The sequence below is a fragment of the Etheostoma spectabile genome, chromosome 5 (assembly GCF_008692095.1).
Source record: "Etheostoma spectabile isolate EspeVRDwgs_2016 chromosome 5, UIUC_Espe_1.0, whole genome shotgun sequence".
In the NCBI taxonomy this organism is placed as follows: Eukaryota; Metazoa; Chordata; class Actinopteri; order Perciformes; family Percidae; genus Etheostoma; species Etheostoma spectabile.
Genome location: NC_045737.1, coordinates 4,120,867 through 4,182,117, shown reverse-complemented (window position 1 = coordinate 4,182,117; position 61,251 = coordinate 4,120,867). Strand labels below are relative to the sequence as shown.

General features: G+C 40.1%; 1 protein-coding gene across 1 annotated transcript; it reads right to left on the bottom strand.

Moving 5' to 3' along the window:
• Window positions 1–9,400: 9,400 nt before the first annotated feature.
• LOC116689757 (olfactomedin-like protein 2A) lies at window positions 9,401–46,128 on the bottom strand. The gene is made up of 8 exons (XM_032516374.1): window positions 45,834–46,128; window positions 30,956–31,219; window positions 30,232–30,339; window positions 29,205–29,381; window positions 27,104–27,350; window positions 15,713–16,018; window positions 14,355–14,540; window positions 9,401–10,787 (listed from the first exon to the last, which is right to left on the bottom strand). The coding sequence occupies exons 1-8, from the start codon at window positions 45,963–45,965 to the stop codon at window positions 10,183–10,185; spliced, it is 2,025 nt and encodes a 674-aa protein (XP_032372265.1). The 5' UTR covers window positions 45,966–46,128; the 3' UTR covers window positions 9,401–10,182.
• Window positions 46,129–61,251: the final 15,123 nt, after the last annotated feature.

The following is a 61,251-nucleotide window of genomic DNA, read 5'->3' as shown; positions in this document are numbered from 1 at the left end:
TTTATTTATTTATTTGTCTTTAAGGCCCCACAACCATTTTTTACATGCAATTGACCTCACTGCAACCCAAATATTCTAATAACCCACTTTGTCCTAAAAAAAATGATGTTCATATCTTGACTGTAGACAACAGGGTTGATGTTTTACAAGCTTTTTTACAAAATAAATCCAGACGGACAATAAACTGTAAAAATTGCCTTAGGTCTCAGAAGGTTAAACCTCCTCTGTGAGTTAATGTGATTAGGTTGGTAGTTTAAGTCTTGATTCATAAAAAAACGGCCTGCATTAGAAGGATCGTATTACTGTAGGACTGAGTTGTTTTTGTGGAAAGGTTTGTTTCTGGGATACCCCATGTTTACCAGAGTTAGTTCTTTGACAGCTGTAAAGAATTTTCTGACAATTACAACAAATCAATCCTGTTTCCGATGAGGCGACACCTCAACACTCCTTCACCCCCCATAACAGCTGCAAAGTGGTGTTCCCATTTGGCCTCATTGGAGCTGGCGTCTGGTGTTGGGTGGGGCAGTGTGATGGATAGCAGGGTTGACTGACGCTGAAGTCACTTTGGTGCTGTAGTTCCAGCAAAGGGCAGCTTTTGGGATGGTCTGTGTGGCTATGTGGATTGCATTAGGTCTCCCGGTGGGTGGTGTCTCAGAACCCAGCAGTACATTGTTGATGGCTTAAAAAGATTATTATTGGCCTAAAAGCAAGACCAGGACACCCCTGCCCCCTCCATCCTGGCATATTCCAGTTCTCTCTCCCCTCTCATGCTGATACAGGAGAAATACATAAAGATAGATTTCTATATATTTGTGCTTTTGTCAAAAATTAGGATATAAGGTGTTTCCAGTGTGAATGTGGTCTGGAAGTAATTTGTATATTTTTTTTCAAGGGTATTTCCTCTCTGATGAACGTCATGTTTCTTTCTTGGGCTGAGCCTGGCTTGTGTTGTTTCAGTTCATTTGGAGGGAGAAGTCCTGGAGGAGTCAAATGATGTGGTATTATATACTAGTAGAAACCAATATATTCATATATATTGTATCATATATGTATGTACTGTATCATATATGCATATATATATATATATATATATATATATATACATTGTGTGGGTCTGAAGTATTGTAGTGACCTGGAATTAAAAAAAAACATAAAATAAAATAAAAATAGTGGAAGTAATAAAAATGTTTGATACGTGTTTAAAAATGTTTGGTATGTGTAAAATGATATATATTTGCTGTGCATATTTGTTATCTTGCTATACAAAATATATAATATGTACAGGAAGTCTTAACAGGTGAATGAGGGGTGGGAAAAATAACAAGCTTCGGCTTTGTCACGCTCCTTTTGGGACAGAATGAACATATTATTCGTAACACTTTATGGATATTATTTTTTTTTATTTTTTTATTTTTTTTTAAATGATTTTTTATAATGTAATGGATGTTTGTACAGTATATGAAAAACATTGTGAGGAAAATAAATATTCATAATGAAGTGCAACTTACTAGCTTTTTCTTTCAACCACATCTCATGATCTTCATCAGTGGATGGCAACTAAGCAAACTGCTTTTGTTAATGAACACTGTGAAATGTGGTTGAATGTTCCAGAACAAGCCTATGACTGGACAGAAAAACTAATATTTCCAAGACCAGGAAAGTGCGTGCTCAGCTGACTCCCTTTTTCCGGCATGAAATACATAACTAATGGCTTTTGCAATCCAGAAACATGTGACTTTTACGTTATACTGTACATTGTTTTTTTACAGATGTATTCAGACATGACAGCATGTTAGCAGTAAGAGCAGCATGCTAGTATGATATTTGGAACTCCGTGCAGGAGACTGATGGGGTATCACTATTTACTTACTGTGGCAGCTGAAGAAGTTCAAACTGCCATCATTGAGTCTATCTTCTCCCACTGCCACCGCCAAGGACAAGCGTATTATTCGCTCTGCTGAGAAGGAAAGACTGTAGTCAATCCCTCTCACCCTAGACACAAACTCCCCCAAACTTCCCCTTTGCAGTCAGCCTTATTAACAAGGCCCCGGACCCCCAGTGACAGACTCGTAATCCTTCATCCTGGACTGTATCCCTGCCCTCTGCACATTCTATATATCCTGAACTTTTGCACATCCTGCAGTAATCCATACAGCCTAGTTTTTCCTTAATGTTAAATAATTATATATATATGTTAATGTTTTATTCAGTTATTGTTTGTTTGTTTCATGTGTATGCACCAACAACCAAGACCAATTATTTGTAAGTGCTACTTACTTCCTTTTGTGATTCTGATTCTGAGAGAATCAGAGAACTTTTTTTGGCATTGAAGACTGTTATGATCAATAATTGGTGGACCCAGACACAGACACAGAGTGTATGCAGACCTAAATGAAAGATTTATTGTAGTGACAAAGGTTGATGAAGATGGTGAAAGGCTGTGGAGGAGAAGAAGAGCAGGGCAGGCTGATGACCGGTGTGAGCGGAGCTGGTGAGAGAGCTCCGGGTATGGTCATGGGAGGGGCTAGAAGGGGGGCACGGGGTAACACAGGGCCCCCCCTGAAACACGATTGCCCCCCCGTGCTAATTCCCAATCCACCGGGCTAGAGTTCAGTCAATCTGACAATTGTGATTTCCATTGGATTAGGCAGGCAGGCAGGCAGGGGAGCTGGAGGTACTGATCCTGAAGACTAAAGAAAAAACAGCGTGTCCAGGTAAAGCCAACAGCATGAAAAAATAACTCTGATTACACAAACGAAAGCGGCCAAGAATGCAAAACTACCACTGTAGTTACAGTAATGATCTGGCAACGAGTGGATGGAGAACCGGAGTAGATATACTGTGGAGCTGATGAGTTGATGGAAGGCAGCTGTGCAGACAGGACAGGTGAGGAAAATGAGCCGCAATCAGGAGCCGGGGGAGTGCAAGGAAGGGAGCCACGACCACGCCACATACAGCAGAGACAGACAGGGGGGGGGGGTAGGAGACACAGAAGAAGATGGAAACACAAGGGAAACAGCTAAAGGCCCAGCCAGCTCATGACTGAAGACTTCATTAATGACCATTGTTAGAATTAAGAATGCACTTAGGCCTACAAACATTACAAAGCATACATTTTCTCAACAATCTCATAATTGATGGAGAATGCTGCCTACTTTTTGAAGTCAGACAGTTCACAAGCAGAGAATAAAAACACATTGATGTGGGACTTAATAAGTCCCATGGGACAGTGGTAATATATTTGTGGTCATAAGCTGTATCTCAAGCATCTTGCTTAAAATTGGGACAAGGGTAAAATGTTAAAGGTTAATTTTAAACTCTTTCGCACTGCATCGGGCGAAAATATATGTTTACTGAAATGATAAGAAATAGATATAAAATAGTCTCATTCAGTGTTTAGCCATTATGTTTTCTTGGAGCATAGAACATGATAGGGCTACTTATGTAATAAACGTATTGCTGTGATCTTAATCCGGCAAACAGGACATGGATTTCTCTCCATCTGATGGCATAATTCACACTTGTGCTGTGTTGAAAGTGTTGTTAAACTTGGTCCAAAATTAAAACACTAAAGACACTAAAGTGTATTTGTCCAGCTGCAGCAGCTCTATTGTTCCTGTTGGTTGACAGATTTGTTTTCCTGTCACCTAGTGAACAGATGGAGCTTCTTTTCCTTGCCAAGACGTTAAAACTGATTTTGGAAAGACGTAGATTCCATTTGGTGTTTTATTTTAAGCTCCATTTAAGGCTACAGTATGACTTTCCTACACTAAAACCATGCATGGATGAACTGGCCTCTCCATTCTGCACTCCTTTCTACATACACGAGTTAAATACACACAAAGACACAAACAACTCACAGATTAAAATCAACATTCAAATTAGACTGCTTCTTCTGATTTCCAACCGGTTATCTCGTCGTCTCATCTGAATGACTAATATATTAAAATCAAAGTGAAGCAGGGGCAAGAGATCAACACTTCATCAAGGTGACTTATACTGTAGATGCATTTAGAAGAATAATTCCCCTTTATAAATAATCTTTGTTGAGATTTATGTATGCCTTTCAGTGTTTTTGCCAAAAAAATCTATCTGTGGGTGTTTTGGGGCATCTTTGTCGGCGCCTCTGCTACAAAATGTTGTTGTGAGGTCCTTACACACACCACTCCTCCCTGATTTCCAAAGGCCTCCATTGTATCTCGTACAATGGCCTTTGGTCTGCTGCTTGGTCGCGAGCCTAAACCGCAGGAAAGCCCCCTCTGCAAAGAGCATGAGACATTATTGAGTGTGCGTCAGCTACAATAGATGAGAAAAGCACTACATTATTAGATTGTTATTGAGTATTAGGGTTTTATTTTACATATGAGATTCCATAAAGCTTAGGGGATTGACAGAAGGTTGACCAAGCAGACATTTTCATGCAGCTTTGAAAAGGATGGTGCTGCATGTTCGCTGCCTTTGCTCTGTTCTCACATCCTATTCAGCCAACTCTTTCTCTTAACTGACAGGAAATAGCCCAACGGGTCTTAATTAAAGTGACTTTGAAGTTCTTTCTACATTCTGTTGAGCACAACACTTGAGCTGCCAGAAGCCCCATTTCCGTTTAGACATACTTTAATGCATGCACTAATGTGCTTGCAATATGTTATTAAGGAGAGCTCAAAATTTAAACCTTATGGGATTCTGCAAATTTATATTCAATCCATGTGAAAAATGTATCACACTGCTGTGCTTTACATTTTTTTGAAAGCTTGTGATTGATGTCAATCCTCAAATCAGAACGTCTGGTGTTTCAATCCCCTGACATCCCTTGATTGAATGATTCTGGCAGAGGTGGGACAAAGCCAATGTTTGTTGAGTAACAAAGTCTCAATTCTGAACTATGTCCCGAGTCAGCACCAACATGCACCAATTCCGGTCCCAAGTCCCAGAGGTGGAAAGTTACGAAATACATTTACTCATGTTATTGAGTAGTTTTGTTGTGTAGTTTTTATTTTTCAAGTAGTTTTTTTAAATTGATAATTTAAAATGTACTTGATTATGTTTTGAGGGAATTTTTGTATTTTTGCTACATTACAAATCCCATCTATAAAAAAATTAAAAAAAACCTTTGACTAACGAAAACTGGAAGGAAGAAAAAAAAAAAAAACGTGCTCGGAACCACTACAGCAGCCATTGTCAAATGCATTCTGGTATTTAGCATTTTATACATTTAGAGCATGGATGTATTAAGATAAGTGGACAGTGTTCGGCAGGAATCCCAGTACATTGTAACAAGAAGGTCCATTAGGTATACATTTATTTTTATTTTATTTATTTGAAACTCCAAGTGTCTGCTTGAAAAAATTCTGGCCCTTGGAAAAATGTAGTTGCAGTCACTGCACTACAGTGATGAATGATCCGCATCTAGGCTGCCTACCAGATGCAAAACAACATGTTTTTTTGGCATTGCTAGTTTTTGTCTAGCATTAGCAGCCTGTAGGACAACATATGTAGGACACTGGCTAAATGAATACATCTAATTTGCTAATAAGGGATACTTAGGTGTGTAGAAGCTAGCTGCTAGTCTGAGCCGTGCGCATTAGTCAAACCTATCAACAGTGTAAATGGTAAGGGAGAACTCAGTTTCTTTGGAGAGGATTGTAGCATGAAATGTCTTCTGTGACATGTGTTATGTTATTACATGTTTATACATTTTTAAAGGTGTTGATACATTTGTATAGATTTTCCTTTAATTAAAAACAAAATAGTTTTGGATTTATGACCCCTTGATCTATTTTTATTACATGAGAGAGATCCCCCACGCCCTGTTTTTTTTAAATGTAACAAAGTAACTTTTATTTAAAGTCCATTTTAAATGAACTACATATTAGTTTTACTTGAGTAATATTTCATCAAAGTATTGGTACTAAGTCCCTATGCCCCCCTCACCAGATGCAATGTTACAGAAAATACAAAAATTAGAATAAAGAGTGTTCAAATGAGTACATTTACAGAAATTATTGCTTTTTTGAATTTGCATTTATTACTTTCATGTACATTTAAAGATAATTAAATGCAAAATTATCAGGTGTGTTTTGGTGTGTCATACCTTGGACTAAGGGTGGGTGGGACTCCACAACTCAAGACTTGCGTGTAATCTGTAGGCTTTTCTTTATGAGACTAATACGCAAAGGTCCTAATGAATTGTTGCAGTGCTGGGTGTGTCAATTCCAGCACTTCAAAGTGATCCCATGCTTGGTCAGGTGCCTTTGGCGTTTGTCACAAACGTACTGTACATTACAACTGACGTGGCACAAGATGGTTGGGTTGAGGAAAATATTGTGGATGGGGGTATGAAATGTACTGTACGTTTCAGTGACATGTGAGACAAGAGCAGGACACAAACCTCGGTCACCTGGGTAAAAGTCCTGTGTTGTTTGACCAATCCACCACCCCAACCTAACTCTTTACATGGATTTTCGGTCTTTCATACTACTGTCTACCTTTGTCTCTTTTAATACTAAGCCATCTTACATCACCGCAGTTGAGCTGCTGCTCTGCCTGGTGTGTTCCATACAGACGCTAAAGGGTGATTTTTGCGTCGGTATCTGACGTTTAGACCCACTAACCAAGCGTCAGTGGGAATGAGAACGGGTTGATCTGTAAATGTGGGTCGATCATGCAACAGAAGGTCTAGCAGAGGCCTGTGAGCGAGTCAAGGAGAGCCTCTTTCACCCAATTACTTCTTAAACATGAATTATGTGGCTCAATAGTGGAGTTTCTGGCTTCACAGTGGCATGTAACATGGGAACAAAGGCTTTACATCCGGCCACTATGAGCACATGACGGTACATGATGAGTATGTGATGGTGAAGAACAAGAGGCCCTACTGATCGAGAGGAGTCCTGATTTTGCAACAGGATAGCCTTTGTGTTTGCCATGAGGCACAGGGACTGAAGGAGCATAGGTCATGTGAGTTGTCAGTGTTCATCACCACGACTGTGGTGGACATCATTGTTCCATTACAACAAAATGTCAACATTTCGTGACAGAGTTCATGATTGGACACACCATTAGTGCTGCACTTATCAAACCTACAGCCTTGCCTTGCACTCATTAATAAACCTCATTATGTGTGTGCAAAAAAGAACAGTGCAATAAGAACTTCTAAAATGAGGACCACATGCAAGGACCTACCCCACCCACTAGTTATATAGCTCTTGGTCTATTTCAATGTCTCCCTCCAGAATATCATGACTTGCAGCTAAAGTTCAAGATTTTAAAATTTCCAGCCAAGAAATGAGGTGGCCACATCCAAATGCAGCTCCTTTGAGTGTATTTTGGGATTGAGATGAAGCAGAGCATAGTGACCTTTGACCCAGATCTAAACCCAACTCATAAGAGCTTTGTACTCCAGAAATCAGAAGATCTGAGTCATCATCCCTTCAACACGAGCTGGGCAAGGCCAGTCCTGCTATCCCATGGCATTTACAGGATAACTGTGGATTGACTTATACTGTAAGATTTGCAAGAGACTTTTATGGAATTTTCTTCTCATAGCCCAGACACACACACAGCTGGTTTCAAGTGTTGCATTTCATAACATTATTATTTATGTACTGTATAAAGACCTTGCAATTGAACAAATTACTTTATTGCAATCAGCATGCCTTTTCATGAATAAACTTAACAAAACACTCCGGATAATTAAAGAACAAGCTAAGTGTTAATAGTGTACAAGACCAAAACAACAATTTGGTAAGAGTTACCTCATGGGTTTTAAAGCCCCTTCACCTCTTCATTATGTGGTCACATAGAACTGTCTGCTATATCACAAATAAAAAACATTCATGGTTTATGGTGTTCATTATTGAAGATGGCACAGGTAATGGTACAGTACACCTTTTGTAAAAACATGACTGATCACGGGTGTTATTGTCCATTCAGGTGATAATGTTCAAATACTCCCTAACGACAAATGTACAACAAAAGTAGTGGTTAGGCAACTGCTATTAATGGTGAAAGCTGCATATTTGAATACAACAAATTAGAAATTCAACAAGATGCATGGAAATTCGAAAAAACGTGGTATTATATTGTCAAATGAATTCATGTAAATACTTTTCTAAATCTTAAGCTTTTTGTAAATTGTGTACCTTGTTTTGTTTTGTTTTTGGGGTTCATAATATATTCAACACATCCCTCAAAACAACATCAATGGTAAAAAGACAGGAAGCATCATGAGGCCGGAATAATAATCAATGATCAAAGTGCTTGGTGAAAGGATGGAGTAGATAGGCAAATTGATTGACAGTTGATAGTATAGTTATACAAACATTCCCAGAAGGAGAAAGACTCTGGAGGCAGAAATAATCTCATTTATTGTGTTAAATGATGGGGGTTGGAGCCAAGTAACACTTGCTGTTAAGAAATATTTGAAGCCATAAAACACGGGGTATCTAAAATTAGGAAGTATGATCATGGTTGCTAAATCTAGCCATGCTAAGTTAGGTACAAGGTTAGCTACTTATAGCTAGTTAGGTTATACTATCTTAAAACTGAAGAGATCAAACTTAGTGACAGCAAACATGGCTGAATACTGAAGGTAAATGCAAATGGCTTACACTGCTTTTCCTTCAATACCTGGGAAGGGAAGTTCCTCATTAAATTGTCAGAGCTAGAGGCTTGCTGAAATAGTGACTTTTCACAGGACTGTGTCTGCCTATTTGCTGTTTAACTTGTTTATATTATGGTCATAAAAGCACATTCTCACAGTTTATTCAAGAGATGTACTTATACTCTTGTCTCATAACTGTCTGTTTCAGGGAGCAGTTTATACTCCGGCACAGGAGGGAAATAAAAAGTTGATAATACGTTAGATACCTACATTTTGGACTTTCCTTTCCTCAACAGTCAGCACTGTCAAGGCGGTTTGCTACTGGTTAGTTTGGTTTATGAAAGTACTTCTCCAGAATAACTGCCTGACATCATGGCTCCTGCGCCGGATGTCAATCCCCCTCCACTCTCTGTGTGTGCTGCAGTTCTCAAACTCAGTTTGTTTCGGGAAACAACAACAAACAAGCTAGTATGGATAGTGCAATAAGGTATGCATGCTTGGTTCTTTCAGGGAATGATTGTAAAGATTTACAAAGAAAATGTTTACAGCATTTACTCTCTGTCTGGGATGCTTAAAGACCAATCGGTGGGATTGCTATGGACGAAGCACACACGGCGATCCACTGGTAAGAGCTTATGTTTAACCATGTATCCAGCTTGTTTAAATAGCTCACAACAGTTAACTTCATTTAATATGTTATGTGGCGTTTCAATGACTTCACTGAGAATTAAAATCATGTATGTACGGGTATGTCAGGGGAGATTAGTTATCCCAGTATTGTCCTAATTGCTGCTTTGATGCTTTAAGAGTTCCTTCAAAGAGCAGAGCCTTTTCTGTCATAACCAGCCCAATGGCACATACTGTATGGTCAATTTCTCGACATTCTTAAGTGTCTCTGACTGAAATCTCTTCTTTTCTCTTTCCACAGGACGATAGTCTCAATGACTCTTGACTATTTTACTTCTTCAATTTGCGTCTTGGTAACAATCCAAAAAAAGAAATATTGTCTCATTAGCAGTTTTAGAAATGTCACTGTCTCTTTTAATACAACACATGTAGAAGTTCAAATTTTAAAGAGTTGTTTGACACTGTTATCATGTCTTCTGTGTATATTGGTCGTTAAGTGATTCCACTGTAAAGCAAATTGGACACAAAATCTACCGTAACACATGGTGTAACACATGCTATGTCAACTTAAAACTAACCATTTATAGCGATATCTGTCCTGCTAGTTAGCCAGCCTGCTGACATTTCATCAATGAACATATAAAGAAATCTCTTTGTTTTTCTAAAATCTGCCCGACGAGTCTTCAACTCCCTGTGAGATTATTTTCACTGTTCGTTTTCCATTCTATTAACATATTGTACAGTCACATCCCAGTACACATTTGAGACATGTATTTTTGGTACACTTTGAGGTCAGGTGAATAGTGTGCATTAGTTCTGGAAGGCTGGTGTAGGTTTACCTGTCATCCTGAGTCCAATATGGCTGCTTCTACACTGTCAAATACTGAGCATCTTGTTATTTAGGTGCCATACTGGCAGGCTTCAATGAGCTGATCTGTAGCACAAACTGGCTGTGCTCACTGGTCAACAAAGTTTACCCGATATGTGAGCTGATGTCCATTGTCCCAGGCATACAAAACCTTCTCTTTGGGGTTGTAGTCAATCTGGGTGGTGAAGGAGTACTCATTGGTGAATGGCAGGCGTGGGATGGCTTCAGTGTTGGTGTGGGTGTCATAAGCATAGTTCACCTCACCTTCCTTTTGGTTGTACACATTGACGGCATACAAGACACCACAGATGATGAAGCAGTTTCCGTAGGAGTTTCGCTTGAGGCCTGTCCTCCAGGTTGTTTCCTTTTTCAACGACAGGTCCCCAGGATCCAGTTTACTGATGATGATCATCTCTTGCTGATTGTAGTCATAGTCAATGGAAGGGTAGATCACCCACAGGCCGCTTTCGTCCACTGCAAAGTCAATGTCCGAATGGCCCCTCCATTTCCAGGGGGTGGTGTCTTCGTAAACCACGTCATGCAGCAGTGTCCAGGCCGCCACATATCGCATCCTCAGATCATACTTGATGATGTTCTTGGTGAAGGCTCTGTTGTAGTAGAAGGCTCCATTATAAACCACATGGCCTGTGCCTATCCAGTTGTAAGGCAATTTAAAGAGGTTGCTCCATCGGCCTACAATAAACAAGAATGTTAAATTAGCTTTATTATTTATTTATTTATTTATTATAAAGCATGGGTGAATACACTGTTCTTATTCACTTATGAACACATTATCTTGCACAAAACGGACCACTGTTTCTCCTCAGATGCATCTGCCTACATTAAGGACAATAACTGCCCATGTGGAAGTGTCTGTGATCATCAGCGGCTGCTCCATTGTGGCTCCAAAAAAATGAGACTGTTTTTGTTTTATTCTGCCCTACCTCCTTTTAATACTTTCCATCTTGTCACGTCAACTTCTGATACCTAGCTAATTAGCTAGTCAGTGTTGTGGAAAAATCAGCAGCAGCTTGACTCTGGATAAGTGAAGGTTTAAGCAGTACAGTTCAACCACAGTGTCTGTGTCTTTCAGAGGCATATACTGTACTATGTGTTCCACTGCTTCTTAGTTAATGGTAGTTAAATCCATGCTCTGAAAGCATTTAACAATTGCTAAAGGCTTTTATGCTTGTGATGACCCTCCCATTTTGAGTGTGGCTCTTTGGTATTTTTCCCTGCAGCTGGAGAATCGGCCACACCTGAATCCAGTCTGCATGATTGCCTTGTGATACCTAGACCATGTTTACGTGGTGGTTTTGACAAACAGGGACATTTTGCTGCGTTTGTACGCTTCGTTTCCAGGCATTTGGAGAATCTGCCTCTGAAAACGAGTCTTTCTAAAACCTCCGGCCAGAGTGGAGATTTTGGAAATCTTCGTTTGCATGTTTGCATGTAAATTGAGACAAACAGAGGTTTAAGTGGCTGAGTAAGTGAGGAAGACAAGAGAGAGGAAGTAATTCATTTCTGTTGCTATTTTTGAGATTCTGATTGGCTAACATGGGCTTGAGCTTCTTGTTACACTGCCACCTACAGGTTTGGCATGCTCTTCATGGCATTGAAGGCATATACAGTATACATGGGATAAATGAGATACATGATACATGGGAAAAGTGTGCACAATGTTATTTTTGAAACCAGAGAGGTTGAAATGTCCGTTTATGAAAATAACCGCCCACGTGTAAACGTACTCCAATTTAAGATGGCTGGAGTTGCAGTGCTGGCTCTTGGTCCTCACAGCCAAAAAGCCTCACGGTTTGTTCTTGGTTTGGGTTGGTTTGAATAATTTTTAGTTTGGATTAAATACATTGGTTTTAATTGAATCCTTAACTATGTGTGGTCTCCCTTATTTTATTGAACTATAAGCTGATTCATGTCAATGTTGCCCTTGTTGATCAGTAGCGATCAACGTGATTCATCCTACCAATGCCATTTTCAGGCATCATCATTTGTAGTTGCTCGGAGTTAACTAAATGCTTTCTAAGAACATACAAACCTTTACTGATTCAAGATTGTTATTTCTGTAAGTTAACAACCTGTACAGCTGTGTCAAGCTCATCCACACTTTTTTCCATGTAGCTTGGTAGCTAGCTATTTGTGTAGAAATGACAATGTTTTGACAATGCCAGACTGTGCACACACACGCTTCATGTGACAGTGACAGAGTGTGTTTAGTAGTTCACTCCTGAACAAACACTCTGTGTACTGTAGGTGTAATTTTCTAATCACATCCTATCTGCTATCCTAACCTTCCAACCTCAGGAAGTGCGATTTAGATAATGATAATAAATGGAAAGCCCAGTGAAGGACAAAAACAACGTGAAATAGTACACCCCCACCCCACCGCCACTATCCCCGTCTGTAAGGCCAACCCACACTCTTAATCCCTCTCCGCTGTGCCCAGTTCAAAGGAAAGGCCAGAGCACAGAGAACAGCAGGCATCACCGCCACTCCAAAAATCTAGTCATCCGCACACAGCTGTAAGCTCACCACACCGCAGGACTCTTCGCATGTAAGTGCATTTAGAAAGCCCATTGTCCAAACACATCTAGATCAACAAGCCAAGTCCTACGAGGGGAGATCATCTTGACTCTCTTAGAGAGTGTAATCTAATTCCTCAGTGGATTTGGATGTGAAAGAAGTTGATTTTCTCACCCACTGGAGCCATGATACAACTAAGACCTGCATTCCACAGATCTCATCAATCTCACAGAGCTTATTGGATCATCAACACAAATCAATGTCATCAATGGTATTAGTGAAAACACAGCTATGCATTAAAACGGGGTGAAACTAGAGTTAGACCAGTTTGTTGCAGATGTAGACAGCGCATCCACACATCCAACCCAGATCCCAGTAGCTATTCAAACAAGGAATGGGTAATGTGCACTTCAGACTGAGAAGGTTTGGTCGTGGGATGAGGGGTTAAATCACATACTGTATAGTCCCAATTGACAACGTTCCACTTTTGGGATTGTTCAGGTGCTGGATGTCCCACCCCTGTTTCTTTGTGTTGCCGTTCTAAACTCCGGTGGACTTCTGAGGACAATGGTTAACTGCTCCTCAGACCTCTGCAGGGTAAACCCAGACAGCTAGCAAGACTATCTGCCCAATCTGCGTTTTCTGTTGACAATTAAAACAACTTTTGAACGTACACATATTCCACCAAAACAAGTTCCTTCCTGAGGCTGTTAAGAGGCACCGTCATTGTGTCAGGGGCTTAGTGTTGCCCACAACGGTTGTGATTGTTTTAAAGAAATGTCAATAAACAAGAGCACGTGTTTCCCCCATCCCAGAATGCTGTGTGGTCTAGCCAGACAAGTCTGATACTGTAAAAGCCCTCAAACATAATCAAGAAAGCCTCCTCCCTGACTCATTTCATTTAATAGCTTAAAAATTTCATTTTGCTACTCAACCCTTGTGTTATCTTCCCGTCAAAATTGAAAATCAACACTTTTGTTGATGCTTTTTAATCGATGTGTTTAACTTTTCTTACGTTTTTATACCTTGTTTCAACACTTTTGACGCTTTTTTCAACGTTTGTCACTTTTCTTTTGAAGTTTTCAACATTACGTAACCCTAGCTTATTAACTTTAGTTTGGCAGTTATTTTTGGAATTCATGGTCTATAAACATCATTCATAGGAAATTATACCTAATGTTTGAGTTAGAAAAACAGAAATTAGGAATTATTTAGTCTAATATGAGGGTTAAAATACTGTACTTGCCTCCATGAGTTGTGTTTCACTGCCACTGCTGATCTCATGCAGTTTCTTTGCCTTTCGATTCTCCCTCTGGGCTTCCCCTCCCTTCAACTTTACTGCACCGCCCTTAGGGAGCCTTACCTCACAGTTAAAAAAACATCTGCCATAGGCCATTTCATAGCTATCGTTCGCCTCCTCAAAAATGTAACACATCAGGACTACAATTGTCCAAGAAAAGATTGGTCAAAGTGTATAAGGGTGTTTGCGGGTTTTTTTGCCCCCAACGTCTCCTTCCAGGCAACGCGGCAATGGGTGTGTTTAGGGTTAGCTGCCTGGAAGGCGACGTTGAAGGCAAAAAACACCATTGAGCGTGTACAATGAGCATTGTACTGGAGTGGTTTGTTCAGTAATGGGACACTTGCTGTGTTAAAATAAAGCAGGACATTGTTGGATCACGTAAAATACATTTGTCTAGCATTTTCTTGGTACAATAAGCACACCTTGCTTGAAGTTTTCCAGGTTGCGGAACTCCACCAAGTTGTTGCCATAGTAATAGTTAGTGACGTAGATCTTGGAGTCTTTAGCCAGGGGATCCTTCATCCAGGCTCCCTCGTTGCGCCCATAACTGTGCTGCTTCTCTGGCTGGTCAATGGACGCTAGAGTCCCTTCACAGTTTAGGATCTTCCCTGAAAGAAACAAGCAGCACATTCAACGTGTACGCATGGGAGAGAATTAACATGGGCATAAATCGATTTCACGCAGATACATTTCTTGGCAGAGTGAACCTATGTGCTTCTGGCCTCTGTCACTGCAGTGAGAACACAGTACTGAGCTTAATCACAGAGGGGTATTTAGTAGTGTTGTAGTACTTGAGATCAGTTTGAAGGTCTCCGTCTCGTAACGACCGCATTTTAACACTGTAATGTCCCATTTTTAGGATCAATAAATATCTATCTATCTATATGTTTAAATAATACTCAGGACTGTAATATGTGTGAGTGTGTGTATGTGTGTGTGTGTGTGTGTGTGTGTGTGTGTGTGTGTGTGTGTGTTTGTGTGAAGACCGGTCTAGCCCAAACTGCGGGGACATTGCCTGTGCTTGTTTTTCTGATTTATTGTTAACATCATTATTGTGACTTAATGGAAAATTTCCTGCGACAAATGCAACAAATAACTTAACCCATTTCTAGTTAGAAATAATTGGAATGTAATTTAAAATAATGGGAGACAGGAGAAGAAGCTCTGGCTTTCTGAGAGGAGATGTCAGTCAAATCTATGGTTAAAAAAAATTGGATACCTAAAGTAAGGTGGATGGTAAAACAAATTAAAGGTGTGTTGCGTAAAACAAAAGACACACACACACACACACACACACAAACACAGGAGAAATCGTCTGTCATCATATGTTTCTGTGGTTGTTTTTATGGGAATGTGGATCTTTCAGATCAATTTGAGGAATGCCTTTGATTTGAAGTGTGTCATGCAGTGTGGGACTTGCAATGTCTCGACTTGGCTACGCCTTGCATTGGCCTTGGTCTTGACTTGATCTCTACCCCAAAAATGTCTCTAAAGTGTCTCCATACACTCTCAATTCAGGTGGTTAAGACTGTAATAGTATTTAGCGCTGTGGCTCAGAGGTAGAGCGGCCTGCCAATCGGAAGGTTGGTGGTTTTGATCCCTGGCCCTGCAGTCCCATGTCAAAGTGTCCTTGGGCAAGACACTGAACCCCAAGTTGCTCCAAGTTGTAAATATGTGTGTGTTTATCTAATGAGCAGGTGGCACCTTCTTTTTACTATGTAAAAGCGCTTTGAGTAGTCGTTGAGACTAGAAAAGTGCTATATAAGAAGAGTCCATTTACCTGCTCTGTGAAGGGTGGGCCGACTGTTGTTGTTGGAGTTGTCCAGCACCAGCACAATGGTTGGAGCAGGTCTTTCCGATGCTGGTGTACTTGGTGTAGTGAGGGTAGTGGGTGTAGTAGTGGTGGGAGTTGTGGTGCCAGTGGTTGTGGTGGTGGTAGTAGTAGTAGTTGTAGTGGTGGGAACAGTAGTGGTGGCAATGGGTTTGGCCACAGTGGCCTCTATGGTTTCCAGGACCATTTCAGCTCCTCCATCCTCTGACTGGTTTTCCGTGATGTGATGGACTGTGTACGTTTTGGCAGAATGGTCTGTAGAAGGGCAGGGAGAGAGACATACAGAGTTAGTTCAGACTAAAGAGAAGGATAAGCAGTGATGGAAGACGTATTCAGATCCTTAACTTGAAATAAAATTACTAATAAAAGCCGTAATCCTGGATGCACTGTGCATACATTTACGTGTATACATTTAATTCAATTCAATTTTATTTATAGTATCAATTCATAACAAGAGTTATCTCAAGACACTTTACAGATAGAGTAGGTCTAGACCACACTCCAAAATTTACAAGGACCCAGTAGTTCTAGTAGTTTCCTCCAGAGCAAGCAACAGTGCAACAGTGGCGAGGAAAAACTTCCTTTTAGGCAGAAACCTCGGACAGACCCAGGCTCTTGGTAGGCGGCGTCTGACGGGCCGGTTGGGGTTAGTGGAAATAACAAAAATAATAATATAGTATAGTAGTATAGAAAATATAGTAGTTTGTAGCAGTTCTTTGTAGTAGTTCATGGCATAGCAGGGCACTGTGCGGCATACAAGGCACAGCAGGATGTAGCTGGGCACCGCAGAGTGTGGCAGATGAACATGGCACCGCAGAACGTGTAGCGGGACCATGGCACAGCTGCTACCATGATTTTGGAGTATCCCTGATCCGAGGGATTTACATACCAGCCACAAATTATCACAATGTTTTATGACTCGACCCGTGGATAAACTGGTTGCTGGATGCTAAGTATTGCCGTTTGAATCATGTGTGTTAACATGGATATCAATATTGCGTTCAAGAGGCTTATCCAGTTTTTTGAACATTTTCAGGATATTTTTACATGGCACACAGAGAAATCATGTTATTCATATCTTCTTACAGGTTCGCCAACAGCTGTCTGCTGTGAGCATGCTGGGAGCACACTGTCATACACATTAAATATTATAAGAACAGCTATTAAGAACAGCTGATTTCTGGCGCAGTTAACTGCTTCCGCCGGCGGGTTGCTTTGGTATACTAGGAAATTTAATCCTGTCAGCGCCACTGCCATTATATATTTTTTTACATTCTGCACTCAACCTATTTGGCCTCCTTTTTCTATGCTAAACAGCTATTTGTTTCTGTTTCTGTATTTATTGTTTATTATTGTTAATGTTCAATATGTTTGTTTATGTATGCACCAAATATCAAGGCAATTCCACTTACGTGTAACTTACTGTGGCAATCTGCTTTTCTGTATCTAATTCTGATATTGTAAAAAAATACTCTGTTACAAGTGAAAGTCCTGCATTGAAATTGTAAAAGTATAAGTAAAGTAAAAGTATGAAAGTATCATCAGGAAAATGTACTAAAACTATTTAACTTAAATGTATTCAGTGCAGGACTTCCGGGTTGCTGAGCATGGAGTAGGTGCGATCGTCTTCTAGCTCCCACTAACTATTTCTGAATTCCTAGTTTAAACCCTACTTTCATCGATTACCTGTGCATATATTGCCAATAATACCAACACTGTGTTCAAAATAATGCCCAGATCAATGAAAAATGCAAAAAGTGACTTGGCAGAGTCAGAGACATCCTCGGATGTCTCTGATAATGTTATCTTATCGGCGACATCAATTTCGGTCTCGGTCGAGCAGCCCAGAGCAGCCATAGCCGTCGAGTTCAAGTCATCCTCCGCCAGCATGGACACTAAGCTAGACAAGATCCAGGCCGTGGTCTCAGGACAGGGGCAACGTGTAACTGATCTCGTGGCAAAAGCGGAAGCTGTCTGTGGTCGAGCAACTTGAGGCTACGTCCTCCTTACTGCAGGAAGGTAACAAGTCGCTAAAGTCTAAACTATCGGATTTGGAAAGGAGAAGTCGGAGACAGAACGTTCGTATTGACAGTTGAGGGCGCACTCCCTAACCTTTTTCTCCCAGCTTCTCGTCAAGGTTTTTGGTGATCAAGTTATCCTCTCTCACCCGGAGCTGGACAGAGCTCACCGCACTTTGGCACCCAAACCTGACCAGCGCAAGAGACCACGTCCCATTATCATCCGCTTTCACCATTACCAGATTAATGACTTGATCATGAGAAAGGCACGTAAACAAGGTGAACTGAAATACCATGGCCGCAAGCTCCGATTCCATTAGGATTACAGCGCGGATGTTTTTATGCAGCAGGCTCAATACAAGGGTCGTGGCCGAACTCAGGATCTCCAACCCTCTATCATATTTCCTGTGAAGCTGCGCATCACTCTCCAGAGCAGGTGGAGGACATTGTTAGGGTTCGTCTCTGAAGAATCCAACTTCATCTCTACTTTGGATGGGAGCCCATAGTAAGCTCATTTGACTGTGAATGTTCAACTGTGGACAAATGTTCTATTCATACCCCCAGCTAATTTCTCTGACGGATGTTACTTCATGCCTTTTGTTCTTTCGCCCTTTGAAATAAGAAAATCTGCTTTTTCTTTTATTTGCTGCCTGTATTGCATTGTCTAATTTGCTTGGCTAGTCTCCTGGTTTGGTTTTGTCGATTAGATAATAATAATTGATTCAAATAATTGTATTTGAATCAGCTGGAAGAGCATGGCAATTCTGTTTAATATTTTTGTCAGTTTAACCTTTTTCTGGGTACATCATTGTTCATTATTTTGCCAGGCTGTTCAAGGGTGAATTGTACGAGATCTATGTGGGAGCTAGTATAGTTTAGGAATTAAAGCCTGGAATGTTTATTATGAGACTAGTAAGGGTCCTTCTGAGTTTGCTGTTTGTGGCCAGATATGTGGTGGGCTTAGGGTGGGATGGGTTGGGGTGTACTGGGTGTTTAGATGGTAAGCCACCACCTGCTATATTTCCATTTATTTTATGTCCCCACCCCCTCTTGTTTTTTTGTCTTTTTTTTCTCTTTCCTATTTTCTTTTTCTCGTTATTTTGGTACTCTGTCTTGTGTGCCTTTCTTTTCCTCATCAGAGCAACTCTTTTGATTCTCACTCTAACTGAGTTAGATGAAGGGTAATCTGAATTTAATCAGTTGCAATCAGTTAGAAGGTCAAGGGGCTAAATCACCAAGTGATAAGGGGTAAAGTCTTTTAGTTTTCCTTCAAGAAACCCACTCACATGACTCTTACCAATATAAATGCTGGCGGGGAAAATTTTTCCATTCCAATTTCAGGGCTAAGGCTAGGGCACAGCTATCCTTATTGATAGTAATATTCCTTTTTAAGCCCTCAAACGTTATATATGACAAAAATGGATGTTTTATTATCATTTCAGTCAAACTTTACAATAAGTCAGTTATCTTGGGCATTTACGCACCTAATGTTGATGATGTACAATTCTTTAAGAGGTTTTTTTTCTCAACTCCACCGCACTCCCACTCTCTTCTCCTATTCCCCACAGCAATCACGTGATAAAGCATTCCTTCCAAATCTGGACCCAACTTAGGAGGGATCTCGGACTGCAGATTTATTCAGTTCTTAGCCCAATTGCAGCCAATCATTTGTTTGCTCCCACGATGGTGGATGGTGCGTTTAAGATCTGGCACAAAAAAGGCTTAAAATGCATTGGCGATTTATTTACTAATGATGTATTTGCTAGTTTTCCTCAATTGACAAAAAACGTAAGTAAAGAAGGTCTTTTCAGGTTTCTACAAATCATGCATTGTATACGGAAGTTAATTCCCCCCCTAATTAACCCTTTCAACATAATTATTTCTGTGAAACCAACATTAGGAGACACAATGTCTGTCTTTTACAACCTTATTTCGAAGTTGCATGGTCCTTTTTAGCAGCTATAAGAATGATGTGGGAGCCGGACCTAAGTTCTGCCTTCATGAATCACATGTGGGATTCAGTCCTGGATCACTACCTCTTTGTGCTCCCCAACATCCACTTGTGCAATTAAAAGTAGTACACCATATCCACATATCTAAAACCAAACTAGCTCGTATGTTCCCTAATGTGGACCCGACGTGTGATAGCTGTGGGAACACACCTACAGTACGTCACTGTTTCACATGTACTGGACGTGTCCCACCTTGACTGGGTTCTGGACATCAGTCTCTCATCCAATTTCAAATTGAGCCAAACCCTTTTATGCGCATTTTTGGCATTGCTCCAAATTCAGGCTTGCCTAAAGTGAAGCTGAAGGTATTGGCAGAGGTGGGTAGTAACGAGATACATTTACTCCGTTACATTTACTTGAGTAAGTTTTTGAAAAAATGGTACTTCTAGGAGTAGTTTTAATTCAATATACTTTTACTTTTACTTGAGTAGATTAGTGAAGAAGAAACTGTACTCTTACTCCGCTACATCAGACTACAATGAACTCGTTACTACGCGTCATTGTTTTTACCCCAGCGTACCTCAATCCGCATTTTAATGTTTTATTTTGACAGAGAGAGAGAGTCTTCCGCTGAAGGCTCTACCACGTGACTGTGCTTAACCAATCACACGTTGTTGTTCAGTCACGTGACCGTACTCGTTTCAGCAGCGCGACAGGTTAGCTTTACAGTCGTAGCAAAGCAAAGACGTGAAAGCGTGGTTACCTTTTAGGAAAAGTGTGAAACAGCAGCTACATTATGCGGCGTTTAGTGTCGACCAAAACAAACGCACAAGTCAGCGTTCAACAACTCAACATCTAACCTGAGGAGACGTAGCGGTAGTTTTAGTTTCTGCTGTGGAGAGGTGGAGGTTTGTCTTTTAGGTTACATACAATATTTTACACATGCAGATCCATCCAAATTTGATGTGACAAGTCTCTCAAGTAAGCTATTTTGTAATTAATAAATTAATTTAATTAATTTTATTGATTGGATGAACTATAATTTGCCTAAATATGATTATTTTGTATTTTGTGTCGTCTGATTGATGCTTGTTAGAAATAAATCAGACGTTACTCAACAGTTACTACTACTTGAGTAGTTTTTTCATCAAGTTTTTTTTACTCTTACTCAAGTGTATAGTATGACTACTTTTACTTTTACTTGGTCTATTATTTTGAAGTAAACAGTTACTTTTACTTGAGTACAATTTTTGGCTACTCTACCCACCTCTGGGTATTGGCCTTTGTCTCCTTAATGGCTCGTAGGGCCGGCTCATATTGGATTAAGGACATTATGTCATGTATGAATTTAGAGAGAATATGATACACTTCCCAGGGATCTGAGGAAAAAAATTACAAAATATGGCGCCCCTTCTTGACATTTTTTGAGAAACCAACTGCAACAATATCAGAATAGCTACCCCCATCTCCTCTTTTATCTTTTTTAAGGTGTGTACTTTGTTTCTGCTATTCTTAAACTTTTCAACCTTTATGTCTTATAATTTCAACTGTGATCTCTTGTAGGAATTTCTTGCTGTAGGTCTCTTTGTAACTGCATGGGAGGGTGAGATCTGGGGGGGGGGGGTATGTTCTGGTTAACAAAAAATTAAAATAAATGTGTATGTTCCATCATACAGTAATTGTTTTTTGCAAAGTTGTCATTCAATAAAAAAAAAACTTTGAAATAAAAGTATTCAATGCAGAAAAATTCCCCCTTTTAGAAACTGGAAAGAATTAAAACAGTTCTGCAAATCAACTAAGTGATTAACCATCTAATCATTTCAGCTGGATGTGTAGGTTGTTATTAAGTTAGTTACATTCCACCACTGAGAATAAGATTCTATAAAGCTAGTTTTCATTCAAAATGCATGTGCTACTTCTTGTTAGGTGATGTTACATTAGGGCAGTATGATCCAGTCGTGTGGGGGGGGGGTATTTGTCTGTACAGTACATACAGTATGTGGCTCCTTGGCAGCAGGAGACGTTATAGTGTGCTGTGTGCAGAACAAAGAGGAAACTAACTTCCTTCCTCTTCTCTGATCTTCTTTCTTCTCTTTCCTTCCTAACCCAGGCTGCTCTGCTGTCTTTTAGCGTTAACTGCTTTCTTAATAGAGAATAGTGAAGCCGCATTTTGCTTTTAACAAAAATTGGAAAAGGAGGCCTTAGAATGTAATTACAGCTGCAACCTGACATGATTGCCTTATATCTATGGCTTTTAGTGAAGAGTGTTAGGGTCTCAATTTTAACTTCGTAAATTAAATGCTTGTTAGATTGTCTAACAGTATTAATTTTATCAGACAAACAATGTTCATTAAAATCATTTTTTTCACAGTAAAAAGACGTGAATGAAATCTATGACAAAATGTATTTTATTGTAAGTCTTATTCAAAGGCTTGCATGCATATGCGGAATTACTCTCTGGTTGTTAAACTATTCTCCACTACTCACAACTATCTGTTCTTTAGAAGATAATTTAGCTGTTTGACCTGTTGCACCAAGAAACCATCTACTATCAACTATCTGCCAATAATGTTAACGTTGCTTTTTATTTTATACACAAATGACAGTAGGAGTGAATATGAGAATATGAGTATGAGAGTATGAAATTTCACTGTGTGAAATTTGCAGAAGACACTGTTATAAAGAGCCTTTTGAACAATGATGAGGAGGGGCGTGGTGCTTTAGTTGATGATTTCATTGCGTGGTGTGAATCTGTGATCTGTCTAGTAACGTTTCCAAGACTAGTGATTTGATTATTGATTACTGTAGATTACAGCACAATGTTTCACAAACTGTTATTCAGAACATGACTGGTGAGACACTACACTAATACAAATATTTAGGTTGACAGCAAATTATCTTTTGAGAGCAACAAAGATGCTTCCTGTAAAAAAGCCCAACAGAGACCTTTATTTTCTGAGGAAGATGAAATCGTTCAGTGTGAGCAGGACTCTGATGACTTTATTTCACCAGTGTTGTGTTCAATCAGTCTTGATATTTTGTATTGTGATGTGGTATAGTGGTCTTTCAATGACCAACAAGCGTAAACTAACAAAGCTGGTAACCTTAGCGTCTAAGGTGGTTGGGGTACAGCTACCTCAGACGCAACACATATATAATAAATGGGTCAGGCGTAAAACTAACCAGATTATAAACTGCCATGATCACTCACTCTTTGGAGAGTTTAATCTGCTCCCCTCAGGTTGCCGGTTTAGGCTACCTATATTAAGAACTAGACGTACCAGGGATTCTTTTATTCCTGTGGCTATTAGGAACCTGAATACACTTGAGTGACATCTTATCAAATCTTTATGTAGTATATGTTTATTTTTTAATTTACTGTACTGTCCGATTGGATTCTATCATTGGTTTTGGGGGTAGGAGTGTCTCCATTGGTGTGTTGATGTGTGTCCAGTGTTGTGTTACGATGTTGTTGGCATCTGGTGGTGCTTTTTTCTGTGTATGTGTTTTTTTAGATAACCTGCTGCACACTGAATTTTGTTTTCTAAGGATAAATAAAGTGGAACTTGAAACATGCCAGTTCTTCAGACAACTAAAAAGTCAGACATACAGATTTGTAAACTAAATGCATGTACAGTCCCATTGAAAACATTTATATCAACTTGACGATCTTTGTGTTGACAATTTCTGGAGCTGACAATCCAACAATTACCTACTTAAAGGTGGAATAACCATAGGAATCTGTGACCCTTCCAAGTGGCAATTTCCGGGCCTGAAAAGTCCAGCCAATGCGTTTAACATGCAGTCTATCTAACTTCCAGCAGGGGGTGACTCAACTGGTTGCAAATAGAAGTATGTTTATTTATATGAGAAAATGACCCTACTTTATCCATTACCTCATTAAATGTTTTTCCAAGTGAGTTAATTGCCTTAATTGTTAGGGCAATTAAGTCTTCTTCAACAAAGCATAATGTTGCTTTTGCCCATTAGAGTCCAATTTATATAATATATAGAAGATAAAGCAGGGCATGCTTTTGTGGGTGGCTACAAACCAATCTGTCAGTTATGACAGGGGCTTAGCAATGCCAACCATGGCAATGTGTACATTAAAATAGCAACAGTGAAAATTAAATTGACTCGCTCCAAAGTTGCTTTTAATTCTTCAAAGTTAATGAGCGTTGTTGAGCGTTCGCTAGCACCTTGCCAACAGAAGCTTACTAGCTTACTAGCTACCGCTAGTGTTAGCCAATCAGAGCGTTCTGTTCATGAATATGAATTAGTAGTGGGCTGAACAGTCCGTGAAGCAGCAAATCAGAGCATATGTGGGAGGGGATAAAAAAGACTCAGACAAGGGTGGGAAAATCAACTCAATTCTTTTGTTTTTGGCAACACTATTATCTAAATGTATTATACAAACATATAAACGGTACAGATGTAAGTATAAGTGTCACCATATGGGACTTATAAGGGAAAGTCTGCCGATTTTCTGTACTGCCAAAAATGTTGGATAACTCAATTCACAAAGGTGAAATATGGGTGACCCTTGAATGTTAATGCAGTGATTGGTCAAGTGTGTGAAGTCTTGAAAGTTGGCCTCTCTTTCAAGGCTTTGACGCCAACCGGTCCCTACCCAGAGCGTCAAAAAGTGACACCAGAGGTTCCTGACAGGCTCTTTAAATATGATGCTAAACAGTACCCAGAGGGTTGATGGTGACGCCAAAGGGGTCCGGACCAAGTGTTAGTATATGACGAGTTGGGAGTGTGACTGTGTTATACAATCAAGTACAACACCGTCAATGGATATGAGGAGATACTGTCTGAAAGCTATGTTATCTCCATTTGCTAAATTAAATGTATATCACTCCTTTTCACCCAGCCTTTGAGTGGGGCCAGAAGTAACCAGTTTTGCCTTTAGACATGGTAGGACAAAATGTCGTATTGCATTTGTTTCAATCATATTCAAGCCTTTAGTGTCTTTCGATGTTCTAAACACTGTTGCAGAGGCTTGGGATCACATTCAGTAAAACACTGATCATCTTTTTGGAAAATGTGCACAATTCTGTATTTTAAATCAAAAATCCCATATCGATCAAACTCTTGCTTCCTTTTTGTTTTGTGTAAGGCTTGCTTTTAGGCTTAGTCGCTTGTGGTCTGCTTTAAAAAAATAAAAAAAATTCAGCAGGCTAAATCAAATATAATCCTAGCAGAGGGAGAGTCTGCACTCCTTCTGGTCCACATACTCTGATTTCCTGTGCTGCCAGACAGATGTGTGGAGATCACAGCAGTGGTAGATAAGCAGTGCATCTTTCTGAAACACATGAACTAAACACGTGGACCTGAGAGTAGTAGAGAACGTTTTTTTTCACAATTTACAGTAGGAAGTTTCAGAAAGCAATGAAGTCTTTGATTAAGGTGCTTTGATTAAGGTGTACCTGGAATTAAATGCAACACTCATTTCCACACCAAACTAAACACACACATCTGTTACATTGTATCTCTTGAGTGTAGCCAATACCTCTACGTGGACACTACATGAAAGAAGACATCAAATCATTGTTAATGGAAGTGACATCCATCTGTGTTCTGTAAAGCAGATGGAACACATATTTTATTACTTTTGGTACTTTACTTATTACACAGATCAAATATCCTTTTAAAACATTGTGATGCTGTGATGAAGATTAATTTTTGAAGTGCCTTTATAGTTTCTTTTGCCTACTATAGTCCATATGTCAAATCCTTTATGCTATATTACCAAGTACAACTTATAACTTTCCAAACAGTACAATGGTTATTTAGGTTTTCAAAAATGAACAAGGAAACATTGTACTTTCTTTTTATCATTGTCAAAGTTGCAATCTAGATGCATGGTAATGCAGGGCAGACTTATTAAATCACTCTGCACTTATTGCAGTATTATCATGCAGCGGTAAAGCAGTTTTTCAGACTTTGCAAGGACTTCTCATCAATGCCCTGTCATCCTCACTGGTTACAAATGCCTCAATCTCAGTCTTATGTTGTGAACAGTCAGTTGTCTAGATGCATTCCTGGTCACAGAGACCAGTAGGCTGGCAAAAGTAGCCAGGTTAAACAATTTCATCTTGTCCTACAACTTGCACCAAAGGGCCACTGAGCAAGTGGCCACCAGTAAAGAACGGTGGTTACACTGGGCAGCTCCCTGTAAAATGTGTTTCACTGTGACTAAATTTGAAAAGAAGCATTTTAGGAAAAAAGCGGGAAGGTGTATCAACCTTCATAGGATGAATAAAAAGTTCCTGCATCCTGCTCTGTGCCACAGATTATGGAAATGCAGCCAACTGGTTTCAGTGATTTGACAAGGGTGGCTGGTCTCGCTGAGGTTCACATACATGGCAGAACACACGTTCTGACAGTGTTTTGTGCGTGTGCCGTGTGCAAACGCAGCATACCTATTCACTCAACTAGATTTAAAGAGGATTGGAAGGAGGAAGGAAATGTTTTCTCTGCATTGGTGAGGGTCCTCGCGCGTTGTGAGGAGTGAAGCTGAGGCATGTCATGGACATGGCAGCGCTCCATTGAGACAGCATTCCATCAGCTCCATGTATTTTGTCAATAAAAGATTTGGATTTCCTGCACGCTGAATGCGCACCATCAATCCACTCCTGCGCCAGTGTTGCCAAAAACAACACCCGAATATATCTTGTATTGAGGTGATCTTGTGTGCCACACAGCTAGGGCTGAAAGATTTGGAGGGAAAATCTTTTTGCGATCTTTCTGCCAGATATTGCAATTACGATTCAACTTGCAATGAAACAAGTATAGCTAAAGTTCAATAGTCACTGTGCAACTGATAAACATGTCATGGAGCATTATAACATGAGACACCATCAAAACTGCTCTCTCTCTCTCTCTCTCTCTCTCTCTCTCTCTCTCTCTCTCTCTCTCTCTCTCTCTCTCTCTCACTATATATACATATATATACAAACCCTCCCTCTTTTAATGCATTGCAGTTAAGTGTCAAGTCTGCAACACAATCACAGCCTTATCTTACACTTGCTTGAAATGACATTCTCAGGAAAACTTTGCATTGTCCTCTATTGGACACTAAATCCAGCTTAAAAAGATCTTGACTCTGGCTTTATGACTCTATGGCTGCTAGCTGATCCTGATCCACGATGCGGGGTTAGATTAGGTCGCTGAAGAAACAAATGTGGATCATTTTCAACACTCACAATGGATCACTCACATATGATCGCACACAGATGGGAGTGCAAACTCAGCTAAAGTACAAGCACATTGTTCACTTTAGCTAACAGAGGGTGGCTTTCTACAAACCCACCACTGTGCTGGGAGAGAATGCAGGGAGTCCCGGCCAAGCTAAAGACTCTCACCTCCTCTGTGCTCATCCTCGTCGGTCTTGGCAGCCTTGTAGTATGTGATGCCCCTTATCACTCCAGGCTGGTGGCCAACCACCTTGGCTTTGGCCGTAGGGTCCGGCTTGGCCGGCTTCCCAGGTTTAATGACCTCTTTCTTGGGCTTTACGACCTTTTCTTTGGGCTGTTTTGGTGAAGGTTTGGCAGCAGGGGTCTTTTTGTTGGCTGCCTTTACAGCCTCCTTGGTTTTCTCATCATTAGTGTTCTGTAAACATGACATTATGTTATGTCAGGACAATTGGTAATATTGGCTTGTGGGTTTTATATGTTGATGATGCTTATGAAAGAGCGTGTTTTGCTAGTGTACTTTCTATATGTGAAAGACTTTAAAGTGACATGCAATATATATGCTGATAATTTCTCACAGTAAGTTAACAGAAAACATAGTATATTATCATACAAATGATGCGTAGGCTTATACTACTATTACTAATACTTAATATACACTAAGAAATAAATGTGTAAAATAACAGAAAAGGTACTGGCAGCTCATTAATGGGACTTTGCCACATAATAAAAAAATGGAAACTATGTGTGTACCTACAGTTAAAATGTAGGTACACATATTTTTTAGAAATGCATTAAAAAGAAACGAATGCCGGAAAGGCCACAAAAACAGTGGAAAAAGTGGGAATCATCAGAAACGTTGAAAAAATGGAAAAGATTTTCCCAAAATCAACCTCCGTGGTCAACAGAAGTTGTTCAAAGAAAGATTATGCAATTTAAAATGTAAAAAACTAAAATATAACTGTGAATAACGTTCTATGGACAATTTCCGTTAAAATATACAGTCATAACTGTTCTGACTGCACTAACAGAAGGGCTGTAGTCAAGACCACTTAACTGGAGACAGAGAAAGGACACAGTACCAAAAGATTTTAGATTGAGCTGTGTTGCAATTGTGATCCCTCAGTAAAGTCCTTTGAATGGAGAAGTGTTTCAAATGTGATAGGACAGGCCAGGCTTACAGTAAATGTGCTTACATGTCTTTAAATTTGTATGTGCTTACGGGTCTGTGCTTACTGCTAGTGTGTGTGTGTGTGTGTGTGTGTGTGTGTGTGTGTGTGTGTGTGTGTACTTATAGGTTAATGTGCTCTTGTAAGTTTTCTTTTGATGGCATCCACCTGCAATGGACTGCAGATGAAATTTAGCCTGTATGGCTAAATCTGGCACGTTTACGTGTTGGACTCAAGTGCTCATGTTAATTAATGTGCATTGTCCCTTCTTAAATATATACATATAAAATAAAAGATACTATAGGCAAGCTAAAACCAAAGACAGAAATATGTGAGGCCAGTGACTGAGAGCAAAACACCCACCTGTGAAGTATTTCTAATCTTACAACTACTCATTCTTTTAGTTAGGGCTGGGTAATATATCCATATAAATCAAAATGGTGACATGAGACTAGATATCATCTTATATTTTGGATTTTGAAATATGACATGTGGTTTTGTTTTTCAAAAACAGCTAAAGACACAAACTACACACATTAGTCAGGCCATTTAACCACATTGCTGACTGTATTATTTTGTATTTATGCTTAATAAATACAATGCGTTACTGCATTTTATTGTGATTTATTTTGCTTTTTATGATTTTTGATCTGTTTTGATGTATGTATTTATTTTGCCTGCAAAGCACTTTGTGACTCTGTCTGTGATAATTGCTAGACCAATGAACTTGACTTGCATACTCTTCCTGGTTTTTAAGGCTGTATTACAGTAAAGTGATGTCATTTTCTGAAATTTCCAGATTTATCTAGTTATCTAATATTTGCCTTTACCCAGTTAGTCCTTATATCCACATTACTGATGATTATTCATCACAAATGTCATTGTGAAAATATTTTGTGAAAGCACAAATAGTCAACCTTGCAATATTGTCACAATATCTTTATCGAGGTATTTGGGCAAAAAAATTGTGATGCTAGATTTTCTCCATATCGCCCGGCCCTGCTTCTAGTCTAACTGCTAGTAGAAGTGCTACAATCCTACAAGTTACTATTGCTGTAATGCTAACATGTTTGTACAACAACACCCAAAGTGTTTCTTCGAACCTGTGCTTTGCTCTCCGAGGAGTCTTTCTGCAGCAGCTGCAGGCTGAGGCTGGAGATCTCCTTCTTGATGCTCATCATGATGTTGGAGTAGTTCTCATACCTCTTAAACTGGTTGGTGAGGCTCGTCATGCTGTCTCGGACAAAGTCATTGTCTCGCGTGAGGTTTGTCTTGATTGTCTGCAAGAGAACGTCACCATTATCACAGCAATCACCATCCGTTGAATGACATCAGGGTTTCAGTGGGGTCTTAAAAAGTCTAAAAAAAATCTAAATTTTAGGCCTTAAAAACTCTTAAATTCGCAAAAGTATTGTATTCTAAGTCTTTAATCATTTTAAACAGGTCTTAAATGTTACCTCTAATGCTTATTAAAATGTTTTTTATTCTGTGTTGTTGTAGTACTTTCTGAATATAATTTGCTGTATATGTACAGATTATTATTACTCTATGTTGCTTTTATTCAATTTTAATATTTTTATTTACTTTGCAAGCAGCTTTGTGGCTCTGCATTTCGTTCGTACTTTTGTTGTGATAAAGGTCTTTCATTCATAAAACTCTTGCAAAGGTCTTAAAGGGTAACTCACATTTTTTTTCAACCTGGACCATATTGTCCTATGTCTTTGTGTCTAAGTGACTCAATCTTTGACATTGGTCCAGTATTAAATAAGTTAACAGGACAATTAACCAGCTTGTATTTACCTTAACAAAAGTGCTTGTTTTTGCCACTGAAAGGCTCAGATTAATATTCTGTGTCTGCCAACATTATGGAAAGGATTTCTACAGAGGTCTGGACATTACATTGTAATGCAGTGATCTTGTTTAATACTGGACCAATGTCAAAGATTGTTGTTCCCATCAGTCACTTAGACCCAGGTGACTGATGGGAACAACAATTTAAAAAAACAGTATTTACCCTTTGAAGAAGCTTAAATTTGACTGAAACCTGCAGAATAAACCACCTTTCAATAATGGTCCTTCGATTATACAATATACATATGTGGAAGTACGTGAGTTTGGTTGTTTTCCTACCTCTTCTAGGGTGTTCATTTGAGACACCACTTTGTTGATGTAGGAGTGGACTTTCATCAGATCCATGCTGTAAAGTGTTCCCTCCAGAAGGTCCACCATGGATTGGAGCTGGTCATTTGTGCCATAAAAGAGCGTTATTATTCACCATCTCCTGAACACAAAACCTGACAGCTTTATGTGCCTCTGTTCAAATGCAGTAATAGCCTGAGTGCCCTCCCAAGACATTTGCTCTGATTACCACTATTGACAGCCACACTGAGTGCTCTCAGTCTTCGGGTTCATTCAAAGTCCAGCTTAATTATTTGAGACCTTCCCTTTTCAATGTAATCATTTCCTTCAGAGATGTATTGGCTTAATGTAAAGTTTGAAGTGGAGTCAGACATCTGGAAGTGCCTTTTGTTTCATAGGCTACATAGTGTGCTTCTCCTGCCTGGGAAAAATGTGCAGAGGTATGCTGACGTGTTCACTAAAGATGTTTTCGATGACATACAACCATAGCCAGGTCACAGAGAGTTGAAGAATGACCTTTAATGCTTCTAAGTGCTGACATTGATTTTTACATTAAATCAGCTGTAAAACAGCTTTGGTGCTGCGCCTAAATCTTATATTGGTAGGGGAAATCCTGCACTATGCAAATATATATGAGGTATAATTGTCTAAATTTTGTACAAACAAAAAAGAATATTCTACAAAATATTCTACATTTAACAGCTCAGCTCCTCACCTTTAATAACTCGGGGGCCTGTTTCTTCAGCTTCTCCATCTTCCACTCATTCTCACAAGGGTTTAGGGAGGATGGAGGGGCCGTGCACGAGCACTTACAGTCGGATCCGGAGCTGACCGTCTCCACCGTGTAGAAGTCCTCCACTCGTACAGTGCCGCTCCGCAGACGCAGGCAGGCGTCCTTGCTTAGAGGCCGCATGATGCACTTACAGCGGCAATCAGAGCCTTCTGACGTCATCCGAACAGGCTCAGTCTCCCCAAAGATCTGAAAGACAGAATGGGAATTGACCTATTTGTCAGAATCAGAATCAGGAAAGGATTTATTGCCAAGCAAGGCAAGGGAAGTCAGCTTCATTTGTATATCACATTTCAGAATCAAGGCAATTCAAAGTGCTTTACATAGAACAGTTAAAAATAAAAAAAACAGATCAAATACAAGAATAAAGATCACAGTGCAGTATGAGAAATGAACAATGCCGTTTTCTGGGAGATTGTTCCAGATATGTGGAAACTGAGCGCTGCTTATCCCAGTTTATTTCTGACCCTGGGGTCAGAAAGCAGACGGGTCCCAGGCAACTTGAGAGGTCTGGGGGGGGGGGGTTTATAATGTAGCAGCAGATCAGAAATGTATTTTGGCCCCCAAACTGTTTAGTGCCTTACAAGGAATTTGCCTTGGTTGTTGGTGCAAACATAAGTATATTAAACATTAAAATGGAATGAACAAAGAATAAATACAGAAACAAATATGTACACTTAACTGTTTGACAAAGAAAAAAGAGGATTAGCAAACAACATCTTTTAGATAAATTTCAAAAGCAATATGTTGTCAAAATAATCCTTTCATTTGTATGCACAAGTATCTCTTAGTTGCATGTGGTGTAAATGTATCTTTATTGTGGTGATATTCAGGGATGAGTAAGAATTTAATGCATCAGACATGGATATTAATGATCTGGATTGCACTGTATATTTATCCAATCCCAAAATATCTCATCTATTAGTCTAACCACTGCTGGACTTCCATGAGATCTAAATCTATTATTTATGGTGTTTTTCCATTACATGGTATCTGATCGACTTGACTCTACTCGCCTTTTTGGGTTTTCCTTTATGAAAAAAGTCCCTGGTACCGGCCAACAGGTACATTTTTTACTTCCAAGCAAGCTGAGGCGATACCCAAAAGGTGACATGAAAACCTGCAGACTACTAATTGGTCGGAGAGAATCGTCACTATTCACTGCGTCATCATTGCTAGCAACAGACGGGGGGTTGACCTGAACCAGCCCGCCGTTTTTAAGTAGTTTAACCAGGAGTGTTTTGCTGCCTCTGTGCGTGTTTGTGTCGCGTTAGGTCACAGCAGTTTCCTGCGGTGTCTCTATGACAACCAGCCACGCTCGCCTCACGCATGAGGCAGTACTAAATCTGCAATGGAAATAGGAGGACGGGGCAGAGCTGGAACAAGCATTGGGTAAGCACCATTTTTGTTGGAAACAAAAGCAAGGCAAGGAAAGAGATCCTGAAAAATAACCACAAGCTTCCCGTATTTTGAACGTTAGCAGGTGTGACACAGACAAAAGCCTAAAGACAAATATAAATTATTGTGCATACCTAACTTGCCTTTTGCGTCATGTATGATGACAGAGGTTTGGCAGGCCATGCTCATGGCTAACTTAATAAACAGGAAGCAGTGCATTGCAGCCGGAGCACACATTCCTCACCCACCCTATGTGAGACAAGTGCTAGCTTGCATACCGTGGAGATGGCATGCATTCAAAAATTCAACTACACAGATTTACTGCACATTTGTTCATGTTCATATTCTAAATATTCAGGTAATGATGGTCAGTAGGCAGACTGAGGTCTAATTAGAACTCTGTGAATTTCTCCACTTTTTCCATCTAACCACTATCTCCACCTTTCCTCATTTCTAGGGCTGTCCTTGATTAAAGAAAATTATTAGGATTTTGTCAACTAATCAGTTAGTTGATTTAAGTAAAAGATCTGTAAAACTGAGTTTCTCCACAAAGAGTAAGGTGCATAAACTATAATCTTGTGTTTACCAGGGATGTGTCATGGAAATAAGTCATTTAGCATGAAAAAGCATTAAAAAACTAAATAAATGTTAGACAACTAAAACCAAAAAACTAATTAGTCAACTAATTAACTATTTCACAGTGCAGGGTGGGCTACAAGAGACTGAAACCTTGTAGGTTATATTTCTTAGTAGGTTTTGCAACAGCTGTGTCCTTTCAAATAGTCCCTTATGGTGGCCATGTTGTTAGCTGATATAAATAATAATGTGTTAAGACTGAAAGCAAAACAAAATCTTGGATGGGATATTATGTCAATGCAAAGACACAACGGGACGCAAATGTGTCCTAAACAATGTGCATGGCTTTATGACTCCAGTTCAAGATGGAAAAGGAACGAATCAAGAGGGACATAGATAGCACTGGAGTGTTATCTGCTGAGTGGTAGTCTCGCATTGCCAAACCTTCCTCCACAGTGCAACAGAGGAGGGTCTGGCGAGTCCACACAGCATTTCCGGGATGGGAGAAAACGTGCTCTGGTTTATTGGTATTTCTTTAAACCAATCACAATCATCTTGGGCGTTGCTAAGTGCCGGACGGAACAATAGTGCCACTATAAAATAGCTTCAGGAAGGAACTTTATTGAAAAGAAAACCCAGATATGACAGATAGTCTAGCTAGCTGTCAGGATTTACCCTGCAGAGATCTGAGGAGAAGGTAACCATAGTCTTTAGAAATCCCTCCATGTCAGCAGATGGAAAATGGGCAAAACTTAAAAGTCAAAGAACACAGCAAATCAATGTGACCCAAAACTAGTTTCTGTCATTTTAGGTAGTTCTCATCATGCTGATGTTTGTTTACGTGTTAATTAAATAAAAAAAATTTAAAAAAGTTTGGTTTTGGTTTGTAATTTGATGCTGTTAAAACGTGGCAAAAAAAATCAAGATTGACAACTGTGATTGACTTGTGATTGGTTGAGTGGATGTATAGTCCAAGACTCGCCCGCCCGATCACTATCATATAATCATATAATCATATAATAATGTCACCCATGATATTTTTGTTTCCCTTTTGATGCGTTGTCTGTTTTATTTTTACAATCTATGTGCAACACAGGTAAAGAGTGATCATCAGAGGTCTTTAAGCTCACTTCTCTCTACCTCCACACCTCCCCACTTCAAGAAGTGAAGAACATATGTTTTCAAATGAAAACAGTCATTTTAAAATGCACGTTCTTTAGTCCACTTTAGGCAATTTAACAGATTTCACACAGCTCCAACTGGAGACACAAAAGGCTTTATACAACTTTTTTCACAGATGCAGTAGAACTACCCAACACCTGAAAACAAATTTGGATGTGTTAAAACTGTGGCGTTCCCCTTTAAAGCCTTACTGTAATAAAAGCTTGTCTGACCCACATGGACGCCATATTCAAAAGGTTTCAGTTGTGCATTGTCTGTTCCAAAGGTCATTCTTTTTTTAAATGACTTAACAAAAGAGATCAATACATTCTGTATATTACATCTCAATGTTCATGCAGCTTTTAATACCATGAGCATTACAGGCTATCCATAACCTGGGTTTGGCTATCCCTCATGTGTTCAGTGTGTGTGTTTATTTGGATTAAAGCCTGTTGGATCATGTGTTGGAGAAGATTTGGATTATCATCTCTCCCTGGTGAGATTTAAGGACCTCTGCAGGGTGGGCGCACATGTGGTATCCCTTTATCAGAGATGGAGTTCCGCAACAAAGAGATTCTTCATTAATAAACTGTGGTCCTGTCCTCATGTGACAGGAGTTAGGAGGTATTACTCTAAGAGTGAAGATTATGTTTGTAGAAACTTAGGTCAAAGATATACATGAGGTACCACCTCCGATGGATAATATTCACCTTATAAACCAATCTCTTGGCAATTTCTCTCCAAAATGGCGACATTCCTTCTTTGTAAGGACGTTTTCCAAGATATGATAAAGAGGTTTAAAGCCAATTTAAATAGAAAGTCCTCTTGGTTATGTCAAAACAGCAAACACAACAGCCCCAAAAAATCCTGTTATAGCATCTCAATTGGGAATATATTTGCTGCCTTTTTCTGTTTTATACCATTGTTAACCTAATATTTTAAGATTTTCGGACTGTTGGTTTAAAAAACAAGAGATTTCATTTCAAACCTTTAATTAATACTTTGTGTCCAATTGAATGAGACCGTCATTTTCAATGTGGCTGATTGAATACATACCTTGGATTGGGAGACATTTGTCATATCTTTTAACATGTTATAGACTTGACAATTAACTGAGTCAACAATAATTATTCCCGTCATCCAAATGTATAGAAGTACAATGTTAAACACCTGATGGACAAAATAAGAATATATGATACATGATAGGGAATATTATTTACATATTCAGCGATTTACAGCACATGACTGTAACAGAAACAAAGGCTGGCGTAGGTAGTAACAATTATGGCTTTTGCATTTTGGTTATGCTTGTTATTTAATGGATGTCTGTAGTTTGATCAATTTAGGAAGACTTTAGGCAGGATAGCAGCAGGCTGAAGGTATACAGGGAAGTGGTAGAGGTGGAGGTGGTGTTTGCTCATTAGTGAAGGAATGCAGGCTGAGTGAAGGGGGAAGATGTGGAGTGCGTACTCCCCCCCCCCTCCATTACTGCAGACATACTGGGAGGAGGTCTAATATGGGGCAGGACTCCTGTGTGCAGAGCCGGGCCAATCCTGACCCATGTCAAGCGAAAAGGCAGCAGGTTGACAAATCCTACAGCTACATGAAAACAGAGTGGATTAGCAGATTAAACGTCTTTAGCAGAGGCTATGCAGGCTATGCATACGGCCCTGCTGAGCTGCATTGTTCAACACCAACCAAAGACCGACTGCTGCATAGCGACATCAGCTAAAGTTGCTTTGAGTTGGAGAAGTCAGAGAAATTCCAACCAGATTTACTTTGGCACGTCACTTTTTGTCAATTCAAAAAAAAGACTAAATCCCAACCTTGCAGGTTTTTACTGCCGGGCATAGATTTATCTGAATCACTGTGCCAATCAGAGCACCTGCCTCCTCCTGTTAAATCATATGTGCTGGTATGCCTCCAGCATCTCATGCAGAGCTGACCTACCAGCATGAGAACAGGCAACACAATTAACAATGCTAATAATTAAGAGCACCGAGTATTTAACGCATGCTTTGAGCTTTGAGTCTTTGGCTTTGACCTCTCAAGTGCAGTCAAGTTTGAGGTCAAAAAGAACACGGCTCATGTCTGCACAATTGGAGCAAAAGAGCTGCAGAGAGCTCTATTAGATCAGTCGCCGCAGCCTTTAACAGCTAACACACCCTGACAGTGATTAAGTGAAACCCCAATTGTGCTCCGGATTGCTAAAAACACAAGATGTGTCACACAATAGCCTCAGAGTTAAAGTCAATGTTTCAGTAGCACTGGCCTGTTGTATCTGCAGCCTTGTTCATATAAACAAGGATATCCTCTCCTCTTAGTGCTTTGCCAGCTCGGGTAATCACTGGGACAAAAAGGCAGGCGGTGCAGGTATCCTGTGGCAAAGTTTAAATGATCAGCTGCATGTTTTCCTATCTTCCAACACATACCTCTTATGACCTGCAGACAATTCGGCTTTTTTAACTAGTTTCCCACAAATGCACAAAAGGCATCAAGACTAACAATTCTAATAAGTATTAAGCCCATCAAGCTTGGGATTTCAAAGGATGGACTATCTCTTTAAAATCCACATCATCTCCTGTCAAGGGTACTCAAGACCAAAACCGGGAACAACATTCCAGTCCAAAGAGTCCGCCGGTTTTTAATCTAATTAGCGGTGCTTATGATAAACACTGTGTCTTACTGTGCCCCTGTAAAGGTTAACTTGGTACAACGAGGGGATTCCATGGAGGGTTCCAGTCTGGAGATGAACCATGAGGGTCGGTGGCTCAGACCATACACTGTAAACAACATCACTGGCATTAGCACGGACCTGTTAATTAGCTAAACACAAAGTGTATCAAGCACTTGCTGCCTTTGCGGGTACATATCTACATTCCTGCTGGGTCTGTTTGTATATCTGGACACTCTCTGAACTTTGAAGACTTTTCAGTCTTCACAGCACAGTAGGAAACAAAAATAAGGAAAATAATAATAACCTAAGACATATTGTCCTTCATGAACTACTGTAATACTTAAATCAATTCATTAATTACTTCTAAGTTCCTTTCTTGCCACAGCAACATTGCAGACTCTGAAAACCCTTTAAACAAGGATCTTTGTAACACATTTGCTTTATTTCCCTACAGTTTAATCATCAGTGTGCTGTGAGGGGTGAAAATCCCTTTTGAAAACACACAGATACAAATCAAGTTGTCAATATGGCTTCCTAATAAAATCCACATGCTGTAGTAATTCATTCACAAGCACAAAGAGACACAAATTATTAGTGTGTGTGTGTTGACCTCAACAACGAATGGAATGATGGACTTTGCCAATGCGTTTCCCCCCGGATGATTAGTTACAGCAGATGTTATGGGAGATGTTAAAAAGTGGCAGTTGATCAAAGCTGAGTGAGAAATAATATTACTTGAGCAAAAAAAACAAAAAAACATTTTTATTAAAAAATCAACCTGCTGCGGTGTTTTGCAATTATTGTGCAGATGCTAGTCGTAGTCCTTTATATGCTAATAAATGAAATGTTCATTGTTCAGTATGACAGCTGCTCAGAAATCCATTAATCATTTGTTTTTCATAACAATGTTACATTGAATTTGTGTTAAAGTAAAGAGACGGAAATGCACACTTTGATACGATAAAAGCATGCTTAAAAAATGACCACATGCTTTGTTTTCACTGGAGCTACAGGACGTTATCTGATCTACACCACAATGATTGGAAACGGGAAAAAAACAGGCTCCATCCCTATAACAAAACCTAACTACCAGCACCTCTAAAGCTCATAAATTACCACTTTATATCTCGTATATCTCATGTAGAAAGAGTGTGGAAAAATAAAAGTATGAAAAACTACATATTGTGGTTTTATGTAAACTTATTTCTTGTTTACACAGTAGTGTTGCTCATAAGCCCCCCTAACACCACAATCTTGCTTTAACACTTTGTTTTCTTGTTATTGCATGCTCAGTGTTGCTCACTGTCTTTGTGATAAGCTGATTGAGGTTCATATTTATCTTACAATCTTATAATTTAATTTACAGCAAGAAAGTGAATATGCCTATTTCCCTTTTCATCCGTGTTGAGCTATCCATTTAGGATTAGGGAAACATTGTACTGTAGTTATGTTTAATAGAAAATGCCTGAGGAACAAGCTCCAGTGCACTGATATTGTCATGTACTACACCCCCACAACCCCAACTTCCACACCCTTTCTGGGCTGCATATAAATCAATGCATCACACTTCTTTCTGCACCCACAGTGAAAGTTAGAATTGCACCTGAATTGTACTGTGCAGAAGGAATATGGAAGTACCTCTGTGCAAACTAGACTGGGACCTCCAACATGACCCCAGCCATCAACACCAACGCATGCGATGCAAGGTCAGATGAGATAGCCATGGTAATATCTTAAAAATACAATTTGGCTCTGTTGTTGTTTTTTCATCTCATCTTTGACAGAAGTATGTCCTACAACTGTTCTCGTGAACCAACAGCATATACCTATGGGGAAAAATTTACTGTCATTTGTATGTATTCCACATGTATTACTCAACATTAATATCGCTTTCCCAGACCTTCCTACACAGAGCTGCGGAGGAGGGTCTGTCTAGTCCACACCACATTTTGGGAGAAAATGTGCTGTGGTTCATTGGCATTTCTTTAAACCAATCACAATCATCATGAGTGGTGCTAAGTGCCGGACGGTGCCGCTGCAAAATAGCCTCGGGAAGGAACTTGTTTTGGCGGAAAAACGTTTAAAAGTTGATTTAGTCGTGCAACAGAAAACTCAGATTGGACAGATAGTCTAGCTACCTGTCTGGATTTACTCTGATGAGAGCTACAAAGTAGTTAACAATCGTCATAAATCAACCAGAGTCTGAAATTTCAACACAAAGAAAGCAGAAGGTACCAGATATCCGGGCGAAAAGAGTGACATCCGGCACCGCAGCAGTCCCGGAAGTGAACGTCATGGATATAGCAGCACATTGATTGCTGCTAAGATCCACATAGGAAAATGGTTGGGTGGATGGATGGGTCACAGAGCACAGGGCTTAAAGCGGGGAAGTGAAGTTCATGTCATGGAAGAACTTAAAAGTTAATGAGAAAACCTACGATTTTCACCCGGTAAATGGGTATTCTTGTCCAAGGAGTACTACTTAAATAGATATTTCACCATTGGTAAGGTAAATATATCTTTAAATCAGGTAACTTATGTAGTAGAAATATGAATTACTTTTTGAAATGTGTGCTTTCTAGGCTAAAAAAAAACAGAAAATGTGTTTTTGGCTCATGTGGAGGAAAGACACCAAATTCCAGAATGCACTTGCTTTGCTGCTCTACAAGTCCCAAGCCACACCTACCGTTTATAGACATCTAGACAGACAGTGAGGCATTCATCTCAACTCAAGTGTGTTTTATTGTCATTTCAACCATGTACTGTACACAAAACAATGTTTCACCGTGGCTCAAGTGGTGTTACACATTTAAAATATATAAACATAACCTTCTATAAAAATGACATGACAAAACAGGCTACATTTAGTGTACACATTATAGGCTTCCTAAAGTTCAGCTAACGCAATGGTAGCATTAGTGTTTGGAGTGATGAACACAGCTGTGACGCAATTATTGTAGAATGGTCGGCATTTAACAGTCACAAATTCCACCAGCGGTTAGCAGTAGTTGGATAAAAGCACCCCCCAATTTCTGCACCGGTCTGTGTCTGTATTAACACAGTCTACCTCCACTAGTCTTACCCGCCAGAGCAGCATCGGCTCTGCTAGCAGGCCTGGTAGCTAGATAGCGGAGTCCGGTACACTGTTGTTCAGCCATGTTTCCACAAAAACAAAAGCACAGCAGTCTCTGAACTCGCGTTGGGAGTTTCGTTGAAGATGGATGGTGGATGTAGTCCAGTTTGTTGTCTAATGATCGGACACTTGGAAGCAGGATGGATCGGACAGGTGGTCGTCTAGCGTTAGCTTTACACTTAGCTGGAACTCCTGCCCTTGTTCGACATTTCCGCTTTAACACACACCGCCGTCGATGTCCTCTTACCCGGCTAGAGTTATAGGGCAACACCGCTGACTGAGGTGCTGGTCACTGTGTCGAGTTTTCCCTCTGTAATAAGGTTTCCTGCATATTCTCCGATCTGTACAGCGGTAGTTTGAATGCACATAACTGTTGTAAAAGTTTGCTGCTGAAAAGAGAGAGCTGTAGCTTAGCTCCAAGATGGCTGACAATCGACTCGCTTCGGGGAAAGAGTCCAACCCCCATGGGTGGGTTGAAAACATGCAGAAGAAGCTGCCTTGTAGACCACAGCCTCTGGGCAAAAATGGGCAAAAATGCCTCAGATGACGCAAAACAACAATATTTGCGTCATCTGAGGGTTTTTTCCAGACACACAATACAGGGATCTCTCGTCTCAGGGGGACATGAGGGAGGGAAGCACGGCCATTCAAAAATCCTGGGTTTCTCTTGATACAAAGCTTAATACTAATTGGTGAAGTGACCACAATATTTTTTCTAATCTTAACTAGTCATTTTGATGTCTTGAATTAACTGTCGTCGCCGCATGACGCTCACGTTGGCCTCTGAAAGGACCAGCACCTCACGGTGCTCTGTACCCGGCTCACAGTCACCTTTCCTTGGCTAGATTTAACTGTAAAGACTGCTATTTAACAGGACAAGCTGGCAGTCACCATCATTTCGTAGGATATCATACGAATTACTGTGCATACATTTTTGTAAAATATCATATCAACATTCTGCACAAAGAGCGCTCCAAGTCTATACTGCTATGCTGCTTTGGAGGATTGAGAACAACAATTTTTTGTAAGAAATTATAGTTGTTGTTTGTATGTGCACAAGGGCTATTTGAGGGTTTAAAGTTATCAATTTTTAATGAATCACAAAGAATGTCATGCATTTATTCATCCATGTTTGCAACAAGGGCCCAGGTATGTATGAGGTTAAGCTCTACAGGGCAATGGTGCCTGAGAGGGATTTCATCAGACTTCACATAGATCATACAAAAATTAGGATGTATACTCCAGAAAAGAGACAAACTACATTTGAAATGTATCTGGGATCATAAATCTTGCTCTAAAGGATTAAAAGATCTGCACAGAGGGAGAAAACGGCCAGAACTATGTGAAGGCATAGAAGCCTGAGAAAATGAAAGACCAACGATGCTTCCAAATGCACACATAGGGAACATTTCACTGAGTTAGATTGACTTGTGATAAGATTCTGGTGACAGTGGACCTGCAGGACCAACCATCCATCTTTTACTTCTAACTATAATTTACAATGGACCATTGGCTTTATTACAATGAATTGTTATGCAACACACTTTGACACCCATGCAGATTCAATGGTGGAACTTTGAATTAGTTAATGTAACGTTGATGGAACAAGACCAGTCAAAATCATGTGAGGGAGCTGGAAGTCATCCGCACAATCTATGGAGGTAAAACAACCTAAAATATAATATCCACGTTGGCCATTTTGTACCAAAGCCAAGCAACATCAGCCCTGTGTAAAACCCTGGTCACGTGCGGGGCTGTGTGCACCTGGGTCGTATGGTGGATGTTGACCCATTCACGCTTACACCAAAAGCAGGGTTTTTTCCGGATCATTGGCTCAGTGTGAATGGGGTATTAGTGTCTCTCATTTAAAACAGCTTGCTGCTTTGTTTCAACCACAAACAGAGAGACTCTCTGCAGACGGATGATGTTGACTCTTCATCAAACCCCATGTGATATCCTCAGTTAAATTAAATCATGTTAACATAAGATGGCATGATAACATGTTGTTTCACATAAATTATGGCAATCATCTATGGCTTAAAGTCAACCTCCAGCACCTGTAAGTATTAAAATTAATAACAATGCATTGCATCTAAAAAAAAGCAAATGCTTGATGCTTTATCAAAAAAGGAAGGCCCCTTTTTCAGGACACTGTATATAACATATACTTTTGTGAAAAAACTAAATAACTTCAGAGATCTTTATTGAAAAGGGTTTGAACAATGTCAATGTCAAAAAGACAGTAACAGCTTGCATGGTGCCTCAAGGTATGAGGACAGCAGATGTGGCCAGGGAAATACAATGCAATGTCTCTACTGTGAGACGCCTAAGGACAGGGACACACCAACCCGATAATCGGCCGTCAGACAGTCTGGCAAGGTTGGTGACCCGAGTCTGTTTGTCTGTTTGGTGTGTTCCGTGCCGTCGTCCGTCATTTTGGCCGACCTAACATGCTCGGTCGGAAGGCGGGCACTGCCAGCAGTCGGAATCAAATGACCAATCTGATTGGTGGAGTGCTAACCCGGAAACGAGGAGCGGGATGAGCGTGACTAGAGTCTCTCAAAATCGGACAAAAATCTTTTAAACTTTGTCAATCTGAAATGAAGACATATTCAACAACTGCGTGGCCTATTTCTTGCTTAAAATTTCACGTTTCAGTGAGTAAAATACAGTAAAAAAGAGATTGTTTCTGACCAAGCCGCCATGACAGTCTATAGACCCACTATATGCCATTACCAACATTTTAAATGGATGCCTGCCAATAGACCGAAAACATCACATGTGTGATTATTGTGACAGAAACTGTCACTTCAGGTTGATAATATTCTGACTGAGTGGCAAGATATGAATTGTGATTCTGTGAGAATTCAAACATGAGTCCTCCAATTTACGTCTGAGAGGTTTGAGACATCAACGTTTACATTAGTCCAAAATAAAATCGACTTGAAGCAACGTTAACGTTATCTTAAGTGGTCTCAAAAACAAGAACGGCCTTGAGTAACGTTAAGATTACTATAGCACTGTTACACTAAATCAAGTTACTGACAAGTGAATTTGTTTTTAAAATGCCGATATTATATCAGTTAGTATTAGATTATTTTCAAATAAAGTAAACGCTGGCGAACCTTAACGTTACTTGGGTTACTTAACTAAATGCTAGCCAACCAAGCATCGTCATAGCTAGCAGGAGAACAAATGTAACTGACCATTAACGTAAACTTAATAAAGTTACTGCAACAAACAACAAATAGCTTTAGAAAACAACAAAAAATATGCCATTACCTCTAAGTTTTTTTTCAAATTCTATGGTAAATAAATTATTGAAAGCCAGCAGTTTGTATTGTTTCACTCGGCACAATTTGCAGCACGTTATAACAACAATTCAGGCTGATTCAAGACCCCTTCGCTTCGGGTTGTATTCGCTATGAAAACCGCCTCGCTCTACATCATCCCAATATGTACATTCCCATCCAATTAGACTGAATTTGGTATTGATGACTCGAGAAATAGTAACAGTAACTTCACGGAAATTATTTCATACCAAAGTAACGAGCCAATTTTGTAAAATGTAAGGCGTAGAAAGAACTGATATTCCTGTTAATAATGTAAGGAGTAAAAGTAAAAAGTCAGCACAAAAGTAAATAGTGAAGTAAAGTAAAGATATCTGAAAAATCTACTTGGTTACAGTAACAGAGTATTATGTACGTCATTACGTACGTCCCATTACGTACGTCCCATTTCTGCTGATAAGTCCAACAGCCTTTTCTGCCGGGGTTCGGCCGTCTGGTTGGTGTGTCAGGGGCTTAAGACAGTGCCACAGGGAGACAAGAAGCACACCTGATCGTCTGGTACAGTTAGCGAGAAAGAGGTGCGCTGCTGTACCTAATGCAGCTGTTGGCCACACCTAATACAGATTTTGACCCCCCCCCCCTTTGTTCAGGGACACATTATTCCATTTCTGTTAGTCACATGTCTGTCAAAATGTTACTGTCTTAATTGTCAAATCTTGTTCATACAAATATTTCCATATGTGGGTTAAAATATAAAAGCAGTTGAAAGTGACAGGTGAACATAGCGCTTTATCATTACACACACAAGCTGTACGACACTAGCCGTTCACCACATATCACCTTGATAGAGAGGGAAGTGAACATGTTTTTAGTGGTGTGGGAAACCGGAGCACCCGGTGAAAACCCCCGCAGACACGGGGAGAACATGCAGACTCCACACAGAAAGGCTCGGTAGCTTCTTGCTGTGAGGCCACAGTGCTGACCACTGAGCCACCGAGCTGCAAGTCAATTTAGTTAATTATCGAAGACCCTGTCTCTGCTGCTGTGGTCACCCCAGTCTGCCGTTTCCTTCTCTCTAGCGCCTTGCAGACCTGGGACCGGTTATCCTCAGGTGTATGTGTTGGTTTCCACGCCACCCTCTGATGCCCTCCATGTATCAATGGGCTTTTTTCTTTTATCAATGCCAGTGCCACCAGATCAATGACTGGGCATCTCCAGTGGCCACAGGACAGGAGCTGTGACACTGCTGCATGATGAAGAATAGTGCCGTGTCATGATGTAGGGCAGTGTTTCTCAAATGGGGGTACATGTACTCCTAGGGGTACTTTGGAGTACTGCAGGGGGTATGTGACATTTTTACAAAAAATGCTTATTTAAAAAAACTCCTAAACGATAGTTTTTCCAATACCACTTTCATAAAATCTATTTTAAGAACTCAAGAGCATCAGTGAGGTCACACAAGAGCATCAGTGAGGTCCAACACTGATGTCACCACCGATGGACCAGGTGTTGGGTGGGGTTCGGTCAAGTTCTTCCACCAAACTGGGAAATATTTTATTTATGGTACTGTGTGTGCTCGTCATATTGAAACAGAAAAGGGACAAACTTCAACTGTTGCCACACAGTTGGAAGAACACAATCTAAAATTTGATTGTAAGCTGTAGAATTAAGATTTCTCTTCATTGGAACTAAGGGGCCTGGACCAAAACAGACATTTGACCGCATAATTTACTACAAAGACCTTTATTACCATTAACACTCGCACATGCTGCTTCAATCACTGTTATAATTAGTAGCATGGCTGCTGCTAGTACTACTAGGAATACCATTTTCTATCACTACTGCTACTACTAACCTACTCTAATGGGGGTTTACTCTGCACTGATCCATTGCTGCTGATTTGGCCTCTGATTGTATCCAGATCAGAAAATTGACACTCACACACCATACATGGCCATACACATGCAACAGAGCCTCTGGTCTTACAACATGTACTGGACATGTACTCTGTCTTCTGGGAGAGTGTGTGTGTGTGTGTGAGGGGATCTGGATTAGGCTGAGGGAGAGAGTGAGGGGTTACTGGAGTCCAGCAGCTGTGCAAACAAGGGCAGCCAGATATTACTTTTACCCCACTGAGTGCCATCTCTCCCACACTCTGCTGGCACAGACCGGAGGTATCATTACATAAACTCATCGTTACTCATGTCACACAAAAGCCCTCATTGGGAGGATTACCACGGATCAGAAAAATGGCACATAGCCTGAACCCTCTGCAGGTTTTGGATAGAAAATGTATGCCTAAATGTCTGGTTTTGGGAAAAAAGTTTGTCAAGTCACTTATTTGTCTGAGTCAGAGGCACCATGATATGGAAGAGGTGACGTTGTAATGATAGCTCTTCAGTGATTATGGGGTCCTATAGTGACCATTACTGACTCTGAACAGCCCTTGTTTCAATACAAGAGTAATACGCTACAATGCAATAATGCATGGGAATCCTCCAAAGTGAAATAAAATAAAATAATACATAGGCCCTATATAAAACCCGCCTGCATTATGTGTTTCCTTACCTTGCTGTGGGAAGACGCATCCTTACACAAAACCAGCAGACATGCGATCAAGTTCGTGTATCTCCACATTTTTCTCTCCTGAGTGTCTGGGCGTGAAGTTTTACAAATCCAAAGCGACAGTCGGCAATGCATTCAGTCCATGAGGTAGGAAATGCGCCTATTTTAACTCCATTTCCTTTTGCACACAGGGAGGATCATGTAGGAGGCTATGTGTCCGTCTGTCTGTGGATGTCAGTGTGCGTATGTGTGTATGTGTGTGTGTGTCCTGTGGAGTGCGCTCCTATCTGCACCGCGCGCTCCGTTTTTCAGCTCGCGCATCATCTGTCCTCCACTGTCCTCCACCGATGGGAGGGGTTTAAACACAAACATACCCAGTCTGTGTTTGGATATCTATATTTGATGATATATCATAATCATAATCACCTATTTAAAAATGTGTCTACTTCTCAAGTTTGCCTTTGCATTGGCCTACATGTTAATTTTAAGAAATATCCGTGTATTTACAGTTGTGTGACTGTATATTTTAACAGACGTTCTCCGTCTGTGCTCCGTGTGCAATAAAGTAGTGAGCTGTTCACAATCATAGACAGTGAAAGAAATGGACCATCAGATCCCATTGTTCTGGACGGAGACCAGTAGTGATGGCCAAATGAAGCTTTATGAATAAGTGTCTTTATTTTCTGAGCCCACTAGATGGCGCTTTTGGTTTTAAGAGTCCAATTCAGTTTATTCTCCACACTTTGTCAGTAGGCTCAGAAAATAAAGACACTGCTTCACAAAGCTTCATTCTGCCATCACTAGAGACCAGTGAAGGATATTAGAACCGGTTTGCTGGTGAGTGCTGAGCATTGGGGGGTGGCAGTAGCTCAGTCCATAGGGAGTTGGGTTGGGAATCGGAAGGTCACTGGTTCAAGTCCCCGTATGGACCAAAAAGAAGGGAGTGTGGATTGGTGGCTGGAGAGATGCCAGTTCACCTCCTGGGCACTGCCAGGTGCTGTTGAGCAAGGCACCGTACTCCCCCACCCGCGTTACTTCGGCTGGCCCACTCACTCTGACATCTCTCCATTAGTGCATGTATCCTGAACGTGTGTGTGTGCAGTTCAGGACTGTGTGTGACTACTAACAAGTGTGGACACAGAGTGTAAATTGTAATTTCCCCATCGGGGATTAATAAATAGATAAAAAAATTAAATTACTGCGCAGCCTCCAACTGACGACGTAGATGCAAGGGGGTAAGCCTCTCCTCTCTAAGCGTGGCTCCTATGGCGCCATTTTAATGCTACAAAACCACCACCAGCTGTTAGCGTCCCATTGACTGTCATTAATTTTGGCGCCACTTTGACAGTGAATAACTTTACATCTGAAGCATTAAAAGACTCTATTTGTCCGTTGTTTATTTCTAAAGAAACACGCCAATGTATAAAAGGCTCCACTACCTTGTATCTCACGTTATGGCTCCGTAGTAAGTGTTTTTGAAAAAATAAGGCTAAAGATTGTGCAATAACCACAAACTTACTGTCACACAGTAGAGGAATCACCGTATAGTACAGGGTAAGCTTGCACACAGTTTTGACTTACATTAGCTGTTTAGGTTTAATTGCTAATGTTAACTAGCATGTTAGTTAGCAATAATTAGCCTGTGCCTATGTTATCTCCTAGCATATACCTACGCTCTCCATCTCTGCAAGATTCAAAATAATTGAGATTTCTCTTGGCACAGCTACCAGAAGACTTACAACTTTCCGACAGGTTGCTCACATCACATCTACGTTGTCAAGCTCAGTTGGAGCCTGCGCAGTAACGCTAAGCCAGCACCGGAAAAGTGCTTCTAACATCCTTCACTGGTCTCCGTCCAGCGCAACGTGATCAGTTGGTCCATTTCTTTAACTGTCTATCCGTAGATGTGACGTGGCAAACTGTCTTAAAGTTTAAAGTCTTCTGGTAGCTGTGAAATCTTAATCATTCTGAATGTGAGCAGAGATGGAGAGCGCAGGTATATGTTAGGAGATAACATAGGCACAGGTTAATTATTAAACATGCTAATTAACATTAGTAATTAAACCTAAACAGCTAATGTAAGTCGAAACTGTCTGCGTGCTTCTCCTGACAATACGGTGATTTATCAACTATGCAACATCAAGTTGGTGGTTAAGACACAATCGTTAGTCTATTTTCACAAAAACATCTGCTACGGAGCCTTAACGTGAGCTACAAGGTAGTGGAGCATTTTATACATTGTCGTGTTTCTTTAGAAATAAACAACAGACAAATGGAGGCTTTAACGCTTCAGATGTAAAGATATTAGCTGTCAAAGTGGCGCCAAAATGAATTGCAGTCAATGGAATGCGGGTGATGGCTTGGTAGCATTAAAATGGCGCCATAGGAGCTGGTTGCTTACCCCCTTGTTCACAACGCCATTATCGGAAATTATTAACTGGATTAGTGGGAGTGAAAAGCACCAAAAAAGTGTCTAAACTAAAGCCTTAAAAAAAATGTCATAGTGTTAACAAGTTACAAAAAGCGTCAAAAGCATAAAACAGGTGTTGAAAAAAGGTTTTAATAAATAAAGAACTGACTTCATTTCAGAAATGTACTAATTGAGCAGCTTTCTGTGAGAATATCTTAAATAACAGTAAAAACCGTCCGTATTTTAACTGTAGCTACACACAACATTTTCCGTTTTTTTATTACAGGAATAAGTCTGGGTAATGGTCTGCCAGAACAGTTTCCATTATTTTATGGATTTATTTCTTTGAGTGATGCTCTTATTAATATGCTCTATTAGTCTATGTGTGATTTAGTCCCATATTTTATCACACAGCTGAAGAGTGGCTAAGAGATTTTTCATTCTACTCTGAACACAATGACAATAAATAATTAATAATAAAATAAAAATAAAAAAATAATCTTTGCTCATAATAACAACAACAACATTAACAACAGTTTTTGTATTATATTAATTTACAATGTAGCTAACACTTTTAATTTGTTTGCTTTATTAATCTCATACTGTAAAAGACGAAAAGAAAAAAAAGTGATAAAAACACTAAAATATAAGAAAATCATATACAAATCAATCCAAATCCATCTTAAAAAACCAAAAAAGATGGATTTAAGAAGGAGCAGGCAGAAGCATAACGCTTACAAAGCCCCGCCCCTACTTTACAATATCATATTATTACATACAAAAAGAAATAGATATGCTTATACGGCACACAAAATTTTAAGTCATACAATAATACAATAATTTAAACAACACAACAATACACTGTGTGTTCATTCCTAGTTATATGTGCAGGTCACCTGTATTGGTCAAGTATTTATTTCTTGAATCTATATTTGAACTGTATATCATTGAATTGTATGATTTCAATGTATACCCAAAGAGGTCCAAATTATTGTTAAAGTCTCAACATGAATCCAAGCTATATAAAATCAAATATAAATCAAATACAAATCCCCACTGATGATAATGCTTACTGGCCTATGGTCACTGAAGTAGCCATCCACAGATACAGTTCATCCTCAGAATGCACTGTGCCACACGTATGTTTAACATTAAAACATGATTTAGAAAATCATGCCAAGAAGTATTAGGCTATTTGAATAGCTTAGTATTCTATGCAAAAAGTATGTGTAATAAATTAATTACATTTATATAACACTTTGTCATGGACACACGTAGCACTCACCTGGGTGATGAATTACGACAGCAGACGCTCTACACGCATGAGCTTGGTATGGAGGGAGGGGAACATGTTTTTAGTGTTGGGGACAACTGGAGCACCCAGAGATAACCAGGCAGAACATGTAAACTCCACACAAAAAAGACCAGACCAGGGTTGGAACCCTGTACCTTCTGGCTGTGAGTCCACAGTGGGCCACCATGCCAATGTAGAAAAGTTTCACCCTGCACATTAATGTAGGCCCAGTTTGCAACTTACTTTTTTACAATAAATGTAGTAGGGGGTCCTTTCTCCATCTCTCCTTCAGGGGTCCTTGGCTTAGAAAATGTTGAAGACCCCTGGTTTAGACCATTCCACAAGATCAACCCACAAACTGAAATACATAAGATAATTGAGTGCACATAATTTACATTATATGAACACCTAAATAATCTACTATGTGTAGCCTCAATTTAAAAGTAATAAGTAAAGGAATAGAATTTAGAATTTACTTTTTGTGTTGTATATGCTTTGTATACATTATGTACGTATTGCGCTGTGGGTCGGAGAGAAATGCATTTTCAAATCTGGCACATATTTTAAGAGAATTGACAAGAAAGTTGACTTAACTTGAATACAGCCTTTCAGGCGGACAACACACATTAGAAATTTGAAGGGCTTTTGGCGCCATCAACTGGCTGATTATTATTTTGAAACTCCAGCAGACCATTGGCTTGCATGTTTACAGTAATGGAAACAGAATGTCTAACAAATCACAGACATGCAAGGGGGTCTCAATGCAATGTGTATAGTTTCTATATTCTGGAATAATATTGCTCCAGATCTACTGTGTGGTATAACTTTGATGTAGTAGGCCAAATAATTTTGGCGACATGTAGGCCTCGCCTAAGCACCACACTGAATAGATTAAGGTAAAAAATTGAAACAGGGACCCTCTTCAAAATAGGGCCTCAAAGTTAAGTGATGAACTCAACTTTATTTATACAGCACTTTGATGCAAGCATGCATCCCAAATTGCTTCAAAGACCAAAATTAAAACACAGATGAAAAAAATACATAAAATGAAAGAACTAATGCTAATAGTTGCATGCATTACTGGGACGTTAATGCACACAGATGGAGAGAGAGGGGGGGGCTCTTTGTGCTAAAGGAAGTCCCCTGGCAGTCTAAAACTATAGCAGCATTACAAAGGAGGCTTTCACACCTGTCTCATTTAGTACAGATGAATCGCACTAGAGTTTGTTTTCCGCCTTGGTGCGGTGCGTCTGGGCAAGTGGGAAGGCAGCAATCGCTCCAAAAGAGGCCCAAACAATCAATCGAAGCTCTGGAGCAGTTTGTTTGTGGTGAGAACGTGATCCAACCTCGAACCACTCCAACTACTGTATGTGTACAAGGGCTGTGGGAACGAATTCCGAAAGTTGAATATAATTTGAATCAAACAAAAATCAATACTATTTGATTGCTAAAATTCAAATTTGAAATTGATATTTTTGATAAACAGGTTGGCTAACGTTAGCTAGCTAATCTCCCTCTTCTTGTGTCTGGTCTGATTAACAATAAGTTACGGGTGTGAGAAACAGGTCAGCTCACATTGGGGGGAGTGACAGGAAGGGATGGGAAACAGTTTTAACATGACTTTAAAAATCAACCGAGCCAAAATGCTTATGTTATGAATAGCTTGTTATGGTTTCCTAACTGCGTCGCGAGTTATAGGAGCTTAGTTGGGAGTTTTATGGAGACAGCTAAAGATTATGTTAGCTTCCACACAGCTGTCAGAGTTAGCTTCAACTTCACATATTTCCTTCTAACAGAGTATTCTCAGAAAAGTGACAATCTGCAAAAAACAGGTTGCTTTTGAATCCCTAAAGCAGTAGAAACAGCACCGTTTGGCTTTTTTCAATGATGTTAGCATCGTGGCTAACACTATTGTTACTTAGTTTATGACAAATCGTTTTGGCTGTGCTTTATAACATGATCTCATTGTGCTAACCAAGCAACGTAAGCCTGGAAAATAATGTAAACAGAGAGCAGCGTGCCACAAATTCAATGCAGCTGGCCCCCATACATAGAGTAGGGTGACCAGACGTCCCCGGTTTCCGGGGACTGTCCCCGGTGACCTGTCCCCGGCTGGATCTGTCCCCGGAAATGTCCCCGGATTTCACTGTGACTGACAGACCCGAAATTGGAATGAAAGAAAGAAAAAACTGACAAAACGTAGCCGATGGTCGCTCACCCTACATCCGCAGACTCAAGACAGCCAGAGCCAGCGGTGCTCAGAGATGTTTTAGAAAGCCGTGTTTTACGATGCTAAAATCACTGATTATTTACATGGAGTCTGGTGGGTTTAGCGAACACAATTTCGCGGACTTTTATGTTTTAAAAAAGGATCTAAATCTTTAACAGAAAGGTCGAGCTCCTTAGAAATCCTTTCCATAATGTTGTCAGACACTTGACGTGTGACGTGTAAAAACATGACGTGTTTTGGAGGTAAATACTCCTCTGAGCTGAAAATGTCCCCGGATTTTGTCAGAGAAATCTGGTCACCTTAACATAGAGGTTTGCTCCTTCGCAAGCGGACCTTTGCTGCATGTAATTCCCCCCTTTCTTTCCCCTTTCATGTCTTCAGCTCTCCTGTAAAAATGAAGGCTGAAAATGCCCCAAACAATTATCTAAAAAAAGAAATGCAATGTGCCATAACGTAGGTCCCCTTGTCACTGCTCAATGTGAGGTGAGTGCAGATGTCACTCTGCGACAAGTAGCATATAAGATGCTAACGAGAGACTTCTGCAATGTCAGTACAGTAAAAATGGACCTAATTAACGAAGCTGCTTCACTGCTGGCTACAAGTTAGCATCAAACACAACAAAGGCTGTCACTTGAATGGCGTTTTGAGCTAACATTAGCAATCAAACAACCATAGATAGCTAAAACATATTTTGAAATGAACGCTAGCTTAGCTAGCTACAAGCTAGCAATCACACACAACAAAGGCTGTCACTGGAATGACGTTTTGAGCTTACGTTAGCACTCAAACTATCATAGATAGCTAAAACGTCTTTGAAATGATTCCCATCTTCTGTAATTGTGTGTAATGAGAAAATTTATTTCATGGATTTCACAAAATTCAGTCTGACAGTTGTTCCATTCAATTCAATTTTATTTATAGTATCAATTCATAACAAGAGTTATCTCAGACACTTTACAGATAGAGTAGGTCTATACACACTCAGCATTACAAGGACCACAGTTCTAGTAGTTTCCTCCAGAGAAGCAACAGTGCGACAGTGGCGAGGAAAAACCTCCTTTTAGGCAGAACCTCGGACAGACCCAGGTCTTGGTAGGGCGCGTCTGACGGGCCGGTTGGGGTTAGTGGAAATAACAAAATAGAAAAAATAGTAGTTGTAGCAGTTCTTTGTATAGTTCATGGCATAGCAGGGCACTGTGCGGCAGTACAAGGCCAGCAGGATGTAGCTGGGCACCGCAGAGTGTAGCAGATGAACATGGACCGCAGAACGTGTAGTGGGACCATGGCGACAGCTGCTACCACATTTTGGAGTATCCCTGACGAGGGAAATGCTGGGGAAAAAAAGAACATAAGGACTCTGGGGAATGATCCCCAGAGCTAGGTTAGTAACACGCATTTCTGGGACATGGGTGCACATAAATGAAAAGATGGAAGATAGAGGGAGAGGAACTCAGTGTGTCAAAGGAAGTCCAGCTGTCTAAAATATACAGCAAAACCAAGAGAGACAGGGTAAAGAGAGGAGCCTGGTCGGGCTAGAACTCTCCCCAACCGGATCGGGCTGTATGCCAAGCTCCCTTTAGTTATTATATGCTTGATTATTGATAGATAAATCTGAAAACTATGACGAGAAGCAGGTAGGCGGGTTAGGCGGACGCTGCGACTCCTCACCTCCCTAACAATATTCAATTCTATGCCCTAACTATAAGCTTATCAAAGCATAACAAGAGAGACAGGGTAAAGAGAGGGGGCTTGGTAGGCTAGAACTCCCCCAACCGGATCGGGCGATGCCAAGTCTCCCTTTAGTTAATTATAGCTTGTTATATGATAGATAAATCGACAACTATGACGAGAAGCAGGTGGGCCGGGTTAGGCGAACGCTGCGACTCCTCACTCCCTAACAATATTCAATTTGATGCCCTAACAATAAGCTTTAACAAAGAGAAAGTCTTAAGCCTACTCTTAAATATGGGACGGTGTCTGCCTCCCGAACCCACTGGAACCTGGTTCCACAGGAAGGAGCTGATAACTGAACGCGCTGGCTCCGTTCTACTTTTAGAGACTAAGGAACCACAAGTAACCCTGCATTCTGGGAGCGTAGGTGCTCTGTAGGGTTGTAAGTACTAAGCTTAAGATAAGATGGAGCCTGACCATGAAGAGTCGTAGGTGAGAAGAAGGATTTTAAATTCTATTCTAGATTTTACAGGAAGCCAATGCAGGAAGCTAGGAGAGATGTGGCTCTTTTTCCTGGTTCCTGTCAGAACACGTGCTGCAGCATTCTGGATCAACGTAGAGTCTTTGGATTTTTTCGAGCTGCCTGATAACCAAGAATTGCAGTAATCCAGTCTAGAAGTAACAAATGCATGGACTAGTTTTCTGCATCATTTTAGACAGGATATTCCTGATATTTTGCAATATTACGTTGGTGAAAAAAGGCAATCCTTGAAATTTGCTTTATGTGGGAATAAAGGACAGTCCTGATCAAAGAAACTCAAGATTCACAGGGGAGCTGGAGGCCAGGGTGATGCCTTCAGAGTAACTATTTTTGATTAGTGCGTCACGGAGGGCTTGGGCCCCAGAGCAATAACTTCATTTTACTGAGTTTAAATTAGAAAATTACAGGTCACCAGGTTTAATATCCTGAAGGCACATTTGAAGTTTAGCTAATGATTAGTTTCATCGGCATGATCGATAGATATATTTGAGTATCATCTGCATAACAATGAAAGTTTATGGAGTGCTTCCTGATAATATTGCCTAAAGGAAGCATATATAAAGTGAACAGGATGTGACCGAGCACAGATCCTTGTGGGACTCCATGACTAACTTTGGCATGCACAGAGGATTCATCGTTAACATAACAAACTGAGATCGATCTGATAAATAAGACTTAAACCAGCTTAGAGCAGTCCCTTTAATGCCAATTAAATTCAATCTCTGTAATAAGATTGATGGTCAATGGTATCAAATGCAGCACTAAGATCTAAAACACAAGTACAGAGATAAGTCCTTGTCTGATGCAATTAGGAGGCATTATTAATTTTACAAGTGCTGTCTCTGTGCTATGATAACTCTAAATCCTGGAAAATCCTCAAATAAGCGTGCCATGCAGAAAGTCACACAGCTGTTTGGCAACTGGTTCTCAAGAATCTTAGAGAGAAATGGAGTTGGATGATATAGGTCTATAGTTGGCCAAAACATCGGATCAAGGTGGGCTTTTTCAGAAGAGGTTTAATTCAGCTACTTTAAAGTGTGTGGTACATAGCTCGTTAATAAAGATAGATTGGTTATATCTAGTAGAGAAGTGTTGACTAATGGTATAACTTCTTTCAAGTAGCCTAGTCGGGATGGGGCTAAGAGGCAGGTTGATGGTTAGATGAAGAAATAATTGAATTAAATTGATAAAGATTAAGTGAAGCAAAGCAGTCTAAACATATATCTGGTTTACAGCTGTTTCTGAAGTTCCTAAGTTTAGAGATAAGTCAGTGCCACTTAAAGGCAGGTGGGTGAATTTTGCTTCAATAGTTATAATTATCATTGAAGAAGAACCTCAAAAAGTCGTTACTCATAAGAGCTGTGGGAATACTGGCTCAGTAGAGCTGTGACCTTCCGTTAGCCTGGTACAGTGCTGAAAAGAAACCTGGGGTTGTTCCTATTTTCCTCTATTAACGACAAGTAGTACGCTCTGGCATTACGGAGGGCCTTCCTATCAGTTTAAGACTATCTTGCCAGATTAAACGAGATTTTCCAATTTGGTGGAACGCCAAATCTTCTCAAGTTTCCATGATATTTGCTTTAATTTGCGAGTTCAGTGTTATACCATGGAGCTAACCGTCTTTGTTTTATATCTGCTTTTTTAGGGGGCAACAGAGTGAGTGTTGTTCGCAGCGAGCATGCTGCACTATCAACAAAATGATCGATTTGGGAGGACTGAATTAGCATAGGAGTCCTCCGTACTTTGGGACTTGGTAATGAATTAAATGCTAATGGAATCACATCCTTAAATTGTTTGTTACAGCACTATCAGATGACATCTTGTATAAAAGGTTTTGCCTAATGGTGCGTAGTTCTGCAGTATAAAATAAAAGTTATCAAACAGTGGTCAGATAAAAGGGATTCTGTGGGAATACTATAAATGTTCAATTTCAACACCATACACCAGACAAGATCGAGGGTGTGGTTAAAACGGTGAGGTTTATTGTACACTTTGGAGAGAGAAGCCAATAGAATCTAAAGAGAGATAAACGCAGTACTAAGGCTATCATTCTATGTCCACATGAATATTAAAATCCCCTACAATAAGAACTTTGTCCGTTTTTAGCACTAAGTTTGACAAAAACTCTGCAAATTCGGATAAGAATTCAGGTATGGGCCAGGTGCCGGTACTATAACAAATAGAACTGGTGCATTGATTTCCAACTTGGGTGTGAAAGATAAGAACAAGACTTTCAAATGAGTTATATTCAGTTTAGGTTAGCTGTTAGTAGACTAGAATCAAAGACAGCTGCAACTCCACCTCCTCGGCCGGTGCCTTGAGGAATGTGAGTATAATATGACTGGGGGGGTGGATTCATTTAGACTAACATATTCTCCATCACCCAGCCAGGTTTCAGTAAGACAAAATAAAACCAATATAGAATTCGATATTAATAATTTACTAGTACACCTGAAGAGAGGGATCTGAGTGTAAGAGTCCACATTAATTCTCCTATCTTTTGCACTTTTACACTTGTGGTTTTAATTGTTATGAGGTTTTCATGCACAGCTCTCTACTGTTTACCTTGATTTAAATAATTCAGTGGTCGGGGGGCAGACACCGTCACTATGGGGTTTTTACTAGGTAATCCCGAAATAAAGGAGCAGAGAAGTGTGTTAGACTGGGACTCTGCCTCCTGGTCCCAACTCTGGATTGTCAAGGATCAGGTCCACTAATAAACTTGTCAAGGTTCTAGAAATGAGAGCTACTCCCACCAAGTGGGATGAATGCGTCTCTCGAATCAGACCAGGTCTTCCCCAGAAAGAATGCCAGTGATACAAACCCACATCATTATCTGGACACCACCTCGATAGCCAGCGCGAAATGATGACATGCGGTATACATGTCATCACTGGTTAGATTTGGCAGGGGTCCAGAGAAAACTACGGTGTCTGCATTTACCTTGCGTATGTACACACCGATTCAACATTGATCTTAGTGACCTGCTTTGACGTAACCAGGCAGTCATTAACGCCAACGTGAATAACAATCTTGCTGTATTTACGTTTATCCTTAGCCAGCTGTTTCAGATAAGACTCAACGTCGCCCACTCTAGCCCCGGGATGCCTTAACTATGGCTGCTGGCTGCCTAACTCACGTTTCTCAAATAGAGCTGCCGATAATCAGAGTTGATTTCTTAGCGGGTGTTGTGCTGAGTGGGGAAAATCTGTTAGAAACGCTAACAGGCTGGTGGCGTCCGTGGCCTTGGAAGCTTACGACTAACTCTCCTCTACAGTCACCCAGGCCATATATCCTGGGGCTCGGAGTTTGCGAGGGACGGTACCAGAGGCTAACTCAGGCTCAGGTCGGCCCGTGCGACACTACGTGGGGGGGGGGGGGGGGGGGGTTAGCTACAGTAACTAACGGCTGATCTATTATGGCGTGATCCGGACTTCTAACTCACTAAGCCTCGCTCCACGTCTATAAATAAACTACACTTGTTACACACCATCACCGCTAAAGGATGCGCAGAGGAGTAACAAACATCACACCGAGCAAGAGAAAATAGGAGAAGGGGACAACATAGCTAACTGCTAAGATAAGTCGCTAGCAGCTAAGCTAAAGTACGGTAGCGTTAGTACCAGGCGTTTAAAAACAGCTGTTATTTAACAAAAGTCGCTGAAAAATGAAAAGATATGTGAGTGCTATGGCAGAACTACTATGAGAATAAGTGTTTAGCGGACAGTTAGCCGCTACAATATCAAATCTAGCAAACTGAACTGAGCAGCAACAAACTACCAACACGCTACCAGCACACAAGCACAGGAAACGGAAATGAGTCAGGTACGCTTACCGTAATGTTCGTAGTACGTTCCGGCTTCCCTAATGGAGGAGTAACTGTTGTTGTAAACCGTTTAAATCTGAGTATGCACAACTAACATTTGCATTCAACTAGAGCCGGTCTGACTCGACTCTCATTGGGTATAATATGTTATGCTGTGAACTGTTTACATCTGAGCATGCGTGATTCAAATCTGCACTCAGCTCACACCCCTCCACGGCCTGGCTGATGTTGGAAGTCCCTCTAGTGGACAGAACGTGTAACAACAACCACGTGCGTATAGTGGCATTGACCATGCATAAGCCTGAGTGGTGTAGTACATACTGTACTCATAACTGGCAGCATTTACACATTAAGTATTTAATATTTTAAAAAATAGAGGAAGACTGAAAGCTCTAATGTATACTTCAAAAGTCTGATCAATGGCTCCTGTAGTCAGGTGTGCTTTGCAAACATGCTGCTTGCAATGTTTCTCTCACAGAAAAAGACTGCGGCCAAGCTTGTCGTCATACACATACCAGATTAGACATAACATCGCTTGCAAAACCATGACTGATTATTTAAATTAAAAGAGCTGGTTTTACCATGGAGATGGAAGAAAAAAAGCAATTTGAGATTTACCAGAACACGGGACCTACTTCCTGTATTCACTTTCTTGCTCCCACGCCAGAAACATCTGACCAGTAAGCGGAGTGAAAGTTATTGTGTGGTTTGGGATGACGCATTTTGGTACTTTTGGATTTTTCCATGTGTGAAACGGAACTGCCCCTCCCCCAAGCCTCTCCCTGGTGCCGCCCACGTCTGCTCCACCGGCTGACCCTAAATGCTGTGAGGTTGGCAGAGATGGGAAGCTGTTTTGACTCTGCTTCCACACCACAGCTCCTTAGTTTTGGACACGTTGAGCTCCACTGAGCTGTTGGACCAGGTTGCTGACTGCCTGCTGGTATTGGGATGAGGATCATTGCCAGTCAGTTGTGCCACCAGTGCCATGTCTTCCACATACTTACAGTATACAACTATTCATTGATTGTGCTTTAGCAGTGAATAATACTGAACAAGCTTTTAAATGAAATAAGCAAAAACCAGCTGACACACGGTGAAGTTGAGGCCTGAATTCTTGGGGCCCAATGCAGCCTTGTGAGGAAGAGCTTTGAGACAGGATGGTCTACAACCAGAGAAAATTAATCTCAGATTGCCAGACCCATCTCCACAGAACTGTGAAGTAAGGTCAACACAAACGATACACATCCAATGTTAATTTAAGTCAAACACATTACAGTGCGTGAGCTATTTAAATTAGCTGGATACATGGTTAAAAGTCATTTGTTTTTACCAGCAATCCCACCAATCCCAAAACGTCCCAGTTAGTAGTAAAGTAAAGTAATGCCGTAAACATATTTCTTGTAAATCCTTAAAAGAACCAAGCATTGTTGCATGATCCCAATTTTCTTTAAAACATGCCATTTTTAGCATGTAGCTTCACCTCCAAGTTTTTTGTTGTTTCTTGAAGCGAACACAGTTAGACAACAGCAACACACAGAGAGCATCAGGCAATTATCTAATCCTGGTAATGTACTTCAGACTGAGAGAAACCTTAAGCTGCTGGTGTGACCTTTATCTGTTTCCAGCAGTAACAGTTTATCCTGACTCTCAACATTTCTATAATATGTAGCCTAATAATACAAAATCTACAAAAGAAATCATAATGTGTCAATAGCAATCGTTAGATGATTTATCAATCTTCATTTTTGAATCGAATAGCCTATATATAATTAGCAGCACTGTGTTTGAAGACTATTAAAATTATTTAAGATGAGATGATTATTTAGGCCATTTCAAAGCAATTTTGAATTATACTACTCACACATGTAATGCACGATTGTCAAAGAAACGTGGCTATAACATGCCATGTGACATAAAACACCTTTAAACCTATAACTGCTTTTTCATTTCAAAATAATACTTTGTATATGCGTTTTATAAAGTCAAACTATATACACGTAAAGTCTTCAAAGGTGTTGCAGATGTTGAGTGCTAATAGAACAACAATGAAATCAATTTGGTGCAAGGTAACTGCAGTGCATGCAGTCTTCTCTTTATGGATTAGACAGTCAGACAGTTCAGGTGGGCTACTCCACAGCATTATCTGCTCAAACAGCAGGGTCAACATTCAGCTGATAACATGGAAACCTTTTTCTTCATTCAGTCTGGTGACAAAAGAATCTGTAACAGTGTATATTCACACATTCCTGTTCACATAAATATGTCTGCACTATTTTAATCTCACACATCACCTTGACTATTAAAAAACTAAAAGCAGCTAGTTGCATTCATGCTAACCTATAACATGATTTCTTTTTTCTCAAATTACCACAGTGTGACCACCAGAGTGCACTGCACACAACTATTTCTAACTGAAAATCTTTTCCTAAAAACGAATAATAGCCTAAATAAAAGCTAATGCTAAATGTGTAGCCAACTCTATATGTTAGTATAGTCAAACAGCAGCAGATGCTAACGATAGTTTTAGCATTAGCCTGCTAGCTTTTGGCTTGTAGGTTCCGAATGGGACTCCATATCCCATTAGGCCTGCGGCACGCTGCGTAATCTTTCTTGTGTGGGTGTGTATGTGCTGCCTTCAGGCAGTGTGGGATAAATGAAACATCATAATAACGAAAACATATATCATGATAATGAGTATAAACAGAACATTATGTTTTTATTCAGAATAGGCTCAGTCTTTTTACACATTAAATTCAGTAGTTCACTTAGACTCTTAGAGTCTGTACACTTTTACAAAAACGTTTTTTTTTTTTTTTTTACACACTATGCACAACAAAATGACAGAACAATACCACAATTATAGGCTGTCCTACAGTTGTGGTAATTTTAGGCCATCTAAACAAATATATTTGGTTTTTTTTTTTTTTTTTTTTTTGGAGGGGGGTTCATATATAAAAAATAAAATCGGATATACACATTTAGTAGGTCTAATTATTAATATTGGTTGTTATCAGTATCGAACTGATTGTATTGTGTACTGACTGTATTGTTCTTGGGGTGATATATTATGTCTAGGTAGTTATTATTTGGTTCAATTTAACTAACAGATGAAACACTGAGGTGATAGCTGGAAAAGAAAAACAAAATGTGTAGCCGATATGGATGTGTGTATGTGTATATGTGACTATATATATATATATAATTCATACTTCTGTCTAACACACAGTTTTACACAATAATAATCTTGCATCTTCACGACTATACTCATACACACACGCTATTATAATCCTTTTACATATATTTATGAGAGGGTGTAGTGTATGTGACAGAGTATAGTAGTGTGTGTGAGAGGATAGCATTGTGAGAGATTATATGTAGGCTATACAAAGAGGCTATAAATACAGTAAGTATACAATTAAATTGCTTGTATTTAACCAAAGTACTACTAT

Excerpts from the sequence above, each read along its gene's own strand:
- LOC116689757 (XM_032516374.1), bottom strand. The coding sequence starts at position 45,965 with ATGCATTGCCGACTGTCGCTTTGGATTTGTAAAACTTCACGCCCAGAC. Across the intron at positions 27,351-29,204 it reads CCTCGGAGAGCAAAGCACAG|AACACTAATGATGAGAAAAC; the intron begins GTTCGAAGAAAC and ends TCATGTTTACAG. Across the intron at positions 16,019-27,103 it reads CGAGGATGAGCACAGAGGAG|ACCATTCTGCCAAAACGTAC; the intron begins GTGAGAGTCTTT and ends GCCCTTCTACAG.